Raw genomic sequence first — 72089 nt, 5'->3', positions numbered from 1 at the left:
GCCCGAAGAGGTAGGAACCCAGAACCCCATCCTCCACCAGGCTACTGGCATACCCACCAGGATTGGTCCAAATGGTATCATCTCCAGCCATTGCTGGTTGAATCCAATGGTAGCAAAATGAGGCCTGTAAGTGGTCCTTAAGGGTCTCAGTTGGCCTTTGGGTGGGTAGGCCATTCTCCATATTTCCCATCCCGGGCTCGATTGGTGGGAGTCGGGAAGATGACAAACTCTCCACCCTGTACCTTCCTGCCCTATCATACACCCACCCCACCCTCCAGCCCACCCATTGACTTCAAAAATGTTGCCTGCCTGCTGAGTATTTCTAATAATAATGGAACTGGACCAGGGTCTGGAAAACAAAATGTTGAACCTGCCCCAGGAAGTCTTTACATGTTAATTTTCCAATGACAAAGCAGGCAGAGCTGAGTGGGACAGAGCTTCCCAAATATATTCCTCTGCCTAGACATGGAGCTGTTAATCAGTCCCCTTTCCCAGAATATCCTGCAGAACAAAGCAGCTCTGATAACCCAACCATTGGAGATGATGGTGTGTGCCCATGGAATCCAGACACATATCATACTACAACAACTATAGTACTATGGGCCTGAGGTAACTAAATAAACATTCTAAACAATTGAGATGATTGACTACAAAGGCCAGTCCTATAAAAAAGACAGATCAATCCTTTATGGCATTTCCAGCCACAAATGTGGAGAGACAGTTTCTTGCTATGTAACAACTGACAGAGCATTGTGAGTTTGGGGACATTGATTAACGATGTCAAGAGATCGATTAGTGTGTGGGATTAATGAAGACGCCATTCAAAAAAGCTTGTTGTCAGAAACAAATTTAGACTTCAGCAAGGCGCTGGAGTTGGCGCTTACAATGGAAAACGCAGTTAGGGATTCAGATGCAATCGAGGGAGCAAAAAATGGTGCCATCTTTCATGTCAGGAGGGAAACACTGGTCAGAAATGATGCAAAAGCACAAGGCTCCATGGAAAGGTGCAAAACAGCCACCATTAACAGACTAGCAAAAAGCAATGGTTGAACAAAGAAAACATACAATAATAATAACAGAAATGGAACCAGACAGCCTGCAAATGAACAACAATTTAAAAGAATTGAATGTTTCTTCTGCCATCGTAACGGACACATTATCGACATTGTTAAGACAAAACTTCAAGCAAAAAGGTAGAAATCATGAAATCTGCAATACAGGAGCCAGAAGAAACAGAGTCAGATATTTACTCACCATACGACTTAAAAATGGGTAAAGCAGAACCAATCTACATGACAGTGAAAGTCAATGAGAAACCCATCCGAATGGAGGTGGAGACAGGAGCATCCACGACAGTTATAGGGGAATGTACGTTCAAATATCTAAATGGAGGAAACCACCCATTAAATCTGGGAAATTCAGATGCTCTAAATTAAAGACATATACTGGTGAAGACATATGAGTAAGGGGTATGTGCAGGGTTCCAGTACAGTATGGAAATCAAGCCTGTTAATCTACCCCTAATAGTGGTAGCGGGGGAAGGTCCAATCTACTGGTTTGAGGAAATAAACTTTGAGTGTACAAGGTTTTTCAACTCAGAATGAAGGATTTGCAAGAATTGTTACAGAAATATGCCTCCATTTTCAGGGAAGAGCTTGGGAAGATTCAGAGGCTGCAAGCTAAAATCCACATGGATCCTGAGGCGACTCCCAGATTCATGAAGGCAAGGCAGGTCCCCTACACATTACGAGAAAAAGTTGCTGTCGGATTAGGCAGGAAAGTTTGCGAGTCTTACAACCTGTACAATTTTCCAAATGGGCAGCAACCATAATTCCAATACAGCCTGACCAGAGTGTATGAATATGCAGGGATTACAAGCTGACCATTAATAAAGTGGCCAGGCTAGACATGCATCCTATACCGAAAATCAATTAATTCTACTCCAAGCTGGCAGGGGGAACCGCATATATGAAGCTCGACATGAGTCATGCTTACCAGCAAGTCGAACTAGAAAAGGCCTCTCGGGACTTTGTGACTATCAACACACATAGGGGGTTACACCAATATACCCAGTTACCCTTCAGAGACTCATTGGCTTGTGCCATTTTCCAATGGACCATGGAATATTTACTTCAAGGCCTCCCCATGTTGTGGTTTATCTTGATGATGTCCTAGTAACAGGACTAACTGACAAAGAACACCTGGTTAACCTGGAAGAGGTGTTGAAGCATTTCTCACAAGCTGGAGTACGTTTGAAAAGAGAAAAATGTATCTTCCAAGCAAAAGGAATGGTTTACCTGGGTTATAGGGCTGACTTGCAGGGCCTTCACCCAGTAGAAGACAAGGTGAGAGTTATTCGTGAGGCGCCAGCACTGAGAAACGCCATAGAACTCAAATCCTTCTTGGAATTATTAACTATTATGGCCTTTTTCTCCTAAATTTGTCAACAGTACTGGCTCCATTATACAGTTTGCTCAAGAAAAACCACAGGTGGACTTGGCAGGCTCCACAATAGAGGCTTTTACAATGGTAAAGCAGTTGCTACATTCATCGGCCCTTTTGGTACATTTCAACGCAAAGAAAGAATTAATTTTGTCCTGCAACGCATCCCTTTATGAAGTAGGATTAGGATTAGGGCAGTACTCTCCCACCAAATGGCGGATGGCTCTGAACAGCCCATTGGTTACGTCTCAAGAACACTCAGTGTTACAGGACGAAGATACTCACAAATAGAGAAAGAAGGTTTATCCATTATATTTGGCATTAAGAAGTTCCACCAAAACATCGACGGTCACCACTTTACCATTGTTTCCGACCACAAGCCACTACTAGGCTTGTTCAGTGAAGATAAAGCAATACCTCCAATTGCCTCTGCACACATCCAAAGATGGGCACTGATTCTAGCTGCTTACAAACATACTTTAATCCATCAGCTGGGAAGCCAGATTGCAAATGCCAACACACCGAGCTGATTACCTCTAAAAGACAGCAATGTGAACGTCCCAATTCCCCAACAACTTGTCTTGTTATTAAACTTTCTGGATTCATCACCAGTACATGCCGAACAAATAAGAGAGTGGAAAAGCGATCCAATTATGTCTCACATAAGGGAACAAGTTTTCAGGGATGGTCTAACAAACCAAAGTCTGACAAAATGAAGCCTTATTTTAATAGGAAGTACAAGCGCACCTGCCAGGATGGCATCTTGCTATGGGGAGCTAGAGCTATTGTGCCTTCGAGAGGAAGGAAGCCATTATTGATCGAATTGCATAGCATTCACTCCAGCATCTCTAGAATGAAAATATTGGCGCGCAGCTTCTTATGGTGGCCAGGGATGGATACAGAAGTTGAAAACTTAGTCAACAGCTGCATACAGTGCCAACAAGTAAAGAAATTGTCCTCTTTGGCTCCATTGCATCCCTGGGAATGACCAGGAAGGCCATGGGTCTGCCTCCATGTTGACTATGTGAGGCCCTTTTTGGGCACAATGTTCCTCTTGATAATAGCCGCTCACTCAAAGTGGATGGATGTATACAAAGTAAGATCACCCACATCTGCCACCACCATAGACAGACTGCATCAGAGTTTTGCGATACACAGGTTACCGGAGATAATAGTGTCTGATAATGGAACAGCATTTACCATGGGGAATTCCAAAGATTTGCAAGTCTCAGTGGCATGACACATTTTAAGACCACGCCATACCACCCTGCATCCAATGGGTTGGCTGAGAGGGAAGTTCAGACCTTCAAGGCCTGGAATGAAAAAACTGGATGGAGACTCTATTGCAACTAGATTAGCATGTTTCTTATTTAACTGTAGGACAACACCACACACAACCACTGGTATCAGCCCCCACTGAGTTATTGATGAAGAGACATCTTGGGACACGTTTGAGTCTCATAGGGCTAAATTTAGGGGGGAAGGTACAGAGAAGTCAGGAGACCCAGAAAAATGGGCACGATTATCACAGTTGTGAAAGAAACTTCACTGTTAGAGACACAGTTTTTGTGAAGAACTTTGTAAATGGGCCCAAATGGCTATCAGGTGAAGTTAGTGCAGTGACAGGACCTCTTCCCTATCACTTATCGCTGGAAGGTCAGATAATTAGGAGACACGTAGATCACCTCAGGAAAAGGGAAACAGATCAAAAGAAAGGATGCGCCAAGCCTTCCCATTTGAGCCTACATCACATGTGGAAGGAACTCTCCTTGGTTTGGAAGTACCTGTAGGATCCGTTGAGCCTGAGATAGTTGAAGAAACAGACTTACAGGTTCCTACTGGAGGAAAACCTAGTAGACAGAAAGCTCCTGTGAGGGAGGCCTTGGATAAACTATCCAAAGTCGTAGAAAGATATTCAGCACGTTTGAAGAAGCCTCCACAGAGAATGAATTTGTAAATAGTTTATTTATGTAAAATAGTCAATACATTGTAAAGATTGTAAATTATACCTTCGAGTAGAGGGGGAGGGATGTGGTAATCTGAGGTGCAATGCACCTTAAAGAGAATGTGAGCAGTTTGACCATGTGATTGTATTACCCAATTGCTGTGTAGCTCAGGCTACATTATTAATCAGTAGTTTTAGAATGGGGTTTGGTTTGAGAAGACACTGGTATTAGTGCTCCGTTACCTATGTTAATAAATAGCATATACTTCATCTTATAATAGTCTTTTCATCTGCATCATCTTGATTACCAACTCACTCATCAGTAGATAGGCGTGCAACCGTGTTCACTGACCAAAGTGACCTGATAGGAGGAACATAACATTCTCAGAGATAAAAACAAAAAAACTGCGGATGCTGGAAATCCAAAACAAAAACAGAATTACCTGGAAAAACTCAGCAGGTCTGGCAGCATCGGCGGAGAAGAAAAGAGTTGACGTTTCGAGTCCTCATGACCCTTCGACAGAACTTGAGTTCGAGTCCAAGAAAGAGTTGAAATATAAGCTGGTTTAAGGTGTGTGTGTGGGGGGCGGAGAGATAGAGAGAGAGAGAGGTGGGGGGGGTGGGTGTGTGGTTGTAGGGACAAACAAGCAGTGATAGAAGCAGATCATCAAAAGATGTCAACTTTTGATGATCTGCTTCTATCACTGCTTGTTTGTCCCTACAACCACACACCCACCCCCCCCCACCTCTCTCTCTCTCTATCTCTCCGCCCCCCACACACACACCTTAAACCAGCTTATATTTCAACTCTTTCTTGGACTCGAACTCAAGTTCTGTCGAAGGGTCATGAGGACTTGAAACGTCAACTCTTTTCTTCTCCGCCGATGCTGCCAGACCTGCTGAGTTTTTCCAGGTAATTCTGTTTTTGTTTTATAACATTCTCAGATCCCGGTACAGCCTCATCCCACAAACTCCTAATTTACAAGTTGCAGATGGTGTAAGTGTGCACATCTTATGCTCCCCCCGCCAACTCTGCACCATAATCTTAACTTTATACCATTTTTCGTTCACATACCCAAGAGGTCAACTGACTATGCAGTGCAGGAATGTCAAGAAGAGAGTGATGATGAAGACACAGCACTTGAATTTACATTCATTCCCACCAGCTCAGATACTGACACTGTGCATAACTCAAAGGGTAGTTCAGAGATGGGATCTACATGTGATGCGACACCAGGCAGGATGGGCTGTAGCCAGGGCAGGAGACAAGGGTAGCATACATGTCAGCTCACTAGAAGAAAGGTCACACAAGGTTTTATTGCAGAGGACTCAGATGAAGACTTTGATTGGGCAGCCTATACAAGGACACTGATGGGAATGCACAACAAAATGCTTTATGCATTGTAAAGCCTGTCAGAAAGATAGTGGTCAATGTCAAAAGCAAAGAGGAATTCAGAACTAGCTTGGCAATGAGTTTTACATAGTGTTTGGAACACAGCCCTTCCAGTGTAGAAATGGTGGCCAACTCTGCCTGCACACTTGTAAACCCAACTATAGTGCAGAACCTGGTGGTCAATGTTGCAGCCTTTATTGCAACATAAACAGCAGACATCCAATGACTGCAAGCTCAGATTGGTGCCATCATGTGCATGTATTTCAGTGTGCGAGGTAGCTTGCAGGATCTCGTAGCAGTTCAGCAATCTGTCCTTTAACAGATTACTAGGATTGTGGAGGTGATGCCCAGAGTGTGGCAGTGGGTTCATGGAGCATGAACCTGGTGTTCCCTCATAACAGCGTTTGTGCTCCCAACCCTGCCACTCTGACAGTGCCCATGATGTTACCTGTCGGCGCAATGGAGCCATCAGCCTTGCAGTCAGTGGATAGCCTTTGCTACCCAGTAGCCACCCTTTGATTTGAAGTGCTGGCTCAAATACAGCTGGGACAGCGGACTGTCTCAGAATGGAGGCATCATGGCTGCTGCCAGGATACAGGGCATTGGCATACTAATTTGCTGCTTATGGACACACACAAGCTGAACATTGAGAAAGTGGAATCTCTTTTAGTTCCGGTATAGGGAAGAGTTGTCTTGCTTTGCCTGCAAAGTGATATGCATGTAGCCAATGGCACCCTGCACCATAGGGAAGCCAAAAATCCTAGTGAAGCTGCATGCTCACTCTGCCTGTGTTTGGGCTGGATTTCATGGGGCATCATGGTCCCCGGGCCACCAGCTAAAAAGTCAGAAAGGAGCCTGTCCATGGTACTGGCAGCTGCCCCTCAGCAATTTAACATTGGGAGCAGCGTTAATTGCCTTAAGGCGAGACTTCCGGCCCATCTCAGGAGGAATTCCCATCTTAGAAAACTGTTGGCCAATTGGAAGGCCTGCACTCTGTGGTCCCAGCAGCACCAGGTGGGAGCGATGGCCACTGCTGGGACGACAGACATTCCCACCAAAGAGGAATCCAGACTCCAAGGTGAGTCCAGCATATCATCAGGGCCAAGCTGGCAAGCCCTGCTGTGAAGGGTGGGGGGGCTGGGTTTGAGAGGCTGGGAAGAGAGTAAAGAGAAAATGTGATCTTGGGGGATGAGGGGTGGGGAGGGGTGCGGGGGGCAGCATAGAGGACCCACAAAGGAGGTCCCCGCCCTTGCCCAATACAAGCATGTGCAGCTAAAGCTGTCGGGTTACTTGCTTAATGTAGGCCTCCTCCCACCACAGGTAAAATAGTGGCAGGGTAGGATGTGGCCATTGTATGCCACTTAAGGGCCTTATTTAGCCTAAGGGCTACCCGGCACCTCCACCGTAGCCCATAAAATTCGAGACAGGTCAGAGCAGGCGGGTAGATGGTGGGCAGGCTGTGCTGGATTTTACAATCCCTCCTCCTTCAAACCCACTGCAGGGGAACATAAACTCCAGCCCTTTGTCTTCAGCAAGACAGAATGAAATGTAATTAGCTCTTAATGAGTAGAGAGCATCAATGACTTCTCTTGATCAACAGTGTACTGCAAACCGCAAGATATTGCAAATATCTCCAGTTCCAGTGTGGAAGGATCCAGAGTATAAAACTTTATTGCCACAGTCACCTTCACAGCCATTGGTAATGCCATCCTTGACATGCTCTGAGGTTCCAGTTATATCTCTAGCAGGTTCAGATTCAGTGAGGATGTCCTTGTCTAAAGTGCAGATGTCTCACGCTTTGTTCCTCACTGAGGTTCAGGTAGGATAATTGCTCCCTGAACACCTTGGATGGTTTGACCTCCAGCTGTGAGCCCTCCCCATTCTTCTTCCTCTAGCAGCTTGTCCTCCTCTGCATGGCCTCTCATTCTCCAAATCATGCTGTATTCCAAGGTGAATGCCTACTCATGCACCCAGGTCTGGCAGCAACTGGTTTGTGCAGGTGCCCTGAAACCAGCAAAAATTCCTTCAGCATCTGCCATGCCATTTCCTGCAGACTTCTGCAACTTGAAGCAACAATAGGAAGCACTTATAGGATCATAACAACAGTAATCAACCAGCAAGTAACCTGTATGTAGATGATAATCAGTTTGAGTATCACTGATGGGGGCCTTTCCTGTTGTTGAACATGTTAAAACTGTGTGAGGTTAAGAGAGAGCATTAGTTGGACCATTGATCTCCAAAATTGTACCACCAGCCTCAAATCAGAGCTGCATGCTGTCTGATGTTATGATCTGCTTGCTCTGTGTACTTCCAGCTGGCAGTCACTGCACACATTTCAATGCCTGGTGTTCGGTATGAGTCGCCCACAAGTGCTGCGGCTGTCATTTTAAAGTGCTAAAGGCACTCAAAGCATGCAAAAAACTGAGATGAATGACCCCAGGCTCTTTATCATTTATTGTAAAGGTGTTTCATCAATGCTATTAAGTAAGTAATTCCAAGTTTTGACCCAGAAACAGTGAAGGAATACTGGTAGGGTCCAAGTCATGATTGTAACTGATTTAGGGTGGAGCTTGGAGGTGATGGTGTTCCCCTGGTAAAGCTGCTCTTCCCCCTTCTTAAGGGCTGCGGCCTCAGGCCTAGGAGGTGTTCTCAAAGTAGGTTTGGTGAATTACTATAATGAAAATTGACAACAGACTGCAGGTCAGAGTAATTTTGTGGGCAATCCTCTTGACCCCACAATAACAAAAGTTAAATAAATCTTTGGGCCATTTCTTGAGCAGCCTTTAATGATCCCTTAAGGCCTTTGGTTGAGTCACTCAAAGCCATTACGAATGACCAGAGCATCAGCAGTGCACACTTTGTGCATTTGAGTTTCAAAATTGGAATCAGTATCCTACATATATAAAGAGAAGATGGTGGTGTAGTGGTAATGTTGCTGGGCGAGTAATCCATAGACCCGGGCTAATGCTCTGGGGACATGGGTTCAAATCCTGCCACAACAGCTGGTGGAATTTGAATTCAGTTAATAAATCTGGAATTATAAAATTGCTTGTTTAAAAACCCCATCTATTGACTAATGCCCCTTTAGAGAGGGAATCCTTACCTGGACTGGCCTACATGTGACTCCAGATCCATAGCAATGTGGTTGATTCTTAACTGCCCTCTGAAATAGCCTAAGAAGTCAGTAAGGACTAGCCTTGCCAGTGACACTCACATCATGGGATGTCCACAAAAGAGTAAAACAACATGTTAAAGGATCCTAATGTGTATATTCTAAGAGGTTTCATTGTCTGAAACTTGCTCCAGCTGCATTTCTCTGGATTTACTGAAGATGGCAGCAGCTGGAGTGTCAGCATAACTGAGGTGGTAGGTGTGCCAATGCCCATACACTAGATAGAGGTACTTAAAATAAACCTCACTAATTGGTCATTTATTTCATTGCTTTCTGTAGGACCTTGCTGTGTTGGTCTACCACAGTGACTGCGTTCCAAGAGTGCCTCTGCCTGTGAAATGTTTTGGGAGATCTTGAGGTTATGATAAGAGATAAATACAAGTTCCTGCTTTATCAGGTATTGCTCTTAATATCAGATTAATTAGTGACCTAGTCACAATAATGCACTACCAGCTGTTCAATAACGCCTCAAGAAAAATGTCCGCAGTAATTACAAAAAAAATTGAATTAACAGCTAAATAACCATTCCACTGTGAGCACACAACAGGCGTTAACATGACAGGCTGATTCTACTAACTGTGTTTCTGAACAGCTGTTCTGATATGAAATCATTATCTTGTGAATGGTTTAGTTATTGATGCTTGTTACAGTATATAGTATGTTTCTCCTGTCAGTGTTATTTTTCTATCCCACCCCCACAACTCCCACCTGAAGGCATTTCTTCTTTGCAGGAGTATCATTCTACATAACTCTTTATTCCCTCTGGCAACTGGTCATTATCCATGTTTGAGTCTTCACATTGAATGGCAGCGAACTATGCATTCTCCATGGGTGCCACTGCCAAGTCTAGTCTTATCTTCACCCAGCATTAATGCTCATTCAAGCAGACTTCAGGCAGAGGTTGCTAGGTTGCTATCAGGAGTAGGAATCTGAGCTTAAAAAAATTCCTCGCTGTGAGCCAGAGTATTCAGGTCAGTTGTAACATATTTATGCCAAACTGGCAGAGATAAGCCAACTGACCTCAGGATGGAGGTCAAACCTGGCACTTCCCTGGTCTATTCGAAAGATGAACTCACTAAGCCAGTAGGGGAGTCAGTGACACTGTACATTTGTTATCAGTTCATAATATAGACACTCCTTTTTAAGGAAAATCAAGCCTAAGAATTGTACATGATTACATGGCCGTACTCATGTTAAAATGAAGGAAGTAACAAAAATTTTGAACGGGATCATAGAATTAAATAGACGACAAGGTAAAGCCTAACAATACATGAAGGAATGTGATACATCAGTAAGAATCCCTCAATCCAATATGTTTTTCTAAAACACAGACTAAAGGATTTGGTTGACCCACAGAACTATTTCCAATAAACTGTTCTTCTAAGTGACAAAGCTTATGATAAGTTCATTATATCGCTTACATTTCACTCAGATATAAACTTGCCTCTTTGCCTGAAGGGTGGTATAAACAACCAATTCAAGGAGGAGCTAGTTTCAATATGCATAATTAAGACACCATTTTAATTGTGCCCCAATGAGACCTGATGCTCTAATCTCATGATGTTGTCAAACACAGTTTAACAGTATGGAGAGAAAAACTGTCCAGTGTGTTACTTCTGATCACACTCCAAGGATCACCTGGACCAGATGGATTACACCCCAGAGTTCTGAAGGAGATAGCTGAAGAGATAGTGGAGGCGCTAGTGGTGATCTTTCAGGAATCACTGGAGTCAGGGAGAGAAAATCGCTAATGTAACCCCCCTGTTTAAGAAGGGAGTGAAGCAAAAGATGGAAAATTACCGGCCGATTAGCCTGACCTCGGTCGTTGGTAAGATTTTAGAGTCCATTATTAAGGATGAGATTTCAGAATACTTGGAAGTGCATGGTAAAATCGGGCAAAGTCAGCATGGTTTCATCAAGGGGAGGTCATGCCTGACAAGTCTGTTAGAATTCTTTGAGGAGATAATGAGTAGGTTAGACAAAGGAGAGCCAATGGATGTTATCAACTTGGACTTCCAGAAGGCCTTTGACAAGGTGCCGCACAGGAGGCTGCTCAGTAAGATAAGAGCCCATGGTGTTAGAGGCAAGGTACTAGCATGGATAGAAGATTGGCTGTCTGGCAGGAGGCAGAGAGTGGGGATAAGGGGTCCTTCTCAGCATGGCAGCCGGTGACTAGTGGAGTTCCGCAGGGGTCAGTGTTGGGACCACAACTTTTCACTTCATACATTAATGATCTAGATGAAGGAACTGAGGGCATCCTGGCTAAGTTTGCAGATGATAAAAAGATAGGTGGAGGGACAGGTAGTATTGAAGAGGCGGGGAGGCTGCAGAAGGATTTGGACAGGTTAGGAGAATGGGCAAAGAAGTGGCAGATGGAATACAACGTGGGGAAGTGTGAGGTCATGCACTTTGGTAGGAAGAATAGAGGCATACACTATTTTCTAAATGGGGAGAGAATTCAGAAATCTGGTGTGCAAAGGGACTTGGGAGTCCTAGTCCAGGATTCTCTTAAGGTTAACTTGCAGGTTGAGCCGGTAGTTAGGAAGGCAAATGCAATGTTGGCATTTATTTCGAGAGGACTAGAATATAAAAGCAGGGATGTGCTGCTGAGGCTTCATAAGGCTCTGGTCAGACGACATTTAGAATATTGTGAGCAATTTTGGGCCCCGTATCTCAGGAAGGATGTGCTGGCCCTGGAGAGGGTCCAGAGGAGGTTCATGAGAATGATCCCAGGAATGAAAGGCTTAACATATGAGGAAAGTTTGAGGACTCTGGGTCTATACTCGATGGAGTTTAGAAGGATGAGGGGGGATCTGACTGAAACTTACAGAATACTGAAAGGCCTGGATAGAGTGGATGTGGGGAAGATGTTTCCATTAGTAGGAGAGACTAGGACCCAAGGGCACAGCCTCAGAGTAAAGGCAAGACCTTTTAGAACAGAGATGAGGAGAAACTTCTTTAGCCAGAGAGTGGTGAATCTATGGAATTCATTGCCACAGAAGGCTGTGGAGGCCAGGTCATTGAGTGTATTTAAGATGGAGATAATTGGTTCTTGATTGGTAAGGGGATCAAAGGTTACGGGGAGAAGGCGGGAGAATGGGGTTGAGAAACTTATCAGCCGTGATTGAATGGCGGAGCAGACTCGATGGGCCGATTGGCCTAATTTCTGCTCCTATGTCTTATGGTCTTATGGTCTTCTACTGGAATGTATGCCTGACTATGTCAGGAGATCCGACTTGGCCTGACAGGAATTGGCCCCCCAATAGCCAATTTTCCATTATGCCAGCCGGAATACACACCGGCCCAGAACACATCTGGACAAGTGTGACATGCAGAAGTCAGGACTAACCATTGGGGCCTTGCTCAAATTGCAGAAATCCAAGGAGCAGAAGATACTGGAGCCCTACAGCTACCAGGCCCTGGAGGAACACATGCATCACATGCAGGGCGCATCCTCATGCACATGGCTCTGTTGCAAAGTGGCACTCGGAGAGTGGGAGGTCTCTGTTGACGCCTCATGCCTGCTTCAGAACATCACGGTATTGGCCATGGGCTGCCACAATGATCAGCGAGGGAGAAGGAGAGGAATGTCTAGCTGTGAGTGGGATAGGAAGGGAGGAGAGAAAGGTCTAAGTTTGAATGGGAGAGGAAGATGTACTAGTTGTGGGGGGGCGAATGGGGAATAAAGGTGTCAGGGGGGCTGAGGCTGGTGGAGGAGGAATGAAGCTGTCGGAGTGGTGAGGTTGGGAGGGGGAGGAGGGAGTGTGGTGAGAGGAGGGTGTAACGGGGGAGAATGCAGCAAATGGAAAGGTAGGTGTACGAGCGGAGGAAAGTGTGAGAGAGGGAGTTCAGAGGGGGGAAGGAGCTTAGAGTGGGGTAAGGTGTCTGGGGGGAGGAAGGTTCCCAGGAGGGAGGAGGGAATTTGGAGGGGGGATGGTGTCTGAGGGGAGGAGGGTGTAAGGCTGGGGGAGGGAGTAAGGGGGGTGGTGTCCAGGTGCATGTGCAAAGGAGGAGTCTGTGGAGTCAATGACTGCCTCCTGGGGAGTGAACTGAGGGTGGGTCAGGTAGGAGGGAATGGTATGTATGGGAGGGGGCAGAGAGAGCCGCTGGGGGGAGGGTGACAGTGTGTTGGTAGCAGTAGAAGAGACAGCGAAGGTAGCTGGGGGACTCGCAGGCAAACACAGATCCGGGGGTGGGAAGGAGGAGGTCGGGAGGACAATGTAGATGGGGGTTGGATTTTCAGGAATATACAGAACGTGCATATTCACCTGGACATCCTGGATAGGCAAGGGTTTGGGTTGGTAGGTGAGGACATGGAAGGTGATGCCAGGAGGATCAACAGTGATGGGGGAAAGTACATGGGTGACAGGGGAAGGGGAAAGAATGGGGGAGCTAATCAAAAACATCACTACTACCATTGTTGTCAAAATCAAATGTGGGCAGAACCTCAAATTGGACGGGCACAGGCGCTGCATGGGAGGGTGATCAGTGGGTGGGCGGAGATGCAGGTCAGCTCAGATGGACAACTGAAAGAGAACCCCAGCAGGCAGCATTGAAAATACTCGGGACAGTGAGATAAGTATGATGGATGAAGGCTCCACGTGCATGGGAGGGTGCTTGCACAAGACTCCAAAAGGCTCTGCCACACACACACTTCTCCCTCCAGAATCACTCGTGGTCTGGCTGTGTGCAGCTGAACTGCTAGTGGAGGGGGAATGCAGTGGGAGGACTCACGAAGGCTGTAAATGAAGCTGAAAGACATTACACATTATTCAGTGAAAGTAAATTTATTTTCAGATTATAACTTGTTCATCTGTGCAACCACTTGTGATCAGAATTTCTTAACTTTTCTAGGCCTATCACTTCTTTTAGGTGCTGCCCTGATATCCACAGCGGGGGTGGAGACAGCCTGTGCAATGGTTGGCCCTGTTGCCTCTGATGACTTCGGCATGGGTCCTCTGGAGATCCAAGGCCTTCAGGGTCCTGTCTTGCTTTGTCTGTCCTCCTGTGGGTCAGCTATTCCCTTTGCAGTGACAGTGGATGAGATTGAGGGGGTCACAGGCGAAGGGTACTCAGGATGAGCAGATAGCCTGTGAGATCACTGAATGAATGAATTGGGGGTGTCCAGATGCTGCTCCTCCTCCCTTCAGGTGCTCGAGGGCTCCAGGCTGACTCCTTGAAGGGAAGGAGCACCTGGAGGAATGTCAAGGTGCACCATTTCCCTCTTGCATTGCCAATATAGGAACTCACCCATGGCTAGTGCAATGGACTGCAGGTCTGCGCACATCTCCACATTCTGCTGGACCAGAGTCTCCATGGTGTCTGCCATCCATCCCATGGAGACCTCCATGCAAGCACATGTGGGCACCAGTTCATCAAAGAGCAGGTGGATGCACTCCTCTGACTCATGTGCCACTCTGTTGAGGGCTTCCAACAGCTCTGCGTGATGTTCCCCCGCCTTCTGCTGACTCTCCACGATGAGTTCGAAGGCCAAATCCAGAGGCTCGTCATCTGACTCAGACCTTACAGATGCCTCTTCCCCAGCAGTCCTCCGAGTGCTGGGGAGCTCGGCCGCAGATGCCTCCTCCTGCTGTGGATATGTGTCTGTGCAGTGGCCACCAGATTGTGAACTCAAGCCTGCTCTAGATCTAGGTCCCACCGAGGTGTGTCTCTGCACTGGTGCAGGGTGTGGCTAAGTGCTGTGATGGGTTTTCCAGGCTGCTTATTTCCAGCTGTTCACTGGAGGAGGTGTCCTCTTGGCTGGAGGTGAGAACCTCACTGAAGCTGTGGGATTAGCTGGCTGAGGGCATCGGTTGCTTGGCAGAGCTCCCTGTGAACCAAATTAGAGATAACTGGTGCATGGCAGCACATTCAAAAGCAGGAGAGAGAGCACTCACATTTGCATTGAGAGAGGGATGATGTGTGCAACATTCTCACATAGGTGTTCGCTGCCGAGCTCACCGTCGCCGTAGACACGGCCCACGTCCTCACCAGTCAGAGCAATGGCACGCTCCACAAAGTGAGTGAGGGGTTTAATGTGGGCCACTCCACCCCCGGTCTGGGACCTCTCCCTGCTGATGTGATCCAGCTTCTCCTGTATGAAAACATGGAGAGAATGGGAGCAGGACTCATGGCACTGCATGGAATGTTTCTGTGGAACCATGGATGGGATGAGGATGCAAGCTCCAGTGGATATGAGACTGATGTAGATGCGAGGGTGCATGTGAAAGTTAGTGGTGTTTTTCCTTGAGGTGTGAGATCCCAGTGAATGTGCGATGGGATTGTGAGTGTGGGAGCTGACAGTGATGAGGTGGTTGACTTACCCTGGCAGAAAGGATGAGAGTATTCATCCTCTTCCTGCACTGCATGGTTGACCTCCTCTGTGCTCCGTTGGCGCTGACCGCCGGTGCCACCTCTTCCCAGGTCGGATTGGTAACTCCGGTGACCTCTTGTGGCCAGAGTAGTGGTAGAGAACATCGCGGTTGTCTTCCACTGCATCCAGCAAGTGCCCCAGAGAGTTGTCACTAAATTTGGGGGCTGCTGCCTTATTTGCTTTTGCGGCCATCAGTCACCTGGAGCCATCTTGGTCTGAAGACATGAAGTAGGCTGTGCTCTGGTACACTTTAAATATGGTGGCCAGAGTAAGGATGTGCTGAGGTCATGGAGTGGTGGGCAAATCCCAACCCGCCTGCCAGCAATGTGGAGTGTTTCACATGAATGCATTATTAATGAGGCAGGGCGTGCCAGGATACAAAACCCGCCATTGCAGCCAGCGGGTAAAACAACTTTATTTACACCTGCTACCACATTTAGCGCAAATCTGGGACAATTCTGCCCATTATCACATTAACACTTAAAGGTTCCTGTAACATTCCTCTGTCTGTTATTTTTGAGGATCTATAGAATCACATTTATATAGTCCATCATTTTCTATGCCAGCTCTTTGCTCTGGAAATCAAAAACTAATTTCACTGCCCTATTCTCTAGCCATGCGGGCCCATTTAAAAAAGGGACAACCACTAGCATTCAAATAGCTGACAGAGATGTCACAAAAATATGTAAATCTTGCTTGTGATCATATAAACAACAGTATTTTCTAGGTTGTTACAAACCTTGTAGAGGCCTGTAACTTTCAAAATGAAATTTGAACTTCCAGTTAATATCTGAAAGGATGACACAACAAGATTTCACATTTAAGATTTTTATACCGTAATAAGCAAACTAGGAGCAACATTGACTAAACAGCATTGGTGTAGGATACTTTAAACTACCAAACAGAAATTTCCCCTTTTACTTTTAATACAACTAAAAATCCCACTTCATAATTATACTTTATACTCTCCTTTAGGTAGACATTCAATTCTCCTGAAATCAGTTCAAAGCGATTCTTAGCTCCCGAAGTTTGACTTCTGTTCTTTTCCTTTCCCAGCCTGATCACTTTTAACTCCAGAATTATATTTCATGGTAAGTGTGTTTCCTGACTGCTGTCCTTCTAGCACAAGCTAGGTGAATCTCCCAGGCTCGTTTCAATTTCTCACGAATTTGGTCGGTCTTCATCAATCCCTCCCTCTTGGACCCTGGAAGATGACATGTGTCTTTGAGTTTTCAGGGATATCTTAGAAACCTTTCCCTTCTCAAATCCCATCTCCATGGCAACTTGAATCACACGGCCCTTGTATCCAGGTAGAAATGTTGATTAGCTATCCCTGAGACCCCAACTCTCTTTATCTTGGCTGTACATGAACAGTTCAAGCATAACTGTTGACACCCCAACATTCTCAGCACCTTCCTGGGATTTGGAAGTCTAACTGCTGTAAACACAGATGCTGCTGCCTTTGTCTCTAAGCGTGAATACTTTGCACTTTCTTTCCAGCAAACAACCTGCGCCTCCCTTTAATCTTTAACAGCTACATCACACAGACATGTTGCCAGGGAGACTGCAGAAGAGATCACATGACCTCCTTCATTTTATCCCAAATTAAAGACACAGTTATGAAACATAACAATATTAAAAATCTCATATTTGTAACAAGGTTTCATTTTGTAATTCTGATACTGTTTCAGGTCTTGCCTCCCAGGACTCTCCAGTAGGAATTTAACAGCAAATGCTGAAAATAAATATACAACCCATTGTGCAAAATTCAGATACACATGATTTGATCTTTTGGGTGCTGTAGGTGGGCTAACAGCTTCATAATGGCAGCTGCAACACGTGCTCACTTGTAGGGTAAGTAGCACCAAATGTCATAATGCTTTAGGACTTTAACATGCATGCAGGAAGTATCGATTGGAAATATGCAAAGTAGGCAAATCATGACATCAATCAACATGTAATGCCGCTTTGATGCCAGTCCTGCAATTTTGAAGACCCTCTCTTGATCACAGCTGAGCACATTAACCAACAGTAAGGATCTCCCACCTGCACAAATTGAAGAGATCATCAACTACTTTCAGTTAGTTGTTGATTGTTTCTCCTGGCTGTTGCTACAGCTGTAGAAGAGGTGCCTTTTGGAGTTCTTTAAAGTTGCTAATGTCTACAGGGATGGCTTGCCAAGTGCTGAAGGACTTATTACTCAAGGATTCTGCACAAACCAGTTGCTCCCAGACATGGGTGCAATAACAGGCATTCCCCTTAGAATAGAGCATGATTGGAAGAAGAAGTAGAGGTGGCACAGAGCAGGGCAAGCTGGTGGAAAAGAAAGGAGGAGAAGGGGAAGAAGGACTTGCAGCAGGGAAATCATATACATCCCTGGTGTTACAGAATCACAGGATTTTAATGGCACAGATGAAGGCCATTCAGCCCATCATGTCTGCACCAGCTCTCCAAATGAGTATTATGACCTAGTGCCATTGCCCTGCCTTTTCCCCATACCGCTGTATATTGTTTTTATTCAAATCATTATCAAATGCCCCCTTGAATGCCACAATTGAACTGCCTCCACCATACTTCCAGGCAGTGTATTCCAGACCCGAACCACTTATTGTGTGAAAAAGCTTCTTTTGCAAATTACTTTAAATCTGTGCCCTCTTGTTCTTGATCCTTTTAAGAGAGGGAACAGCTTCTCCCTATGTACTCTATCCAGCCCCCTCATGATTTTGAACGTCTCTATCAAATCTCTTCTTAGCCTTCTTCTCTCCAAGGAGAACAGTCCCAACCTCTCAAATCTATCTTTGTAACTGAAGTTTCTCATCCCTGAAAATCTCCTTCCTGAACTTTCCCACTGAAATATACCTTGTGCTGCAGGTACAATTGTAGGCTTAGAGCAGGGTGAGGCCACACTGCCAGTGGCTGTAAAGCCGACCATGGCAATGAGCTTTTACACATCTGGATACTTCCAGGCTGAAGCTGGAGATATTTGCTTTGTCTTGCAGTTTGCCATCGACTGTTGCATAAAGGACATTACCGACTATCACTATTCAAAGGTAGGTGATTACATTTCATTCTCTTCCAAAGAGCAGCAAATGAAGCAAACACGCAGCTTTATGAGGATTGTAGAAGTCACTGTGGTGCAAGGTGCCATTGACTGCACACATATTGCATTGCACATGTCAAGTCTGAGATGTACCACTACAGCTGGTTTGTTACCATACACAGTGAATCATGCAGGTCAATGTCTGGTATCCTGGAAACAGTTCTGATACCTCCATTCTGTGGCTATCCACTGTGTGATCTTAGTTTGAACCACTATGATGCATCCAAAAGTCAACTAAACACCCTTGTGCATTCCCTTAGTTCCTGTCTTCCTCTCCTAGTGTTTCTAACCATGCTACCCCAATGGCTGAAGCATAGGTGGTAGAAGGCTGCTGGATTTCAGTGAAGAAATACTGCAGAAGATCTTGGAGGACAACCTCAAGCAGCTATGGGCCTAGAAGGTCCAGCATTGGACTGCACTGTAATACAAAAATCTGGCACATATAGAGTTAGTATGGAACTGAGTTCAGCATTGCCCACACAGTGATGTATGAGAACACATGACCCACACCTGGGGGTCAGTCTGGTGTTGAGCAGAGCCATGTGCCCAAGCAAGCATGGAGACAGCTGCTAGATTGAACCCTTTACTGTCTATATGTACATAGTTCTTGTAATTAATAAATACAAACCGTTAACCTACATAAAACTACGAAAACTTCATGGAGACCTACCAAACAGTATCCAACACTCTTCAACATGGCACCTGCAAATGGAAAAACCTAAAACATTACAAAACCTGCAGAGGAAAATTAAAATCCTGCAAGACCAAAGAAAAATTTGAAGAAGCATTCTGGTCTGAAGAAAAGCTCAAGATCAGATGTGCAGCGGGAAATGGCCAGGGAAAATCTGCAAAGAAAGGCTTGGAGACTGAAGGCAGAAATTTAGAATTCCTCATTGCAGCCAAAGACTCCATAGAGGTCCAGTTTTGGTTCCCAGAGTGCAAAGTCAGCACTCTAGTAGAGGTGAGCTATGGCTTTTAAATTCCAGGATAAAGCAAGTCCTGGGAAACGTTTCACTGGTTCAGTGGTCAGAAATTGTTGTTTAAAAACTCTGTCACAAAAACCATATTCCCGAGTTGGTGCCTGAACACGTGGCATCCGAGCGCCCTCCGAAAAGGAAATAATAATTAATTAATTTGGAAGAATCGTAACTAAAGACTGGCTTTAAAGACTGGCAGAGGCCAAGATTCGATGTTTTTGCAACCCTGAAGCATAGCGCTGAAATGGGTAAGTGTGCAGCTAGTTGGTCCAAGCAGCCATTGTTGAAATTTTTTCAAGGCTGAGCACAAGCGCCATTGCAGTGGGAGCTCACCAAAACAGGCAAGTGCGGGTAAACCCTTTGTCTTCAAACAAACGGCAGCACCATCTTGGATTTCAGCAACTTCTTAAAGCTGAACATACACTTTAAAATTTTTAACCATGGATCCAAAATCCACTCTTCCAGAGACCAGTTTGGATTTATCCAAGGCCCAGATCAATCACATAGTTGGGGGCTTTGGAGAAAAAGATTCCTTAGATTCATGATTGCTTCAGGTCTGAATACAAAGGCAGAAGCTGAATAAGTTAACACATTGCTTTATTCGGTAGGCCTAATAGCAGACTATATTACTGATAAACAACGAACCAACGAATCATCTGCTAAATTTGAAGAAGTACTAAAATCATTCAATGTTTATTTTAACCTAAGAAGTAACAAAATCCTCAAAAGGGCTAAATTTAATAAACGTGTCCAGGAGAACCTGTCGTCTCATTTATTAATGATTGGTACAGGATGGCTGAAATCTGGAAATACGGAGACCTAAAATCTGAACTGATCAGGATTTAAACAGTTTTGGAGTAGCGAGTGACACACTTTCAGACTTACTGCAAGCGAAGGAAGATCTAATCCTCGAGATAGCTATCCAGATTGTTAGGAGCCTGAATTCCGTGTGTAGCACAGGTCCATTTTAAGAGGAGAAAGTAAACCATGATACAAAGGAAACCCCACTGTTTAGTAAGTGAAGGCTGCTTGGCATTTATGCCTGTCCGCCAACCATAAGGTTGGATGGGCAGCTTAATTTTGAATTTAATGACTTTTTAATGGCCTTAATAGGCCTTTTAATTGTCAGTGGGAGCACTGCCGCCTCTGACGCACACCCGCCAAACAAAATATCGTGTGACTACGTAATGACATTGGGACACTCACCCGACATCATCGCACATCATTTTACGCTTGGCCAGGTCAGGCACATGCACGCCCGCTGAACTCAATATTCTGCCCCTAATCTACCTATCAGGATTGTTATGGACAAGAGGATGTTTAATTTAAAACAACCCTGATTTCTCCTCTCGCTATCTGTCCTTAAACAGAAAAGGTGTTTTTGATTTTTGATTCCCCCCTTCACATGTGGTGGCATATTTTCCCCAACCCCTCAGTTTTGGAGTGATCCAATCCTCCATTAATAACCCCACAACAAAATCGATATAGGGTAAAATCAGAGTGATAGTTTATTTTACACACACTCAAAATATGGGGAGGGGGTGTCACTACGTAACCCCAGTATATTCACACAATGAAAGAGGGATAAGGGAGAGAAAAAGGTACAGTATAAAGACCAGAGTCCAGTAAGTCACTGTCAAAGGAAGGTTCTTTCAGTTGGTTTGTCTGGCAGCAATCCTGGTCTTTTCCCGTGAGCTCAGTTGAAGTCTGAGGCAGGTGAAGATGCAGCAAAAGCGTTCTTGCATTCTGGGAATTAGTTCACTTTGTAAGCAAAATGCAGGATTCTTTCTGGAGACCAGGCTTTGAGAGAGTCGGAGGCCACAGGCAGGCTGCTACAGCCTGGAGGCCTGTTATCTCTTCTGAGGTTAAGCAGCAACTGAAGATAGAAGCTGTATAATTAAAACAACTCAAACAGTTCAAGTCTCAGTCATGTGACAGGGTTGAGCCATTTAGCTAACGAGGCCCCCTTGTTACAATCCATTGCATTTTGAACTATTAGCACAATGTTGGAGACGAGGAGTCACAAATAGCTCTGCCTTTATCCAGGGCTGGCTGGTGCAGAAGTCTCATCTACTAGTTCCTTGTGTTGACTTTGCTGGAATGTTCAATACAATACAACACAAGTCACATTCTAGGAAGTTGATGAGTTCACCTTTGTCCATTGGAACTGCTCAGAATTGTCCAGAACTGCCAGCATGTGATTAGCTGTGGCCATTTTATCAGCCCAGCAATTGTCCATTTAAATGAAATAATTAAACAAGAGAATATGGAAGAGAAAAAAAAATCTTTCAGATTCTTTGTTTCTTCATGCCTTCTCGGCATGACAGGATATTGAAGTGGTTGGGCACAATTCTGCTTTAACATCCTGTTCAATTTTAACCTTGATAGTGAGTAATATCAGGCAGGGTGTAAAATCGACTTCCCCCCAGTCCTATAGGTTTCCTCCTGGGCAAGTAAGGTTAAAATTATCCCCACTCAAAATAATTTTCCTTTTGGTTCATGTCACAGAAATTAAATGAATTAAATTTTGGAACAGCAGTCAAAGGCTAAATTCCTTTCAGTTGCAAAATGCTTAAAGGTGCAAAATTTCCTCCTTTACTGTTACAGGGGTTTACAATAGGGTAAAGGGCTTCAGTAAACTTGTGATAAAAGGTAACCAAAAGTGCCATTTTCTGAGCATCATAAAATGCTAGCACTCCTGCAGTGTAATTCAAATAAACACCAACTCGTTCAAGTTTTCCCCTGGCAGTAACTTTTTGGGATATGTTATTGTGCCATGCAGTATACTGCTCACAGCTGCACTCTAGAGACCATGACACATTGTTCCTGCCCAACCAACATTTACCTTTCCTAGGTATGGATGAATAAGCAACCCCGATCTCCCAGTCAGACTTGCTCTTCACCATTACCTCCCAGTAATGATTGCCAAATGTAAACCCTTGAGAACTAAGCACATATAAAGTGTCATCAAATCGTTTGGGGCTGTATGGAGCCTTTATAATTGCATCAGTGTAGCGTACGATTGTTCGGTCTTCTGAAAGGATAAGGTTTTCATTTGCAGTTACAGGATCAAAAGTAATAGTCGTCGCATCTGTGTTGTTTAAAAAAAAAGCCCGTTAAAACAAACATACTTAACATTATATTGCATTATGTTCTAAATGTAATGTTTTAATTCTTGTTCATCAATAACAGAATGCTAGGTTAGGTAGTGCGATGGGGCAGAGCAGTTCTCTCAGTACGTTCTGATACAAGAAATTGAATGTAATAAAACATCCCAAAGTGCTTCACAGAGACAAAAATAACAGGACACCAAGCAATAGTGGAAGAAGATTCAGAATCATAGAAAGTTTACAAGACAGAAAGAGGCCACTTGGCCCGTTGTGTCTCTGCCAACTAAAAAACCAGCCACCCAGCCTAATCCCAATTTCCGGCATTTGGTCTGTAGCCCTGCCGGTTACAGCACTTCAAGTGCATATCCAGACACCTTTTAAATGAGTTGAGGGTTTCTGCCTTTCAGGCAATAAGTTTCAGACCCCCAAACCTATGGGTGAAAAAATGTTTCCTCATCTCCCCCCTAACATTTTTACCAATCACTTTAAATCTATGTCCCCTAGTCACTGACCTCCCTGCTAAAGTAAATAGGGCCTTCCAATCCATTCTATCCAGGCCCCTTACAATTTTGTACATCTCAATCAAATCTCCTCTCAGCCTCCTCTGCCCTAAAGAGAACAACCCCACCCTATCCAATCTTTCCTCATAGCTACAATTTTCCAGTCCTGGCAACATTCTCGTAAATCTCCTCTATACCCTCTGTAGTGCAATTACATCTTTCCTGTAATGAGCTGACCAAAATTGCACACAGTACTCAAGTTGTGGTCTAACCTTTTTTTTTATTTGTGTATGGGATTGGGCTTAGCTGGCTAGGCCAGCATTTATTGCCCATCCCTAATTGCCCTTGATGAATTGGTGGCTGGACAGATGGTGTAGGAGAGAGGGATTTAGATTTCTTGAGGCATTGGGACCGATTCTGGGGAAGATGGGACCTGTACAAGCTGGTCGGGTTGCACCCCAGCAGGGCTGGGACCAATATCCTTACGGGAATACTCACAAGTACTGTGGGGGAAGAGTTTAAACCAGAGGGCAGGGTGAAGGGAATCTGAGTGAGGAGACACAGCAGAGGGAAACAAAGATTGAAATGAAAGACAGAAAAGTAGAAAGCAAAAGCAGAAGGCAGAGGAAAAAAGGGTTAGCAGCAAATAGGGCCATTGTACAAAAAAAAGATGTGTAGAAATGTTTAAAAAACAAGTCTAGAGGCACTGTTTCTGAATGCACAGAGCATTCGTAATGAGGTAGATGAATTAACTGTGCAAATAGTTGTTAATGGGTACGATATGATTGCGATTACAGAGATGTGCCTGCACAGTGATCAAGGCTGGGAACTGAATATTTTGGAAGGACAGGCAAAAAGGAAAAGGAGGCGGGGTGGCATTGTTAATTAAGAATGAAATCAGTGGAATAATGAGAGAGAATATTGACTCAGAAAATCAAGAATCATTCTGGGTGGAGCTAAGAAGCAACAAGGGGCGGAAGACATTAGTAGGAGTTGTCGATAGGCCAAGTCCAAACAGCAGTGATAAGGTAGGGGATGATTAAGTGGGAAATTAGAGATGCATGTAATAAAGACGCAACAGTAATCATGGGTGACTTTAGTCTACATGTAGACTGAGCAAACCAAATTAGCAGTAATAATATATGAATCCTTGGAATGTATACAGATTTTTTTTAGACATGCACGTTGAGGAATCAACCAGGGAACAGGTTATCCTAGATTTGGTATTGTGCAATAAGAACAGGTTAATTAATAATCTTGTTGCGCAGGGTCCTTCAGGAAAGAGTGACCATAACATGAAAGAATTATACATTAGGAAAGTGAAGTAGTCCAATCCAAAATAGGGTCCTAAATCTAAACAAAACTATGAAGGTCTGAGAGGTGAGTTGACTACAATAAATTGGGGAACTTCATTAAAAGGCATGATGTTGGATAGGCATTGGCTACTATTTAAGGAACAAATGCATACACTGCAACAGCTATGCATTCCTTTCTGGTGCAAAAACACAACAGGAAAAGCAGCCCAACCATGGCTAACAAAAGAAATTAAGGATGGTATTAAATCCAAAGAGGAGTCATATGAAGTTGCTAGAAAAAGTAGCAAGCAGACAACTGACAATTGGGAGCAGTTTAGAATTCAGCAAAGGAGGGCCAAGAGATTGATTAAGAGGGGAAAAATAGAATATGAGAATAAACTTGCAAGGAACATAAAGTTCCTTCTATAAGTATATATAGCCCAAAATGGGAGAATCTATAATGGAGAACATGGAAGCAACAGAGCAATTAAACAACTACTTTAGATCTGTCTTCACAGAGGAAGACACAAATAATTTCCCAGAAATGCTCGGGAACTAAGAGTTTAGTGAGAAGGAGGAATCAAAGGAAATTAGTATTATTAAAAAAATAGTGCTGAAGAAATTAATGGGACTGACAGCCGATAAATCCCCAGGGCCTGATAATCTACATTGCAGAGTACTAAAGGAGGTGGCCATGGAAATAATGGATGCATTGGTTGTCATTTTCCAAAATTCGATAGGTTCTGGAACAGTCCCGGCAGATTGAAGGGAGGCAAATGTAACCCCACTATTTAAAAAAGGAGGGAGACAGAAAACAGGGAATTACAGACCAGTTAGCCTAACATCAGCAGGAGGGAAAATGCTAGAGTCTATTATAACAGGACACTGAGAAAATATCAACGGGATTAGACAAAGTCAACATGGAATTCTGAAATGGAAATCCTGTTTGACAAACCTACAGGAGTTTTTTGAGGATGTAATTAGCAGAATAGATAAGGGAGAAACAGTGGATGTCATTTTCAGAAAGCTTTCGATAAAGTCCCATATAAGACGTTAGTGTGCAAAATTAAAGCACGTGGGATTGGAGGCAATATTGGTTAATAGACAGGAAACTGAAAGTAGGAATAAATGGTTTTTTTTCAGAGTGACAGGCAGTGACTAATGGGTACCACAGGGATCAGTGCTTGGGTCCCAGCTATTCACAACACATATCAACGATTTGGATGAGGGAATCAAGTGTAATATTTCCAAGTTTGCTGATGACACAAAACTTGGTGGGGATGTGAGGGGTGAGAAGGGTGTTAAGAGGCTTCAAGATGATTTAGAAAGGTTGATTGAGTGGGCAAATACATGGCAGATGCAGTATAATGTGGATAAGTGTGAAGCCGTCCACTTTGGTAGGAAAAACAGAATGGCAGAGTATTATTTAAATGGCGATAGATTAGGAAATGTTGATGTACAAAGGGACCTGGGTGTCCTTGTACATCAATCACTGAAAGCAAGCATGCAGGTGCAGCAAGTAGTTAAGAAGGCAAATGGTATGTTGGCCTTCATTGCGAAAAGACTTGAGTACAGGAGCAAGGATGTCTTACTGCAGTTGTACAGCGCCTTGGTGAGACCACACCTGGAGTATTGAGTGCAGTTTTGGTCTCCTTACCTAAGAAAGGATATACTTGCCATAGAGCATGTGCGGAGAAGGTTCACCAGAATGATTCCTGCAATGGCAGGATTGTCGTATGAGGAGAGATTAGGCCGGCTAGCCTGTATTCACTGGAATTTAGAAGATTGAGAGGGGATCTCATTGAAAAGTATAAAAATCTGACAGGGCTGGATAGACTGGATGTGGGGCGATGTTTCCTCTGGCTGGGGGGTCCAGAACAAGGGATCACAATCTCATGATACAGGATAGGCCATTTAGGCCTGAGATGAGGAGAAACTTTTTCACTCAGTAGGCGGTGAACCTATGGAATTCTCTACCACTGAAGGCTATGGAGGCCAAGTTACTGAATATATTTAAGAAGAAAATAGATAGATTTCTTGACTCTAAAGGAGTCAATGGATATGGGGAGTAAGCGGGAATTTGGCGCTGAGACAGAGGATCAGCCTTGATCATTTTGAATGGCAGAGCAGGTTCAAAGGGCCAAATTACCTACTCTTGCTCCTATGTTTCTGCTACTCTTCTCGGTCTCCTCCCATTTATTGTGTCATCCTTTGCCTTGTTTGACCTCCACAAATGCATCCCCAAATATATCACCTCACACTTCTCTGGGTTCAATTCCATTTGTCATTTTTCTGCCCACCTGACCAGTCCATTTATATCTTCCTGCAGTCCACAGCAATCCTCCTCGCTATCTACTGTGCGGCCAATTTTAATGTCATCTGCAAATTTCTTGACCCTTCCCCCTATATTTATGTCCAAATCATTAATATATATCACAAAAAGCAGCGGACCTAATACTGAGCCCTGCAGAACCCCACTTGTAACAGCATTCCCGTCACAAATACATCCATCAACAATTACCCTTTGTTTACTGCCACTGAGCTAATCTTGTGTCCAGCTTGCTGCATTCCCCTGGATCTCATGGGATTTTATTTTTATTAACCAGTCTGCCATGTGGGCCCTTGTCAAAAGCCTTGCTAAAATCCATGCAAGACCATATCACCTGCCACAACCCTCATCAATCATCCTTGTTACTTCCTCAAAAACTTCAATCAAATTAGTCAAGACATGACCTTCCCTTAAAAAATCCATGCTGACTGTCCTTAATTAATCCATATTTTTCTAACCATGCCAGTGGGTGGTGTACGAAGGCAAAATCAAAAATTAGACTCTAAGGTTGAAGGAGACGAGAGATGTAGATTTAAGGGATAGAGCTACAAAGTGTGACATTAAGACTGACTGGAGGCCTTTCAGCTGGGATACTTGCCTCACAGGAACAAAGTGTTTGAGAGGGGTATGTGTATTGGGGAGTGAGAAATGGGGATTTTGGGGAGTCATAATTGCACAGGGAGTGGGGGTTCCTATTGTGGTGGAGGTTGTCCAGATCATGAGAGCATATTAAATGCGAATGGTGCTCTGGGGAGTCCCGATACAGGAATGCAATGGTACTTGGGAAGGGGAGCAGATAGCTGTATGGGCGGGGTGCAGAAAGATTACTGGGGCCAAGGGGTTTACTGGGAAGCTTGTTGGACCAGGCTCGAGGGGCCAAGTGGCCTACTCCTCCTCCTAATTTGTAAGTTCATATGAAACAGTCCGGTTGCTCCTGGATCCAACCTGCCACTTCCCCTGTATCCCATGAGATCTCACTTCCCTGACCAGTCTGCCATGTGGGACCTTAACAAATGCCTTGCTGAAATTCATGCAGACAACATCCTTGGCACTACCCTCATCAATCCCCCTTGTTACTTCCTCAAAAAATTCTATTAAGTTAGTAAGACACGATCTTCCCCTAACAAAATCATGCTGACTATCCCTGAGCAATCCATGCCTTTCTGAGTGACAGTTTATCCTGTCTTTCAGAATTGTTTCCAATATTTTGCACACCACCGAAGTCAGACTGACCGGCCTATAATTTTCTGGTCTATCCCTCGTACCCTTTTTAAATAATGGTACAATATTCACAGACCTCCAATCCTCTGGGACCTCGCCTGTAGCTAGTGAGGACTGGAGAATGATCCTCAGAGCATCCACTATTTAGTCCCTAGCTTCCTTCAACAGCCTGGGATACAATCCATCTGGCCTTGCTGATTTATCCACCTTCAAGGATGCCAGTCCCTCCAGTACTTCCTCTTTGACTATGCTTATTGTATCTAATATTTCACACTCCTCTTTAACTAGAATGTCTGCATCATCCCTCTCCTTAGTGAAAAGGGAGACTAAGTACACATCGGGAACCCTGCCCAAATTGTCTGCATCAACCCACAAGTTACCATGTACACCTCTGATAGGCCCTGCCTTTTCTATAGTTATTCTCTTACTCTTAATGTATTAGTAAAACACCTTAGGATTTTCTTTGATTTTACCTGCCAATATTTTTTTGTATCCTCTCTTTGCTTTCCTAATTTCCATTTTTACTTCATCCCTGTAATTTCTCTGCTCCCCTAGGATTTCTATGGTATTAAGTCTTTCGTGACTGTCATAAGCTTTCTTTTTCTGCTTTATCTTGGCCTGTATGCTTCTGGATAACCAGTGTGCTCTAGACTTGGCAGTAGCACCCATTTTTTTTGTGAAGACATGTTTACACTGTGCCCGTAGAATCTCGCCTTTCAATGTCTCCCACTGATTTGACACAGTTTTTCCTTCTAATAGCTGTATCCAGTCCACTCTCGTCAGCTCACCTATCAGCTTTGTAAAATTTGTCTTGCCCCAACTTAGAACTCACACTCCTGTTCTATCTTTGTCCTTTTCCATGATGATGCTAAATCTAACTGTATTATGGTCACTATCTCCAAAATGGTTCCCCATTGCTACTTCATCCACTTGCCCAGCTTCATTTCCTAAGACAAAATCTAGAATTGCACCCCCTCTCTTTTTACGTGCTGGCTGAAAAAGTTCTCTCCAATGCAGTTCAAGAATTTTGTGCCCTCTGTGCCCTTCACACTGCTCGTATACCAGTTGATATTAGGGTAGCTGAAATCCCCAACAATTACTGCTCTATTGTTTTTACACTAAGAAATCTGTCTACATATTTGCTCTTCTAACTCCCTTCCACTATTTTGGAGTCTTTAGTACAATCCTAGCAGTGTGGCCGCCCCTTTTATTTCTGAGCTCAATCCATATGGCCTCATTTGATGCTTCATTTGGTTCACCAACCCTCCTTACAGCTATAATTGATTCTTTAACCAATAATGTTACACCCCCACCTTTTTTATCCCCCTCCCTAACCTCCCTGAAAACTATATATCCAGGGATGTTGAGTTGCCATTTTGCCCCTCCTTAAGCCAAGTTTCCATTATAGCTATGATATCATGCTGCCATGTGTCTATCTGTGATCTCAGCTCATCAGCTTTATTTACCATGCTCCTTGCATATTTTTTTATTCATTCACGGGATGTGGGCTTCACTGGCTGGGCCAGCATTTATTACCCATCCTTGAGAAGGTGGTGGTGAACTGTCTTCTAGAACCACAGCAGTCCATGTGATGTAGGTACACCCACAGTGCTATTAGGAAGGGAGTTCCAGGATTTTGACCCAGTGACAGTGAAGGAACGGCGATATATTTCCAAGTCAGGATGGTGAGTGACTTGGAGGGGAACTTCCAGGTGGTGGTGTTCCCATCTATCTGCTGCCCTTGTCTTTTATATGCTTTTATAACATATATGCCTTTTAACATTCCTGTGCAGTACACTTTTTAATCTGTGCTGCTTCTGCATTTCAGAGTCACTCACTAATTCTTCACCTCCCATTCCCTGCTCTGAATTTGCCCTCAGGTTCCCATCTTCCTGCCACCCCCAACAGCTCTAACAAATCTTCCTGCAAGGATATTCATCCCTGTCCTGTTCAGGTGTAGACCATCCAGCTTGTACAGATCCTAACTTCCCCAGTACCAGTCCTTCAAAAATCTGATGCCCTCCCTCCAACATCAGCTTTCCAGCCACGTGTTTAATCACTTAATTCTCCTATTTCTATACTCACTTGCAAGTGGGACTGGGAGTAATCCTAAGATTACTGCTTTAGAGGTCCTGCTTTTCAAACTCCTTCCTAATTCCCTAAAGTCTGCTTTCAGAACTTCATCCCCTTTCCTACCTAAGTCATTGGTAGCAAAGTGGGCCATGACCTCTGGCTGATCACCTTCCCCCAGAAGAATGTCCTGCAGTCACCCTGTGACATCCTTGACCCTGGCACCAGGGAGGCAACATAGAGTCCTGGAGTCATGTCTGGAGTCACGATTGCCAGGTTTACCCCTCCCAGACTGCTTTGCAATTCCTACTACAGTGGGATCGGATGGCCATATCCATGGAGACTTGGACTGTTTGTTGCCTTATACTTACCCTATATTTACAAGGATTTCTTAGAGCTTTTTATAGCAGGTGTAAAGCCTTCTGGACAGTTTCAGTCTAAGTAAATCAGCCAGAGTGTCAAATCACTCCAGCATCCTGAGCAATGTTGACCCCCACCCAGCAATATTCACACACTCTGTCCCTCCTGGAAATGTTGACCACACCACCATGCCTCCGCCCCCGCCAACCACCCCACCCCCCCAACACCCCCCCCCATACCACAGCAATGTTCAACTCACCCCCCTGACAATGATCACTTCCTCGCCACCACCCCTCGTCCCCCCAACCAGCGCAACACCAAACCCCTCCCCCGGACAGTGCTCACCCCCTATTCACTTTCCAGGATCCCTGGCTCCTGATCGGACAATGTCCGAACAGTCAGCATAGTCAGGGAGTGCGGTGTTCAGCATTTCTGTGGAGTGAAGGAGGAGGGCGGACACTGTTGGGGGCAGTGAATGGGGAGGTGAACACTGTCAGTGGGGTGAGGCAGAGGAGTGAACACTATCAGGGGTTGAGGGAGGGGAGTGAACACTCTCGGAGGATGAGGGAGGGGAGTGAACACTATCAGGGGGGTGAGGGAGAGGGGTGAACACTTAGAGGGTGAAGGAAGTGGGTGAACACTGCCAGGGGTTGAGGGAGGGGGGTGGTGGACATTGTCAGGGGTTGGAGGGGGTGCTAACACTGTGGGCAGAATCGTCCAGTCCCGTCAGCAGGGGGCATCATGGCAGGCAGTGGGGGAGAATTCAGCGTGAGGGGCAAAAATCAGTTCCACGCTGGCATGTAATCACAGTGGGATCATTTGTTGGTGTCTGCCATAGCGGAATGCAAATCCCGCTGGGGGCCTGTGTGAACACGACTTGCATCTCACTAATGGGATGCAAAGAAAGACCCGATCAGAATCGTCCCCCAATGACCGATTTACCATTATGCCAGCAGAAAAACATGCCGTCCCAGAACATGTCTGGACAAGTGTGACATGCAGAAGTCGGGACTAACCGTCAGATTGTAGACATCCGAGGAGCAGAAGATGCTGGAGCCCTACAGCTAGCGGACCCTGGAAGAACATGTGCATCAGATGCTGGGTGGATCCTCATGCACATGGGTCTGCCATAAAGGAGCTCTCGGAAGGTGGCAGGCCTCTGTTGATGCTCCAGGCGTACCTCAGAACATCACAGTCCTAGCCATGATCTCGCACCATCTTCCATGGTCTCTGTTGATGCTTTTGGTCTGCTTCAACATGGCCTTGGCCATGGGCTGCTACGGCTCATCAGCGAAGGGGAGTTAGAGGAAGGTCTAGGTGCGAGTGGGAGAGCAAGGTGTATCTGTGGGTGAGGGGGGTGGTGTGGGCGGGGGGGGGGGGTGGGGATCGGTGGGGAATTGAGTGAGTTTGTCAGGGCAGTGAGGTTGGGAGGGGCATCGAAAGTGTTGGGAGGAGGAGGGGGTACATGGGGGGGCAGGGCGTTACAGGGGAGAATGCAGAAAGTGGGGAGGTAGGTGTAAGGGGGGAGGAAGGTGTAAGGGAGAGAGTTCAGAGGGGGAAAGATATCCGGGGGAGGAGGGAAGGAGTTCGGAGAGGGGAAGGTTTCTGGGGGAGGAGGGAGCTGAAAGAGGGAAAAGTGTCCAGATGGAGGAGGGTGTAAATGTGAAGGAGGGAGTGAATGTGGAAGGGAGGACTCTGTGGAGTCAATGGCTGCCTCCTGTGGAGCGAGCTGAGGGTAGGCATGCTAGGAGGGAATGGTGAGTATGAGAGGGGCCAGAGGGAGCTGATAAGGTGGGAGGGTGAAGTTATGTTAATAACGGTTGAAGGGACAGCAAGTGTGGTTGGTGGTGACATGGAGGCAGACATGGTCCCTGGGGGTGGGAAGGAGGAGGTCAGGGAGTTCAGTAAGATGGGGGAGGGGTTCTCAGACAGGTAGCGAACATGCACATTCACCTGGATATCCTGGAATGACAATAGTTTGGGTTGGTGGGGAGGTGGAAGGTGATGCCAGAGGCTCCACAGTGATGGGAGAAAGGACATGGGTGACTGGGGGAGGGGAAAGGACCAGGTAGCTGATCAAAAACTTGATTCTGACCATGGTTTTCAAACCAAAAGTGAGTGGAGCCTCATGTTGGATGGGCAAAGGGGCTGCATGGGAGGGGGCTCAGTAGGTGGGTGGAAATGCAGGTCAGTTCAGATGAACAACTGAAAGAGAACCCCAGCAGGCAGCATTGAAAATACTCAAGACAGTGAGATGAGTGTGATGGATAAAGGGTCTGTGTGCATGGGAGAGTGCTTGCACGAGGCTCCAAAAGGCCCTGCCACACACATACTTCTCCCTCCAGAATCACTCATGGTTCAGTTGTGTGCAGCTGAACTGCCAATGGTGAGGTGTGGGGGGAGATGCGGGGAAGGGTTTGCGAAGCCTGTCAATGAAGCTGAAAGACACCATTACTCAGTGAAAGTGAATATATTCTCAGATTATAAAGTGACAAAATGTGTTCACCTGTACAACTACTTGTGATCAGAAGTTCTTAACTTCCTAGGCCTACCACTTCTTCCAGGTGCTGCCCTGACATCCGCAACAGGAGTGGAGACAGCCTGTGCAATGGTTGGCCCTGTTGCCTCTGATGACTTTGGCGTGCGTCCTCTGGAGAGCCGAGGCCTGAAGGGCCCATCTTGTTCCTCCCTCTGTGGTGGCAGAGGCCGAGGTTGAGGGGGTCACAAGCAAAGGGGACTCGGAGGCAGAGGACAAGATCTGAGAATCCTGAGTGGATGACCCAGGGGTGTCCAGCTGTCGCACTTCCTCCCTTCGGGTGCCCAAGGGCCCTGGCTTGACTCCTTGAGGGGAAAAAGCATTTGGAAGATGTCGATGTACCCCCTTACCCCCTCACATTGCCACTGTCAGAACTCACCCATGGTTACCATGATTGGAGTGCAGGTCTGCACACATCCCCACATTCTGCTGGACCAGGGTCTCCATCCCCTCCAAAAAGACCTCTACTCATGCACATGTGGGCACCACTTCATCAGAGAGCAGGTGGATGCACCTCACCAACTAGCGTGCCACTCTGCTGAGGGCTTCCAACAGGTCTGCGTGATGTTTCTCCACCCTCTGCTGACTCTCCACAATGAGTTAGAAGGCCAAATCCAGAGGCCCATTATCTGACTTGGATCTCACAGATGCCTCTTCCCTGCAGTCCTCCAAGTGCCATGCAACTCGGCTGAACCTGCCTCCTCCTCATGCTGCAGACACGTGTCCGTGCGGTGACCACCAGATTGTGAACCCAAGCCTGCTATAGATCCAGGTCCCATCAAGGTGCATATCTCTGCGCTGCTGGATGGTGTAGGTAAGTGCTGAGATGGGTTTTCCAGGCTGCTCATTTCCAGCTTTTCAACAGAGAAGGTGTCCTCTTGGCCAGAGGTGAGTACCTGGATGCAACTGAGGGACTGGCTGGCTGAGGGCATCGGTCGCTTGGCAGAGCTCCCTGTGAACCAAATTAGAGATAATTAGTGCATGGCAGCAGAGTCAAAAGCAGGAGAGAGAGCACTCACAGTTGTGTTGAGAGGGGGATGATGTGGTGCATGATCCTCATGTGGGGCTTCATCACCAACCTCACTATCGCCGCAGGCACAGTCCATGTCCTCACCAGTCAGCACGAAGACACACTCCTCAAAGTGAGGGAGGGGTCTAATATGGGCCACTCCACTCGCAGTCTGGGACCTCTCCCTGGTGTTGTGAGCCAGCTTGTCCTGCATGAAAACAGATGGAGATAGTGTGAGCAGGACACAAGGCACTGAATGGAATGTTTGTGTGGTGAGTGCAGCCATGGACGGGATGAGCTCCAGACGATATGAGCCTGATGGAGATGTGAGGGTGTGTCTGAGAGTTAGTGGTGTTGTCCTTTGAGGTGTGAGATTCCTGTAGATGTGTGATGGGTTTGCAATTTTGTGAGTTGAGAGTCATAAGGTGGTTAACTTACCCTGGTGGAACGGATGAGATTATTCATTCTCTTCCTGCACTGGATGGCTGAATTCCTCAGTGCTCTGGTGATACTGACCCATCGCTGCCACCACCTCCCAGGCCAGATTGGTGACTCTGGTGGACCTCCTGTAGCCAGAGCAAGGGTAGAGGACATTGTGGTCACCTTCCACTGCATCCAGCAGGCACCCCAGAGAGGCATCACTAAATGTGGGGGGGCCACCTTCTTCCTGGCTTTCGGGGCCACCTGTCCCCTGGAGCAGTCCTGGCCTGTAAACATGAATAGGTTGTACTCTGGTGTGCTTTAAATATGGTGCTCAGAGCGAGTAAGTGCAGGGGTCATGATGTGGTGGGCAAACTCGAGCCCACCTGCTAGCGACCCGGCGTGTTTCCCGTGAATGTTTTATTAATGAGGCAGGACACACGAAAACCTGCTGACGAGTAAAATGTCTTTCTTCACGCCAGCTACCACACTTCATGCAAATCTGGGGCAATTCTGCCCTGTGGGTGGGAGGGAGTTAGCACTGCCAGCATGGTCAGGCTATGTGGTTTCAGAGATTAACAGCTCCATTTAAAACAATGTAAGTCAATAAACTGAAGACAGATAATAAGGGGCATCTCTTCAGTTCATGATGAGAAAAGGGGGCGTGGCTGCCCTGGAATAACGCTCGAGAATTTGCCTTCTGACTGGTTCCATCCCTGGATGCCTGCCGGAGCTGGCAGTGGAAAGTGCAAAGGCTCCAGTATAAAATGATAAGTGGGCAGCTTAAACCACAGGCAGCGTTGGATGCTCCCCCTACAGCGCTGATCAGAAGATCTGGGCCAATTACTTTTAAACAAAATAATGACTTTCTTTTAGGTCCTTTTAGGACCACCAACTTCATCAACCTCAATCCATCTGTTGGACCATAACACTCAACAAGAACAACAAGTTTTATTTATATAGTGTCTTTAAAATAGTAAAACCTCCCAAGGTGCTTCACAAGAGCATTACAAAACATAATACGACACCAAGACATATAAGGAGATATTAGGACAGATGACCAAAAGCTTAGTTAAAGAATTAGGTTGTATTGAGCGTCTTAAAGGAGGAAAGTAAGATAAAGAGGGAGAGCGATGTAGGGAGAATATTCCAAAGCTTAGTTCTTAGACATCTGAAGATGTGGCCACCTATGGTGTTGGGATTAAAAACAGGGATAATCAGGAGGTTTGACTTAGAGGACTGCATGTATCTTGGAGGGCTGTGGGGCTGAAGGAGTAGACAGAGATAAGGAGGGCCATGGCCATGAAGGGATTTTAATAAAGGATGAAAATTTTACAAACAAGATGTGGCTTTACAGGGAGCCAACATAGTTCATGGAGCACAGGGGTATTAGGTGAATGGGGCTTGGTGCAAGTTAGGACATAGGCAGCAGAGTTTTGGATTACCTCAAGTTTACAGAGAGTAGAATGTGTCACAGTCAGAAGCGCGTTAGAATCTCAAGTCTAGTGGTTATAAAGGCATGCATGAGGGCTCCAGCAGCAGATGAGCTGAGATAGGGGTGAAGCTGGGTGACGTTACGGAGGTGAAAATAGCCAATCTTAATGATGACATGATTATGAAGACAGAAGTTCATCTCAGACTCAAATGTGATACCAAGGTTACACCAGAATAGTTTAATCTTAGATGGTTGCTAGGGCGAGGAATGGAGCCAGTAGCCACTGAACAGCGTTTGGAACAGGAATGAAAACAGTGGCTTCAGTCTTCCCTATAATTAATTGGAGGATTTTTTTTGTTCTTCCAGTACTGATTTCAGATAAGTAGCCTGAGAGTCAAGAGAGGTAGTGGTAAGGTAGAGCTGTGTATGGTCAACATGCATGTAAAAACTAACACAGCATAAGAAACTCATAAATAGAATGTATAAACATATTATTACTTTCAGTGGTAAAATTAACATTTAATTTCTTACTTAAATTATGTTACTGTAATCTTTTAAAATTGTCAAAATTGCCCTATTGGAAAACAAAATGCTCAGACTCACATGCCAACAGAGCTTTCCTGACCGAGGTATCAGTCTTGGACAAACTGTTGAAGAGCTTACTGATTGACTTAATCAAAGAAGAAAGCTTGGCATCGTCAACCACTGTATCATGGATAACCAGATTCTGCTTGTTTAGCAAGGAGTTAATGCTAAAACATAAAATAAGTCAATATACTGGTTGTGTCATCAGAATATTACAACGTTGACCACAGAAACAAAAACATTTAAACCAAAAAACAGAAACATTTAAAAATATCTTAGGCTATTTAATGAGTTAGAGGTCTTCTGAGGGCCTATTGTGTATAGCACAGTATAATACAGTGGAGACAAATCCCTAACGCTGAAGGCACCAATTGTATGCTGAGCTTGTTAACCAGTCAAAACTGAGGCTAAGCCTCAATACCTGAACAGTACTGCAGTTGCTCATTAGCCATATGAAACAGATGCTGGATAGTAGGCTGCAGTTAGTTATGTCAGGGCCTTTTCTTAAAGAGGCGCCTGCTTGGTACCTGTATGTAGTAGCAATAATTTGTATATTTCATTTTTTTTTTGTTGTTTTCTCTGCTGAAGCCATTCCCCCTTAAAGTTACATTTCTGTAATTCATCTGAGATGTTTGGAAGAAAACTGCATTGGTACAGAGTCTAAATAGCACCTATGGGTATTCCCCAGGCATCTCTCTCTCTCTCTCTCTATCTAGAGGAGGAAAAGTGGTATCAATGAGTACACAAGGCAGCTATCTTCACACCTTTGAGATCAAGAACAAGCCACTGGCACCAGGTATACAGGACTAGGCAATCATATTTCCCCATTTCTGAGGAGTTCTGTATATGGAAACAGAGAATCTGGAATAGAGCTGTCCAACCTCTTGTAGCCAAACTTTGAAACCTCTAAGGGCAAGGTCAGTGGTTGACTGCTACCATGGCATTTTTAAGTTACTGGACTGTTCCAAGCAATAATGGGATTTATCTGACTAATCTTTGAAATACGTACATCTTCTTCATGCACCTAACAGCGCGAGACCAGGGGTTTCATTATTTTCCCCATGGATTGGTTGCTTTGAAATGGAGGATAACCATTGGAGCCATTTCACAAAATCAGGAGCCAGGCCTAAAGATGGCTACAATGAGACACATACAGATGCCAGGCTTTTGGCGAACAGACCATTGGGATGCTGAATCCAATGTACAGATGCCTCAGCCTATAAGGAGCTTTCCTGCAAAGCCTGAACAAGATATCACAAATTATTACAGCCTACTGTGTATTCCACATTATGGCCAAGATTTTTGCCACAACAGTGAGGCTCTCCATTGTGATGAAAACCCCAGAACTGGCCAAATTTTCTAAGTCCCACCCCCAAACCTGGTATTTTGCATCTTCATGAGGGCTGGACTGGAATTGGGCCAGGGTTCATGCATGCTCAATTCACAGGTACAGATGGCCATTTAAATCCACAGCTGACTCCACTGACTTCCGATTTTTGAACCCTAGCTGCATGGATTCTGGAGTGTGCATAGCAGACCAGGAAAGAGGAGGTCTGATGGTAGATTCTTTGGATCACCAGGGTACCCCCTTGGAGAGGTAAGGACCCCTTTGGATAGGGTCCCAGGATACCTTTGGCAGAAGTAAGGTACCCTTTGGAATTGTTAGAATTTAACATGAATATGCACTTTTTACACAGAAACTGTCCAGCTGTCAAGGAAGTGTCCAGCTGTCAAGGACTGACAAGGAACTGTCCGGCTGTCCAGGAAGTGTCAAAGCTGCCAAGGAACTGACAAGGAAATGTCCAGTTTCAAGGAAGTGTCCTGCTGTCAAGGAACTGTCCAGTTGTCCAGGAAATATCAAAGCTGTCCAGGAGTGACCAAGGATACTAGGTAAGTTGACATGGAGGGGGTAAAGGCAAAGTATGGTGTGTGGAGTCATAGATTGACACAAGTTGGCAGTAAGTTGGCATGGTAGTATGAACAGCCATGGGGAGGTATGTAGAGGGTCATGGGTTGCCATAGGTTAGCATGGATGGGGCATAGGGAGTGTGAGGGGTGGAGGCCTGGAGGGGTGTTTTTTGTTTCATTTATTTAAACACAATGCCAGAGCACAGAGGCAGGCCTTCTGCCCAGACTGCTTCTGTAATTAGCAGCCTTCGCATTGGTTCTGGGGTCACCAACCCTGACTCCTATTTCAGCCCATCTGTACTGCCCCAGCGAACGAAAATTCAAGCTGCGTGCACACATTTTTAAAGGTTGGGTCCACAGAGCCAAGAAATCTCCTGACTCGGCGCACCCAACCTGGGGATTAAAATCTGGCCCAATGTCTCTGTGAAGGGTAATTGACATGGATCATAGGGAAAAGGAATCTGCCTGAAACTGTGGCAGGAGAAGTCTCTCAAGTGGGAGCTAGAAGAGATTCTAAGACCTGTATTCATACTAATCACTTCTCTGAGTCTTTTCTATTGTATCTATGACCTTTTAAGATAGGATGACTCAAACTGCATGTCATGATCGAGAAATAACCTTACCATTGATCTGTATAATGTCAGTTAAGTTCTAGGCTCTGATCAAAGCTTACCTGCACTGGTAACTCTGTTTATGTCAGTAAAACTTATCCTGACTGACAATTTAATTCCTTTGCGGTAATCCCCAGCACCTGATTTGCTCAACTACAACTTCAGTTTTGTTGTGAAAGTTTCTGCTCCAGGTCGTGTTAAGGTTGTAATGTAAATCCAGTCATGGTTGATCTCACTCGACTGTGAAGTGATGTGAGACTTTCCACAGGGGGTGGTTTCTAACCACTTCAGTTTGATACCACATGGAGCTTGGTGTCAAACAAGGTTTAAAAACTACCCAAGGGAATCCTACTATTAATAATGGATTAGACAGTACAGATGCTCCTACCAGAACTGCCTAAACATTAAAAAATTTAACTGCTGGGATAGAGCTTAGCACATGTGTTTAACCATGCATATATAGAGCTCTCTCCTAGGCAGAAGAATTGGAGTTACAGTCAGACAGGAGCCAAACAACATCTGAAGCCAGTAGCTGTAGTTGCGCAAGTATCTAGTTCATGTGTTTTAGAATGTGCCTTTTAATTTTAGAGTCTAATTTGTAGTTTTAAGATTTAATGTTTTAACTGTAGAAAATGGGATAAATGCAACATAAGTGAACTGAAAGGTTATGACATTTCAAAGGTCAGAATAAAGGTAGAGTTATAAAATAGTGGGCAGCGTATTACGGGAGCGGGGAGAACAGATGGATCACCCACCAGAAAGTAAAGTCAGCGTGGAGCTGACCTGCTTCAAGTCAGCCTGCCCCACAGCCATACAGTCCTGTGGAGGGACTGAATTTGGGCAGTGTGGGATTTCTGCCTCTCACCTAGCATATATGGATATAAGCTATAGTGTTAACTTAATTGTATTTGCTTTAATTTGTTCTATATACAGGTAAGTTTGTGTTTTGTTTAAAAAAAAGTGAAATCTTGTGACATAGTAATGTTGGTTAAAAAAAGGTGTTCAGATTTCTCGTTAAATACTATTGGTCCCTAACAGGATCGTAACACAGCATAAATGCCTCAGTACTCACAAGTGCTCCCCACTGACCAGTTGCTTTCAGTACATGGTCAATCATCACTCCCAAAACCTTTTCCACCATCTACACTTGGGGATCTTGCTACCTTCCCTTTCCCTATACATTCACCAGTCTACCATAAAATAGAATCTTTCGGTAGCATTTCTGTTTCAAGTTGTCTTGGGTGGCCAACCAAGTCCTAGAAAGCATTGCTCGTTTAAGCTGAGATACTGTATGATTTTCACTGGTAATAGATTTTACCTGTTCTGCAATTCTACTGGTTTATCTCAAAATAGGGCCCTATTGCCTTCATGTTGGCCTATTTTAGGAGTATTTAGTGGCACGTGTTTCCTTGAAGACTCAACAGATTTTGTGTTTGTTGACCTAAACAGAGTCAGTGGGTCATCAGTGGGTAATTGTATCCACAATTAGTTTATTGATTTGGCACAACTATACAATTTTATCTTTATTTCTGTGCATTTGTTTTATTTTAATAGTTAGTTTGGGTGAATCACCGCTCCTTGAAGCCACAGTGATGTCTCCATTAAGGGGATTTACCAGTTGCATCCTGATTTGATTTGTCTAGTCCCAGCAGCCATTCAAAAAGGATCCTTTCATTTCCTCATGTGATATTGGGCACCATCTGATTCCCTCTATTGATTTTTCCTGATTTTACTGTTTTGACTGATTTTTTTTTTGCTAGTTTTGTTTTCACCTGAACTAACCTGGAAAGGCTGGTTTTGGCAAGAGTCCATATTTCATCTCTCCCAAACCATTCTCATCCAGCTTGTCACAGCACATTCAGTATTTCATACGGAGAGGGTGTGGTTTATGATGTTGATTGAGTGGTTCCTAAGTTGATCATGACCCAAAGTGTGTGTTAATGTTGCAATCCTGTCACAATGAAGTGCATGCTTTAGTTGTAAGTGAGAGCATTATTCTTAAGTGTGTGTATAATATATACATATATATATATATATATATATATATGGAACCAGTTCCCAACTGTGTGGGGGAAGGAAAAGGTGTTTGTATTTTTGTTCTCTTGGTTTTGTGAATAAATCTGTTATGTTAAGGAAAGACTGGTTCTGGATTTCTCTTTTACTCGTGAATTAAAACAGAATGCATTGTACTGATGGCATAACATTGGTCTTTTTGTGATTTATTTTGTTCAGCAGTTAAATTTGGATTTGAAGATTCCAAAATTCAAATTTTGAATTCAAATGCAAGATGGGCCATAGTGCAACTGGGTACAGAAGGGGATAACAGCCATTATATTGAATTGGTATTCTTAGGGAATAGCTTAAGTATTGAACAACTATTTATTGGTGGCAATCACAGCTTTTCTTCTTAAATTACAATATTAAAATTGTCTACAGCTTAAGTGAACTCTTCAACTAATTTCTCATTTTGAATGTATCAGTATATATGGATTATAGAGAAAAAGTACAGAACTTCAGTTGGATCTGTGGATGTTTTCTGGGAGGTAGTCATAGAGTGCACTGTATTGTGTGGTGCAACTGTTAATTAAAATTAAGATTAGTAGCAATGATACATGATAATTATTATGGAGTCTGCATGTGTGGTACAAACTATTCTATTTAAAATTATCTTTATCAGTTCTGTATGTGGCTCAAAATACCTCTTGGGCTATGTTTTCATTTGTAAAAATTTTTAGGCAGAGTACAAAATGGGAAATCAAAGAGGAAAGAATCATGAGTTGAGAACAGATCCAACCCACTTTTCCTTCTGCTTAGATCAAGGGAAGCAGGTGCTATTACAGCCATGCAACTCTCCCTTACTCCCAATTTTTTTTTACCTTGCTCTCAATCAGATAATCATTCAAACCTGGGTGGTATAGATAAAAATTTACCCCAATAGATTTCAATGAGATGAGTGTGTTACTTTGTAATTTTGGCTAACACTGAGGGGGAAAATTTAACTGACACTTGGAGGATTTTTTGTTATTTTTCAAATTATATCATAGAGTCTTTAACTTCCACATGCACAGATAAGAATATTGGCAACTCCAAAGCTGCAATACGCTGTCAGTGCTACATTGCAATGTCACATTAGATAATGAGCTAAAATCATAGCCTGAACCCTGAACCCACAATCCTCTGACCTAGAGGTGAGAGCTCTACCAAGCAACTCTGCCAAGTTGCTACAAAATATGGAATAGTCCTAAGTAAATAGTGAAAAATAACACAGATGAACACTTTTTCAACATGTAAAATCATAAACAATCATGAATATTATACATATATTTTGATAAAGACCTATTGTATAAAATAGAATATGCAGTTTGACCTACTTTGCAATTCAGTTTGGAAAATATACTTTGCATTTTCAAAATGGATGTCATTTATAGCCAAATGAATGTCCATTTTTTAAAAATCAACTGCAGCTCTAAATAGGAAGAGTGACACCTTTTATAGCTCGGATACAGAGAACATTCAGTGGAAAAATATTAGGGTCCTTGTAACTATACAAATAAATTGATTCTTTTTTTAATCAGCTCTTGATTTCATTCACTAATTATTAACTTAACTTTGCACTGCTGATACCCTCCTTATCTGCATCTTGGGAAATAACCTACATACAGCCAAAGTTTTCCTTCTATGAGATATAGAAAAATCAGGGCTGCATGCACGCTGTCTCCTGAAGACAGTTCTGATGATTTAGGGTAAATGCCAGGAAAGCAGAAGCAGAAAATTTGTGCCCTACCCTCAACTCTGTGTCATGTCGAAACTCACCTCACATGATGTACCAGTTTGAGTCCTTCCTCAGTTGTAGAACCCTGGGATCCAAACCACACAGGATCTACTTTTCAAAGAAAAATGCCATTTGAAAGCCAATGCTTTTTGTTATCACTGGATGTGCCAAGCACCTTGCAAAATCTGAAAACCAGTGTGGACCAGCCGATGTACTCTTGGATGATTGCACGCCATAACTACTGGCCACCATGTGTGTGCACGACAAGTCCAGGGCTTTCTGCACCAGAGCTCCAGTGAGTGTAGTCACAGTCGCCCCAAATCTAAATCAAGGGAATGAAGGGACCAAATGTATAGTTGCTAAATTTACTGATGACAGAAAGATAAGTAGGAAAGTGAGATGTGAAGAGGACATAAGGAGTCTGCAAAGGGACATAGGTTAAGTGAGTGGTCAAAAATTTGGAATTGGAGTATAATGTGGGAAAATGTGAACTTATCCACTTTGGCAGGAAGAACAGAAAAGCAGCAAATTATTTAATTTGCAGGACTCTGAGGTACAGAGGGATCTGGGTGTCCTGGTACATGATCAGGAAAAGTTAGTATGAAGGTACAGCAAGTGATTAGGAAGGCAAATTGAATGTTGTTGTTTATTGCAAGGGGAATTAAATATAAAAGTAGGGATTTTTGCTGCAGTTGTACAGGGCATTGGTGAGACCAAATCTGTACAGTTTTGGTTTCCTTTTTTAAGAAAGGATATAAATACATTAGAAGCAGTTCACAGAAGGTTCATTCGACTGATTCCTGGGATGGGAGGGTTATCTTAAGAGGAAATGGTTGGACAGGCTGGGCCTGTATCCATTGGAGTTTGGAAGATTGAGAGGTGATCTTTTTGAAGTATGTAAGTTCCTGGAGAGAGTAAAAATAGAGGACACGGTTTAAAATAAAGGGTCTCCTATTTAAAACTGAGAAGAATTTTTTTCTCTGAGATTCATGAATTTTTGGAACGCACTTCCGTAGAGAGCAGTGGAGGCAGGATCAATGAATATTTTTAAGAAAGAAATAGATAAACTCTTGACTAACGAGGAAGTCAGAAGCTGTCATGGGTAGGAGGAATGTGGAGTTGAGGCCACAATCGTATCAGCCATGATCTTATTAAATGGTGGAGTAGGCTCGAAGGGCCGAGTGGCCTACTTCTGTTCCTAATTGGTATGTTTGGTGGAGGCTTCAGGTGGCAGTGGGGAGGTGTTCGGGTTGTGGGGAGGAAACCAATTGCAGGGAGGGAAACAGGGTTGCTTGAGGAGCCTAGAAAAACACTCATACTCCTCCTGGCCCACAAAAAGCGTTGTGAAGGCACTTATCTAATGGACCTGGCCTTTCACATAACCCTTCAGCTGCCAGATTTCCTGACCCCTGAGAAACCCAGCCCACAACAGTTAAATCTGAAAGTCTGTAAAAATTTGAGGCACAAAGCCTCATTAAAATATTTAAATAACTGACGTGCCCGTCCTGAGTGCCTTAGTCACCCATCCCTCCACTCTTATCCATTCAAACCTGAAGTATGCATGAGGTCGGCTTTTAGATTTCTCAAATTTTAACACTTCCTCCCCTTCCCTCCTTGGCCCCACTCATCATGGAGGGTTAAAAATGCCCCAGCATCTCCCTCAGTATCTTTAAGGTTGACTGCTGCATGCTTTAGTTCCGATCTATAACAGGGTGTCAATATGCTGAGGGAAATGGATGGAGAGGATCATTGTGCTTTCATTGTTGCTCATGGATTAGCTTGCACACAGATCAGTTGGCATGTAAAGCAATGTAACGAGGAGCAAAGGCATGATTGGGATGGATGTGAATGAGGCTGCTGCATCTCTGAGCAATGTTGCATCCAACCCTGAATTGCTCTGTCAGCTACAATGACGGTGACAGCCTTCCACAGGACGATGGTTCACACCATGGTGGTCAAGTCTGTGTTAAGTATTGCCTGGTATGGCTCAGGAGCCCTGCTTTGGCATGGCAATCTCTGCCGCATTTGCTGTAAGGAAGATAGTGGGAAGAGAAGGTGCATGATTCACTGGCCTCTGTTTTCTCTGGGCCCTCTTCTCAGCTAGCTGAGATTTTAGTTTCTGCTCACCCTTCCAAACATCCTCCAGAGGTCACGGTCATCAATGACTGTGTCTCCCTGTTGTTACTGCCAATGTCCACCACCTTCATTTCTCACTTGCAGGCGCCCTCGTAATGGAGGTATGTATGTCCAGGAGGTCATTACCCAGTGAACAAATTCACCATACAGAAGGTCTTTGTGCATACGATAATCTCCCATCTGATGAACATGGCCCAGCCAGTGCAGACGTAGTTGGCTTAGCAATGAGTGTATGCTGATGGTATTAGCACACCCCAAGACCTCTGAGTTGGTGACCTTTGCTGCCAAGAGATGCCAAAGATACATCTTAGACAATGAAGGTGGAAACTGTTCAGCCTTTTCTCCTGCTTAGTATATGTTGTCCAGGTCTCATCAGTGTACAGGAATGTACTGAGGATGCAAGTTTGTAGACTCGCAGTGTGGTGTTCTCAGTCAGGTTGCTGTTGTTTCACACTCTCTTACTCAGCTTGGAAATACACATCACAAAAGCTGTTGGGGTTGTGTTGTTTACAGAATCAAGTGACAGATTGCTGATGATTGTGGAGTCTAGATATGTGAAGCGATCAATAATCTCCAGAATCACATTGTCAATGCTGATGAATGGTTTGGCAACATCCTAGACCATGACATTTGTCTTCCTGATGCTGATTGTCAAACCAAATTCTTTACAGGCATGAGAGACAGTAAGAGTAAAAAGTCAGGTTATACTAGAAAACAAGCAGGACTAGGCTACCACTAAGCAGTGAGCATGATGGAGTCAGTTCTTTGGCCATCTCAGGGATACAGAGAACAATTTTGTCACTGGCAGCCAAGCACCAAGTTAGATTCTAAACCGCACAAAACATAAATTTTCATCAAAGGAAATAATAAAGGCAAGAATCACTTTTCACATGTACACATTATTTCAAAAATGTTAAATTTATTTGCACTTTATTCCACTGGATGGAGAAAGCTGCTTGAGCAAAATGATCAAGAAGAACAGCAGCTTGTATTTACCTTCGTGAAGACGTCCCAAGGCACTTCACTATCGGACATAACTTGACACTGAGGTACATAGGAGAGAGTTATCCCCCTATCAGTGAGGTTGTGCAGAGGTGGGCACGGACGAGCACGGGCCCAATCGGCACCCCAGATCGGGTCCGTGCTGCCGTTTTGCATGCGTGCATGCAAGCGAAAGAGTGCAAAAATCTCCTTGAGGCACCTCTGTTTTAAGTTTTAAAAATTTTAATAAAGAAAAAAAAACTAAGACATATCCCCTCATGTGACAGGGCCACATGAGTTGGGAATGTCAATGAACTTTAATGAAAAAATGTATTTAATTTATAAACCCTTCATGAAACCTCATCCTGCCCGTGCATGAAGTTCCATGAAAAATGCGAAGCCGCCTGGGCTCTTCGCCTGCCCGCCAACCTTATGGTTGGACGGGCAGCTTTCTCAATAGCCTTAATTAGCTAATTAATAGCCTTAACAGGCCTTTGACAGTTCAGCGGGCGTGCTGCCAAGACAGCTGTGCGCCTGCCGAACTGAAAATCTAAGGGCAGGATTTTCCCGTCAGTGAGCGGGGGATGGGGCCCGCTCGCCAACATATAAACTGACGCGCAGTGATGTCGGGCAGAACTCCAGAGGTCACCACACCCCATTAAAATTTTCTGGTTGGCAGGGGTACAGCAAAATCAGCTGTGTGCCCGCCGACCTGTCAATGGCCAATTGAGGCCATTGACAGAGTAATTAAACTAATTAGTGGACCTGCCCGTCCAACCTTAAGGTTGGCGGGCAGGCCAGGAGCCCTGGTGGGAATTAGAAAAAGCATGAAACCTCATCCATGGGAGGGATGAGGTTTCATGTAGGTTTTTAAAAATTTTAATAAAGTTTTTGTAAAAATTATGGACATGTCCCAACTCATGTGACAGTGTCACATGAGGAGACATGTTAGGGAAATGTTATTATTCTACTTTCAGCTTTTTTACATTTAGAACCGATCTCCCTGAGGCAGCACTTAGCCTCAGGGAGATGAGTGCGCTCTTTCGTGCGCATGTGCAAAAGAGCGCACTTTCGATTTTGGGATTGCCCCCCGCCCACACAGGAAGCGCATAGCACTTCTGTGTGGACGTCACGCGTGGGCGGGTCTTAATTAGCCCACCCACATAAATTGGAAGCTCACCTATGTGCACCCACCCTTCAACTTCGTCCCCGACGGGGGGAAACCCTGCCCTAAATGATGTGTAGTGACGTCAGGACACACGCCCGATGTCACTGCACGTCATTTTATGCCTCAGCAAGTGGGCCCTGCCCCCGCTCGCCAAGCCGAAAATTCTCACCATAAAGTTATTAGGACAGGTAACCAAAAGCTTAGTCAAAGAAATAGGTTTTAAGGAGTGTCTTAAAGAAGGAAAAAGAGGTAGAAAGGTTTCAGGAATTCCAAAGTTTTAGGCCAAGGCAGTTGAAGGCCCAGCCGCCACTGGTGGAATAATTGATGTGTGAGAGGCCAGTACTGGAGAAACTAAGAGATCTTCGAGAACTGTAGAATTGGAGGAAGTCACAGATCTTAAAAAAGGCTTCAGAATTAATTCAAAACACCTTTTGAAAAATAATTCTTGATGTGATTAAAAAAATGCTAAAGAAAAATATTTTCACTGTAATTCCTGATGCTGACTTGAAGCCAAATGTATGCATGCAAACACGCCTTGCACTGCATCCACCTATATGTGCGCAGGATTCCCCATTTATTGGGTATATGATATTACATGGGCCCTATCGCCATCTCCCAATGGCCAGGCTGCCACTGCTGGAGTTGCAGCTGGCTCAGGAGCTGGGCCACCAGTTTCATGGGGAGATCATGAGCACAGTCTTGAAGCAGGAACTGGGAGCCTCTGGGAGGGGATCTGGGGGTTACATTATTAATACAGGTACTGCAATAATGCTTGGGTGGGAAGTGAGCCCTTTGCGGTTGCGGTGTCGCCAAATGTGGCCCAATATTTTTCTGGTCTCTTATAAGGTTGTGAGGTTGTAAATATTGATTATACAGTTGGATCAACAATTTGTAATTTGTTTGATTGAGACTTCAGATTGAGAAAAAACTTCTACAGAACTTTATCTTTTTGGAGATAGATCTGTGGTTGGTTACCTTGACATGCTGGAGAGCAAGGAGGAGGCTAAGGTGTTTTTTTAAATGCAGGGAGTTTTTGGACATGGAATGTATTCCCTCTGGTAGATTTCTCTGACCTTGGGAGAGAGAGGGTGAGTGATGGTGTATGCTGTGACATACTGTTCGGGCCAAGTGCCATGGAATCTGTTTCTTCATCTATACATAGAGCGTTTTTCACAAACTCAGGAGGTCCCAAACTGCTTTATAGCCAATTAAGAACTTTTGCAGTGTAGTCACTGTTGTAATGTATGAAATGTTGAATAAATAGAACATAAGCAATGGGGCCAACACCAACAAACAAGAGAAGGGAGATTAGAAACACAACTAGGAATGCATCAATGATTGAGTGTTTTTCGGTCTATTGTGGAGTTTTACTTGGAGCTGGTGTACTTGGTCACTGCCTTTGTCCCTTCCGACATGGCATGCTTGGCCAGCTCCCCGGGCAGTAGCAGGCGCACGGCGATCTGGTTCTTCTGGGAGCTGATGGTGCTGCACTTGTTGTAATGGGCCACACGGGAAGCCTTACCCATGATCCGCTCAAAAATATCGTTCCCAAACAAGTTCATGATGCTCAGGGCCTTGGAGGAAATGGTGATGTCGGGGTGAACCTGCTTCATCACTTTGTAGATGTAGATGGAGTAACTCTCCTTCCTCGACCTTCGTCGCTTCTTGCCGCCTTTTGCTCCAGGTTTCTTCAAGGATTTCTTGGCTCCCCTCTTGGGACCTGGTTTCTTCTCACTGACCATCTTCAGTGATAGTAGATTCAATAGGTCCTAGACCCAACCATCTTCAGCTGCTTCATCAATGACCCTCCTTCCATCATAAAGTCAGAAGTGGGGATGTTCGCTGATGAGTGCACAATGTTCAGCATCATTCACGACTCCTCAGATACTGAAGCAGTCCATATCCAAATGCAGCGAGACCTGGACAATATCCAGGCTTGGGTTGACAAGTGGGAGGTAACATTCATGCCACACAAGTGGCCAGGCAATGACCATCTCCAACACGAGAGAATTTACCCACCACTCCTTGACATTAAATGGCACTACTATCACTGGATCCCCCACTATCAACATCCTGGGGGTTACCAGTGACCAGAAACTGAACAAGACCAGCCATACAAATATTATGGCTACAAGAGCAGGTCAGAGGCTAGGAATCATGCGACAAGTAACTCACCTCCTGACTCGCCAAAGTCTGTCCACCATTTACTAGGCACAAGTCAGAGGTGTAATGGAATACTCCCCACTTGCCTGAATGAGTGCAGCTCCTACAACACTGAAGAAGCTAGACACCGTCCAAGACAAGGCAGCCCACTTGACTGGCACCACATCCCCAAACATTCACTGCCTCCAACACCAAGGTAAGTAGCAGCAGTGTGTACCATCTAGAAGATGCACTGCAGGAATTCACCAAGGCTCCTTAGGCAGCACCTTCCAAACCCACGACCATTACCACTTAGAAGGATAAGGGCAGCAGAGAGATGGGATTACCACTGCCTGGAAGTTTCCCTCCAAGTCACTTATCATCCTGACTTGAAAATGTATCACCATTCCTTCACTGTCGCTGGGTCAAAATCCTGGAACTCCTTGCCTAACAGTGCTTTGGGTGTAGCTACACCACATGGACTGCAGCGGTTCAAGAAGGCAGCTCATCACCACCTTCTCAAGGACAATGAGGGATGGGCAATAAATGCTGGCCAAGCCAGCGAAGCCTACATCCCGTGAGTGAATAAATAAATAAATAGATGGACTGATCTTTTGTGGTCCAGACTGGATGTGTTGCTGCTTCTCTTCCATTAAAGTCAGTGAAGGTAAAACGCAGGAGGGATGTAAAATGGGCTGCCAAGTCAATATCACCTGTTTCAAGGCAAGATCTACGTACATGCAGACAGAACAATTGCAGTGCATTCAGGGCTATATATGCCTTCATACTGGCTACATGAAAAGGATTGTACTTAGGCTACAAACATGTACAAAATGGCCAGTGAAGCCACCCTGAATGAGGTAGGCCTAGAAGGGGAACCTCAGTTTTACTTAGGCAAGTTGGGCAATACCGTCTTCCAAACCATTGCAAATTATTAGAAAAAAACTATTAAATATACAATACTTTGCATTATATTTAATAAATCAGAATGTTTGCACAATTAGCCTTAAATTGTGTAACCCTTATAATTATAATTTGGAAAAACCAAATGAATTCTTACTTACCGATATTCATTACAGTTTGCTCCCTATAGGAAAGATAGCAAAAATGTTTCAATTACATAGCACAGAAAAGGTTCTTTCAGCTCTACAGCTTCACTCAAGTCACCTCCTATTCTTCCTCAACTAACTTGATCAGCATAATACTCTATTCCCTTCATCCTCATATGCTTATCTAGATTCCCCTTTAATGCGTCTATACTATTCACCTCATCTGTTCCCTGTGGTAGTGAGTTCCACATTCTCAGCACTTTCTAGGTTCTAAGATTCCCCTGAATGCACCCCTAGCTGGTTTCCTATCTGCCACTCTTCGTAAACTTGAGATCATCCAAATCTCAGCTGCCCATGTTCTAACGTGCACTAAGCCCTGTTCACCCACCAACCCTATGCTCACTGATTATATTGGCTCCCAGTTAAAAAATGCATTGCTTTTAAAATTCTCACTTATTTTCAAATACACCTTTGGCCTTGACCCTCGATATTCATGCCACACAATTGCTAGGCAATGATCATCTCCAACAAAAGAGAATCAAACTATCTCCTGCTGGCACTCAGAGACATTACCATCACAGAATTCCCCACTATCAACATCCTGGGGGTTACCATTGACCAGAAACTTAATTGGACCAACTGTATAAATACTGTGGCTACGGGAGCAGATCAGACACTGAGAATCCTGAGGAGAGTAACTCCCCAAAGCCTGTCCCACCATCTGCAAGAGTGTGATGAAATACTCTTCACTTGTTTGGATGAGTGCAGCTCCAACAACACTGAAGAAGCTGGACACCATCAAGGACAAAGCAGTGCGCTTGATTGACACACCATCCACCAATCTAAACATTCACTCCCTCCAACATCAACATCCAGTGACAGCAGTGTGTACTATATACAAGATGCACTGCAGCAACTCACCAAGGCTCCTTTGACAGCACCTTCCAAATCTGCAGCCTCTACCACCTAGATGGACAAAAACAGTAGATGCATGGGAACAGCTGCAAGTGCAAGTTCCCCTCCAAGTCACACGCCATCCTGGTTCAGGACTATATTGCCATTCCTTCACTGTCACTGGGTCAAAATCATGGAAATTCCTTTCTAACAGCTCTGTGGGTGTACCTACACCAAATGGACTGCAGTGGTTCAAGAAGGTGGCTCACCACCTCCTTGTCAAGGGCATTTAGGGATGCACTCTGTAGGAGATCTCTGAAATCTCCTTCAGCCCTACAAACTCCCTGGATCTCTACTCTCCACAAATTCTGGGCTATTAAGCATTCTTGTTTTTAATCACTCCAGCATTGATAACTGTGCCTTCAGCAGCCTAGGCCCTAAGCTCTGGAATTTCCTCCTTTTATCTCTCCGACTTTCTATCTCTTGCCTCACTTAAGTCACTCCTGAAAACCTTCTTCTTTGACCAAACTTTTGGTCATCTGACCCAATATATCCTTATGTGATTCAGTGATCCATGATGATCCTGTATAGGAAGTCTTGTGGTGCAATGAGTAGTGTCCCTGCCTCTGAGCCAAAAGCTCCAGGTTCTAGTCCCACTCCAGGAGCTGATGGCTAAAGAAGTTGTGTTCATAAATGTGGCCAAACAGGTGAATATCAACTTGTAAATCCTTCCATCATACGCCAATGCAATTCCATGCTAATGGCAGTCGGTAAAAGTAGGAGAAATTCTTGCCATTTAATGAAAAGAATATTGAAGCCTCTACCATCACTATCAATAGCTCCAGGCTACAAGCATGTAAAAACATATGTTGTCACAGCAACTCAGACTTCTTGGGGAGCCAGTCTGCTGGGTGACCAGTGTGGAACGTATTGGTGCCAACAGCACCGGGGTTTAATTCTGGCTGGGGTGGATTCAAGACCTGCCTCCTTGCCCTATGCATGGTGGAGCATGAGGCGTTGTCAGCTGGACCTGCTTTCAGCAGAGACCTGAAGAAGAAGAATGGTCCTTTGAAGGCCCCTGGAACTTTTTACTTAAGTTAAAAGTCCTAATAAATGCATTTGATTTCTTGGTGACTGTCTTATTTTGATGACCTCTATATTGCTCTTCAGCACACGTGGAAAAACTCTCTTTGTGCCTCCTCTACCAAAACATTCCACAATTTTAGGGGCCTCTATTAGATCACCCCTTAGCCGTTTGTTTTCAGGAAAAAGGAGAAACCAGACTGTTCATCCTTTCTTAATAGGTATAATGTTGGAATTCTAGTATCATCCTAGTAAATCCTTTTTGATCTCTCTTCAGTGCCTCTATATTTTTTTTAATAATTGTTCTCAAGCAAATCTGTTCAAAGAGAACCCATCTTTTAATGTTATGCATTAAGAATAATAGTGGATAATTCTCCTAGAAAATTATTAGAAATAAATTACCTTTAGAAATCTGAATGAGTCGCTCTGATTTAAAATGGTATTTATCTGCTCCGTAGTTCTGTTTAAGTCATCAAGCTCTTCCACCCAGTCTTTAGTCTGTGCTTCAATGTACAGTGTGGCAGCCTGTCGTTCAGCCTCAATGAACTGCAGGGTCTGCTGCTCATCATCTTCAATAAGTGCTTTAATCCCCTTATAATGCTGCATAGCTTTTTCTAGATATCCAGAGTATGCTGCCTATATGAATTAATAATCCAAAAATAAATATTTAGATATTTATATTTTCATTTAAGGATACTCTTTTAAATAAACAAAAATAAAGAATCAGGCAATCTTGAAAAATATTTAGTCTAACATTACTATAACATCAATAATGGTAACCATAAAATTATTGGATTGTTGTATTAACAATCTGGATGACTAATGTTCTAACACTTCACTAAGGGTAGAAAATCTGCCACCCTTAACTGGTCTGGCCTACATGTGACTCCAGACCCATAGGAATCTGGTTGACTTTTAACTGTCCTCTGAAATGGCCCAGCAAGCCACTCAGTTGTATCAAACCACAACAGGAAACAACGAGAAAATCGGACTTGGCGTTGACTTGGGCAGCAACACAATAAAAGAATCCCCATCTCAGTTAACCCTGCATAAGTCCTTCACAAACCCTTTGCCAAAATTGGGAGAGCTGTCTCACAGGCTAGTCAAACAACAGCCTGACATTGATATGTTGACAGAATCTTGCCTTTCAGCCAACATCCCAGACTCCTCCATCATTTCTAAGTATGTCCTGTCCCATTGGCACCAGAGGAGCTGGCAAAGTGGTATACAATCAGGAGTAAGTGGCCATCAGAGATCTCAACATTGACTGCGGACCCATGAAGTCTCAAGGCTTCAGGTCAAACACTGGCAAGGAAAATTCCTGCTGATTTTTACCTACCGCCTTCCCTCAGCTGATGGAGCAGTACTTCCCCATGTTGAACACCACTTGGAAGGAGCACTGAGGGTTGTAAGGGCACGGAATGGGTGAGTGACTTCAATGTTTATCACCCAGAGTGGCTCAGTAGCACCACTACTGACTGAGGTGACCATGTCCTGATGGGCATATCTACCAGACTAGGCATGCAACAGATAGAGAGCAAGCCAACACAAAGGAATAACCTACTTGACCACATCCTCACCAATCTATTTGTCACAGATGCATCTATCCATGATAGTATTGGTAGGAGTCACCCCAACACAGTCCTTGTGGAGACAAAATCCCAGTTTCAAACTGAGGACACAATCATTTGTTGTGTGTGACATTACCAGTGTCACAGACAGAATAATCTACCTGACAATGCGAAAAGTAGCTTAGGAATGTCATCTCCACAAATACCAGGGGAAATCCAATCCAGGCAATAACTATCCCATCAGGCTACAATAAAGTGATGGGAAGTGTCGTTGACAGTATTATCAAGCAGCACTTACTTACCAGTACCTTGCTGGCTGATGCTCAGTTTGGATTCTGCCAGAACCACTTAGCTCAGAGGTGAGGTGGGAGTGACTGCCCTTGACATCAAAACAGTATTTAATGGAGTCTGGCAACAAGGAGTCTTTGTAAAATTGAAATAAATGGGAATCGTAGGGGGAAATTCTCCACTGGCTGGAGTCATACCTAATATAAAGGAAGACAGTCGTGGTTGTTAGAGGTCATTCAACTCAGCCTCAGTATGTTGCTGCATGAGTTCCTCAGGGTAGTGCCCTAAGCCCAATCATTTTCAGCTGCTTCATCAATGACCTTCCCTCCATCATAAGATCAGAAGTGGGAATGTTCACTAATAATTACACAGTGTTCAGTTCCATTCACAACTCCTCAGATACTGAAGTAGTCCATTCCTACATGCAACAACATTTAGGCTTTGGCTGATAAGTGACAAGTAATACTTGTAACACAGAAGTGCTAGGCAATGGCCATCTCCAACAAAAGAGAGTCTAACCATCTCCCTTTGACATTGAATGGCATTACCATCACTGAATCCTCCTCCATCAACATTGTTGGGGTCACCTTTGACCGGAATCTCAACCGTATCAGCCACCTAAATACTGTGGCTACAAGAGCAAATATTTTGCCAGAAGTGGCTCATCTTCTGACTCCCCAAAGACTTTCCACCATACACAAGGCAGAAGTGTGATGGAGTACTTTCCACTTGCCTCAATGAGTGCAGCTCCAACAACATTCAAGAAGCTTGACACCATCCAGGACACAGCATGGCAACAGCTTTCTCTTACTCACTGACTACTTTTCCAAGTTTCTGATCACTAGACAATTAAAGGATACGATCTTAGAGGTCAACACATCTCAAAAAGGGTTAGGAGTGCGCATTATGCAAGATGGCAAACCAATTGCATTTGGTCCCAAAAGTCTATCACAAACTCAATCAAATTATTCGAGCACAGACTGTAAGACACTCACTCTGGTATTCGGTATCACACGATTCTACACATATCTATTTGGTGAATGATTCATTGTGGAAACTGATCACAAGCCATTGGAAATGATTTGGCACAAGCCACTGACAAATGCTCCACCCAGACTATAACGACTTCTGATATAAATACAGGACTACAGCTTCGAAGTCCATTACAAACATGGTAGCAAAATGATTGCTTCACACACACTGAGTACGTTACCTAATCCAAAAAAACTGCGGATGTCTCGCTAGACCTACAAGTAAATGGCGTAAACATTGACATAGAAGACATATTCAATGTCAATCTGATGAATTTTGATCAACATAAGTGCAGCCAATTTCAGGAAGGAACAGCAAAGGATCCACAATTGAAGGCATCATGGAGAGTTTTTGTAGAAGGTTGGCCTGATGCAATGCAAGAAACAGCAAACATCCTCAGATGTTTTTGGCCATACAAAGATGAACTAGGTATTTCAAGAGGCGTGATTTTCAATGGAAAACAGGTGCTTGTACCCGTAGCTCTTCGTCAGGATATACTGGGCAGTAACTTACAAGATCCAGGAGTATTTGGGAGGTTTCCCAAATATGCACTGGCGTTCCCCCCTGGAATTTCCCAGGTAATAGATTGCATGGCAATTGCCTGGGAAATGCAAACTTCTCATGGGAAGGTGCCCTTCATATGGAGCTATCCGTAAATTGCGATTTAAATCGTAAACTTCGGATGGTTCCGATTGTGTTACATCAGTAGTTAGCCGGAAAATGTTAGAAGAATTAAAACCACTTCTAGCTTCTGGGTAACTATTGAACAGACCCACACCAACCCCGCCTCAGGACTCCCCCAACAACCCCGAACCCTCAGGGAACTCCCCCTACCCCCCAGACCAGGCTCCCATAACTGCCCTCCACAAGAACCCACCCCGCCACGAGACTCACCCTGCCCCCTACAGATGTCCGCCAACTTCCAACGACCCCTCTCAGGCCCAGCCCAGCCCAACACCCCCCTACTCCGACAGCACGAACCACCTCCAACTAGCTGACAGCACCCCTGACTGGCCGACTCCCCCTGACTGGACAAACATCCCCCAGCTCCCACCCCCTGACTGGCCTGCCTCCCACACTCCTCACACCTCTGGCTAGCCAGCGGTCTGTTCCCTGCCCGCTCCTGGCCAATCACACCTGCATGCCAACCTAAAAACCTTGCCCCATGTAGAGAACCAGAAGGTTTCAACAGCTAGCCAGGCAACTAATATGGCTGATGATTACAAGCTTGTGCACAAGCCCAAACCCTATTTCTGTCATCTCCACAAACCCAGGAAGGATAGAAAATGGAAGAAGATCCAAGGTAATGCTCTGGGGACCTGGGTTCGCATCTCACCATAGCAGATGGTGAAATTTGAATTCAATAAAAATCTGGAATTAAAAGTCTGACAATAACCACAAAACCATTGCCGATTGTCATAAAAACCTATCTAGTTCAGTAATGTCCTTTAGGGAAGGAAATCTGCCATCCTTACCTGGTCTGGCCTACATGTGATCGCATACCCACAGCAATGTGGTTGACTCTTAAATGCCCTCTGAACAAGGGCAGTTAGGGATGGGCAATAAACGATGGCCTAGCCAGTGAAGCCTGATTCTTATGAACTAATAAAAAATAGAGGGACAGGAAGGCAAGCAGCCAGGAATGAGAAGGGGTAGCTGTGAATGCACTGGAATCTGCTCCTCAGAACAGAAAGGAAAGTTCTGAGGGTGGCAGTGAGGTCTTAAGGCCTCAGTGTTTCTATTACCACAAGGTAGGACATCTTCTTGTGAATTGCTGGAAGTTATGGGATAAATCTATAGGACTTAACAGGGTTCTCAAGATTGGTGCAGAGAAAGGGGCCCAAACGAAGAATACTACAGACCAAGCTGTAGCTCTGACTGCAGCTGTAAAGCCAACTACAAACACTGCTGTAAGGTGAACAAGATATCTGAAAGCTACAGGGAAATTCTTGAAAACTGTGTTAAAAAGCTGCTGGCTGTTTTGCTTTGGGGGAAAATAAGGAGGATCATCTGCTTGGGTAAAGAACACAACTCAGTCAAGAGCAAAAAATGAACGCAAGTTGCTCCAAAGTCACTCTACATTCTGAAATCGACTGACCACAAGTTTTCCGCGAAGTCCATCTGAAAGGTAGTTCAAGAGTCATCGATTGTTTCCCAGAACAGTGCTGAGAAACCAACTGCATAATCCTGTCATCCTTTTCCCTTGAACCATTGACTTTTAACCATTTGGCAGAATTCCTCTTTTTATTTTGGTGCGTGTGCGTGATTATATGTGTGTTAGGGAATTTAGAAAGAGTTAACTATTAGCTTTCATATTTCATACTGTATGTTAATAAGCTTTGCCTTTCTACTCAACAAGTCTGGTTTTATAATAAACTAATAATTGTTTTGTTTATTGAAGAAACCCGGGCATTGAGTAGTCATTCTGAGATTAATAGGTAAAGAACTTATGGCCATATAGCTACTGGAAGAATCATTTAAATATATGTTGTGACCTGAGGAGCAATGGAACTAGATACAGACAGTGCACTCCTTCCATCCCGGTCGTAATAATGGTAACCCTCCAGGATGTTGATAGTGGGGAATTGAGCAGTAGTAATGCGATTGAATGTCAAACGGAGATGGGCTGACTCTCTCTTGTTTCAATCACAAACAAGAATTTTAAACTTTTTCAAAGCCAACTACATTGGGATGAGGGGAGAGCTGGCTAAGATTGTTTGAATAAATAGACTAAAAGGTATGGAGGCAAGTAAACAGTTGGAAATATCTAGAGAAACAATTCAAAATATTCAATAAAAATAAATTCCATTGATAAACAAAAACTCACCGAGAAAGATCCATCCGTGGCTCTTGAAAGAGGTTAAGGAGAGTATTAGGTTAAAAGACAAGCCTTTAGTAATGTTGCAAAGAATAGTAGTAAGTTTGAGGAATGGGAGTGTTTTAGGAATCAGCAAAGGGCTACCCAAAAGTTGAAAAAAGGGAAAAAAATAAAATATGAGAGTAAAAGAAGCATAAATATAAAAACAGATTGTAAAGGCTTTTATAAATATATGAAAAGTAAGAGAGTAGCTAAAGTAAACATTGGTGCCTTGTAAGCAGGGACATGAGAAATTATCATGGGGAATGTGTAAATGGAAGAGGTATTGAACAAATTTTTTGTGCTGTCTTCACAGTAGAAGCCACAAGTTATATACCAGAAATAAAGAGTAACCTATGAGCTAATAAAAGTGAGGAAATTAAGATAATTACTAACAGCAGAGAAAAGTAGTGGAGAAACTCAAGGGATGCACTGGCTATGATTTTCCAAAATTCCCTAAATTCTGGAATGGTCCCAGCATATTGGGGGTTAGCAAATGTAACACCACTATTCAAGAAAGAAGGGAGAGAGAAAGCAGGGAACTACAGGCCAGCTAGCCTGACATCAATCACCAGGAAAGTGCCGGAATCTATTTTTAAGGAAGTCTTAACAATACACTTAGAAAGGCATAACAAGTCAACATGGTTTTACAAAAGGGAAATCATAGAACTATAGAACCATAGAAAAATTACAGCACAGAACGAGGCCATTCAGCCCATCTTGTTCATGCCAGCCCAGGGACACCCAGGTGCCCTTTCTAATCCCACCTTCCTGCACCCAATCCATAGCCCTGCAGCTTACAGCACTTTAGGTGCAGATCCACATACTTTTTAAAAGAGTTTAAAGTTTCCGCCCCTACCACCAAATTGGGCAGCGAATTCCAGACACCCACTACACTCTGCATAAAAAAGTTCTTCCTCATGTCCCCCCTACACCTTCTGCCACTTATCTTGAATCTATGTCCCCTGGTTATAGGATTCTCCATCAAGGGAAACAATTTTATCCTGCCCACTTTATCTATTCCCCTCATAATTTTGTACACCTCACTCAAGTCACCTCTCAGCCTTCTTTGTTCTAAGGAAAATAACCCCAACCTATCCAATCTCTCCTCGTAGCTACACTTTTCTAACCCTGGCAACATTCTTGTAAACCTCCTCTACACTCTCTCCAGAGCTATTACATCCTTCCTGTAATGCAGTGACCAGAACTGCACACAATACTCCAGTTGTGGCCTCACCACTGTTTTATACAATTCCAACATTATATCCTTACTTTTATATTCTATATCTCTGCCAATGAAGGAGAGCATTCCATATGCCTTCTTTACAACCTTGTCTACTTGAACTGCTGCCTTTAGGGACCTGTGTACTTGTACGCCAAGATCTCTCACTTCATCTACCCCTCTTAGTATATTCCCATTTATTTTGTAATCCCTGTAACTGTTTGACCTCCCTAAATGTATGACCTCATACTTCTCTATGTTAAAATCCATCTGCCACTTTACCGCCCACTCCACCAACCCATCTATATCGTTTTGGAGATTATGGCTATCTTCTACACTATCCATTACTCGGCCAATCTTTGTGTCATCTGCAAATTTCCCAATCGTGCCCCCCACATTCACGTCCAAATCGTTAATATATAACACAAACAGCGAGGGTCCCAAAACCGAGCCCTGTGGAACACCACTTGAGACAACTTTCCATTCACAAGGGCATCCATCGACCATTATCCTTTGTTTCCTGTTACAAAGCTAACCTTTTATCCAGTTTGCCACAGTACCCTGAATCCCATGGGCTTTTACTTTCCTGACCAATCTGCCATGTGGGACCTTGTCAAATGCCTTGCTAAAATCCATGTATACAACATCCACTGCACTAACTTCATCAACCCTTCTTGTCACTTCCTCAAAGAATTCAATCAAATTTGTAAGGCACGACCTTCCTTTAACAAATCCATGCTGACCATCCCTGACTAGTCCATGCCTTTCCACATGACAGTTAATCCTATCTCTCAGGATTGATTCTAATAATTTGCTTACCACCGATGTAAGACTCACTGGCCTATAATTGTTTGGGATTTCCTTTGATTCCTTTTTGAACAATGGAACTGTGTTTGCATTTCTCCAGTCCTCCGGTACCTCCCCTGTATCTAGTGAAAATTGGAAAATCATCCTCAGAGCATCTGCTATCTCGTCCCTGACTTCCTTCAGCAGCCTAGGAAACAATACATCTGGCCCTGGCAACTTATCAACTTTCAAGGATTTCAACCCTTTGAGTACTTCCTCTCTTTTTATGACTATCCCGTGCAATATCTCACAGTGTTCCTCCTAGACTACTATATCTACATCCTCCCTTTCCTTTGTAAACACGAAGACAAAATATTCATTCAAAACCCTTCTCACAGCCTCTGCATCTACGCACAAGTTTCCATCTTCATCTCTGATAGGTCCCACTTTTTTCCTTAACTAACCTTTTAGCATTAATGTATTGGTAAAACATCTTTGGGTTATCTTTAACTTTACTTGGTAATCTTTTTTCATGCCCTCTCTTTGATTTCCTTATATCCTTTTTTACTTCATCCCTGCACGTCCTATATTCATCTAGGCTATCTGCAGTACTTAGTTCTTTGTGCCTATCAAACCCTTTCTTTTTCTGTTTGATCTTCCCCTGTATTCCTCTAGACAACGAGGGAGGTCTAGATTTGGTAGTACCGCTCTTATATTTGTAGGGGACATGTCTATTTTGTACAATTAGGATCTCGCTTTTTAGTGATTCCCACTGGTTTTCATTGCTTTATCCTCCAGCAGTGCTGTCCAGTCCACTTCAGCCAAGTCCCTTCTCATTTCTGCAAAATTTGCCTTCCCTTAGTTCAAGACTTTTACCCCTGCCTTATCTCTGTCCTTTTCCATGGTAATGCTAAATCTAACTGAATTGTGACCACTGTCCCTGATATGGTCGCCAACTGTCACTTCACCCACTTGCCCTTCTTCGTTCCCCAAAACTAGGTCTAGAATTGCATCTCCTCTCATTGGGTTTGTCACCAATTGATTGAAAAAATTTTCCTGGACACACTGCATGAATTTTTCTCCCTCAGTGCCTCTTATATTGTTTGAATCCCAGTTGATATTAGGATAGTTGAAGTCTCCTCCTATTATTGCCCTCTTGTTCTTACAAGCAGAAATTTGCCTACATATTTGTTCTTCTAGCTCCCTTTCACTATTTGGGGGTCTGTAGTATACTCCCAGTAGTGTGACTGCCCCTTTTTTATTTCTAAGCTCAATCCACAAAGCCTCATTTGTTGACCCATTTAGTATATCATCCCTTCTCACAACTGGAATTGATTCTTTAACCATTAGCGCTACCCACCCCGCCCCTCCTTTTTTATCTCCTAATCTATCATGTCTGAAGACTCTATAACCAGAGATATTTAGCTGCTAGTTTTGTCCCTCCTTTAGTCAGGTCATGTTTGACAAATTTATTAGCATTTTTAGGGGATATAACTATTAGGGTAGATAACGTTGAACCAGTAAATGTAGTTTACTAGATGTAGTTTACTTGGATTTTCAAAATATATTCAGTAAGGTGCCAAGCAAAAGGTTAATACACAAGATAAGGGCTTATAGAGTTGGGAGTAATATATTAGTAAGAATAGAGGATTGGTTCATGGGCATGAAATGGAGAGAAGGGAGAAATAGAGCATGTTTAAGTTGGCAGGCTGTGATTAGTGGAGTGCCGCAAGGATCAGTATAGGGGCCTCAGCTATTTACAATCTATATTAATGACTTAGACAAAGAGACAAGAGTAATATATCTAAGTTTGCTGATGATACAAAGCTAGGTGGGAATGCAAGCTGTGGGGAGGACACAAAGAGGATGCAAAGAGATATAGACAAGTTAAGTGAGTGGACACAATGTGGCCGAGGGAGTATAATGTGGGGAAGTGAGAGGTTATTCACTTTGGTCATAAGAACAGAAATGCAGAAGATTTTTTAAAAGGTGTGAAACTGGTAAAAGTTGATGTTAAGAAAGGAAGGAACACCAAAAGTTAGCATATTGGTACAGCAAGCAATTAGGAAAGCAAATGGAATGTTAGCCTTCATTAAAAGGGTCTATATTCTCTGGAGTTGAGAAGAATGAGAGGTGAATTCATTGAAACTTTCAGGATTATGAAGGGGCTTGACAGGATACATACTAAGACGTTGTCTCCCCTGGTTGGGGAAGCTAAAACAAAGGGGCTCATTTCAGGGTAAAATGGCCTATCATTTAGGACTGAGAGGAAGAGAAATTTATTCACTCAAAGGGTTGTGAATCTTTGGAATTCTCTCCCCCAGCAGGTTGTGGATGCATCATCATTGAATATATTTAAGGCTAAGATAGACAGATTTTTGGTCTCTCAGGCATCAAGGGACATGGGGAGCAGGAGGAAAAGTGGAGTTGAAGCCCAAGATCAGCCATGATCATACTGAATAACAGAGCAAGCTTAACGGCTGTATGGTCTTCTCCTGCTCCTATTTCTTATGTTGTTGTCTTCACTCAAAAGACAATAATAACCACTAAAGTTTCATCTTCACTCAAATTAAACCTAACATATGTTATTCATATGATACACAACTTTACCTATATCTTATCCCGTATGTACATTTCTATAATATCATCTCAATTGTATGTCGAACTGTACTTCTCAGACAAAAATATTTGTTCCTTTAAATATATAATTAGCTTTTAAGATAACACTTACTAACACATGGGAATTCAATTCGCGAAGCCGTTTTACAGCTTCTTCTGTTTTTGTCTGCTTCACATTAAGCTCCTTCATTTTTTCCGTGAAAGCCAGCTGATAAGAAAGAAAAGGGAATTAATTACTGCACTCACCAGTAACCTGTTATTTAAACAAGTCCTGAGAAGTATTATATTGTGCCTCATCATAAGGCAAATTGCTTCATGATAACGCCTTCATGAAGTGCACAGTCATAGAAGAGATTTTCAAAAGAGCATTCAGTCATTAGTTCAAGCCTGATAAATGTCCTTTTAGCTGCTATAGCAACCATATCCTGTAGTAAGTTATCTAAGTTGTCATTATGCTCAGGGGAGCTGTGATGTTAGTCAGCTATACTGCATGGAGGAAGGTTTACAGTGCTTGTTTTGCATTTTTTCAAAGTCTTGATCATGCTGTAGTGCCTTCAAAAATAAGAGTGGAGGAGGAAAAGCAGCTTAGGGAGAGAAATAATCAATTAATGTCAAGGCCTTAATGAATCTCTCATACATAGAATAAAGAAAATCAAATAGCAACTTTCTAGGCCAACTTGCTTGCTGCTTCATAATTGGCTCTAGAGCTGGTGTCAGCAGGATTCCCAAGCAGGATTTACCTTCTACCTTACTGGGTAGAAGTAATGCATGCCTCAAGGAGCAAAAAGTAGGAGGAAAAATAAAACTAACACTTCTGAACAATCTGGAATCATAAGGTATATGGCAAAATCTTCTTTATGGATTTTAAACTGTTTTGTTTCAGCACCTGAGAAACTGTATGCAGCTGTAAATCAAAATGGATCAAAGGCCAGGGCAATGCAAGCAGGACAGTGAGGAATATGCCAATGAATTTTCTGTGGTAATATTTTGATTTAAGTGTTTACCTAAATTGGAATAAGTAGTAGTCTCCAGTGTGGTTGAGCTCATATAATTAACCCAATTGTTTTGCAAAACACTGAGAAAGCAAGCAGAAATTTATTTCCATATTTTTTCAGACCTATTCATAGTAAATTTGAATTTTACAGTTTGATTAAGGCTGTAGTCATAGCAGGGAATCAGAATAGGTCCAAAGCTGATTAGATATATCATTAATAATTGGTGGGTTTTGATATTGTATTAAAACTATCAATTACAATCAACATCATCAAAGTTAGGTAAATCAATCAAAAGATCTGTTTGCCATTAAAATTCAGTTTTCCACTGACTAAGCAGGCTGTTTGCTTTAGTCTCAAAATTGTGTTATTTAGTCATTTATTTTTACAAAACTGTGAATAGATGCCTTGGCCATGGTCTCGTGCCTTGCATGCCCAAATCCCACCCACCAGCTTGGCAGCATTGAAAGCAAATTCATCGGGAGCCAGATCTGGTGCAATTTTTTAAATTCTTTCATGGGATGAGAGTGTCGATGGCAAAGCCAGCATTTGTTTCCCATCTCTAATTGCCCTTGAAGGCAGTGAGCCACCTTCTTGAACTGCTGCAGTCCATCTGGTGTAGGTACACCCACAATGCTGTTAGGAGAGGAGTTCCAGGATTTTTATCCAGCAAAAGCAAAGGATTGACAATATAGTTCCAAGTCAGGATGTGTGTGTGGCTTGGTAAGGGACTTGCTGATGGTGGTGTTCTCATGCATCTGCTGCCCTTGTCTTTCTAGGTGGCAGAGGTCATGGATTTAGAAGGTGCTGTCGAGAGAAGCTTGACAAGTTGCTGCAGTGTATATTGTATATAGTACACACTGCTGTCACTGTGCAGTAGTGGAGAGATTGAATATTTAAGGTGATAGATGGTATGCTGATCAAGTGGACTGCTTTTTTCCTGGATGGCGTCAAGCTTCTTGAGTGTTATTGGAGCAGCACTCACCCAGGCGAGCGGGGAGCATTCCATCACAATCCTGATCTGTGCCTTGTAGATGGTGGACAGGTTTTGGGGAGTCAGGAGGAGCAGTTCCCACTGTAGAATTCCCAGCCCCTGACTGCTCTTGTAACCACAGCATTTATTTGGCTGGTCCAGTTAAACATCTTGTCAATGGTAATCCCAAGATGTTGATGGATGTTGATTGAATGAAGCCTGTTAAATTGTCTGGGACTTACATCGGAGAACTGGACCAAGCTTGACAACTGGCCCACCAGCTCCATACTTACTGCTTTCCTGGGTTAAAATTGGTACTTCCAGAAATTAAAATCATAAGAGCTATATAATGGGAGGTGAATTGATTTCATGCAGTTTACAATATCACCCAAAGTCAAAATTACCCCAATTGATTCAAATGATCCTTTGCAGAAGTCACACTGACAACTAATGTGGGCAAAATATTTTACAGCAGTCTATAAGGACTGTGTGTCCTTAGGAACTTCTGTTGAGAAGTCTGCTGCTGGTAATTATTCAGAAGTTGTTTTGAAATGAAACGTATAACAGGAGAGATTAATTGATAGCTTCACTGGCTGGATCTGTCACAGGGATTTGTGCCAATCAGTAATCATTTAGTTGTTACTGATTTTTGATTGATAGATACCTGAATATGAAAGAGCATTAAAAAGGATAAATAGGTTCAGTGAGACATCTAATGCTGATAAATATTTTATGTGCATCAGCTGCTGTACTTTTATGCTATAATGTTAAAAATATATGAAACCATGATCAGGTCTTTTTTTAGACACTATTGGTTAATAACCAACATTACACCAATATTCTAAGTAGAGTTGGTGAGGCCTGTGAACATTTAGATCTAAATAATAGATTTCTTAACTTGAATGTTGTCCTCCAGATGGGGGTGACTAGGTTTGTACAAAGCCTCAGTCATATCCCATCTGGAGTACAACATTCAGCTTTGAGCATTGAGCCTCAGGAAAAATGGAGAAAGAGACAGTGGTGTAATGATAATGTCACCAGACTAGTAATTACCAATGCCCAGACTAATGCTCTGGGGACAAGGGTTCAAATCCCACCATTGCAGCTGGTGGGCTTTAAATTCAATTAATAATCTGGAATTGAAAAGCTAGTCTCAGAAATGAAGTGCCATGAAACCATCATTGATTGTTATTAAAATCCATCTGGTTCACTAATGTCCTTTTAGAGAAAGAAATCTGCCATCCTTACCAGGTCTGGCAGACATGTGACTCCAGATCTACAGCAATGTGGTTGACTCTTAGTTGCCCTCTGAAATGGCTGAGCAAGGCACTCAGTTCAAGGTCAATTAAGAATGGGCAACAAATTCTGGCCTTGTCAGTGACACCTACATCCCATGAAATAATAAAAAATAAAAAGAAAAGATATATTGACCTTGGAAGGAGTACAGCGCAAATTCACCAGAATGGTACCAGTCTTAAACAGTTAATTTATGAGCAGAGGATGCACAAATTTGACTTGTATTTCTTTGAGTTTTGAAGGTTCAGGGATAATATAATTGAGGACTTTAAAATTAAAAATGGATTCAATAGGAATCCATTTCCTCTGGCGGGAGAAATCCAAAACAAGAGGGCATAATTTTGAATTTTGAGCTATCCCATTTAGGAGTGAAAGCAGGAAGTACTTTTGCATACAAAGGCTAGTGAAAAACTGGAAATCACTCTGGCAAAAAGCGATAGATGCTAAATGAATTGAAATTTTCAAGACTGAGATCAATAGGCTTTTGTTGGATAAGGATATCAAGAGATATTAAACAAAACAGAGCAAATGGAGTTGAGATACACGTTAGCCCTGATCTAATTAAATGGTGGAAAAGCTTAAGGGGCAGGAGACTTACTCCTATTCCTGGGTAACCAACCATTTCAAGTGTCAAGTTCTCCAGGCCACTCTACGACATGACTGATGGAGAGGAGCCATCCTGTCGCCACTTATTTTATTCAGATTCACAACTTTAGACCTATGTAGGATGACAACTGTTGAAATCTTGGATAACATGCCACCAGCTGGGTATGCTGCTCACTTTGCAGTACTCTTTCAGAAATCAGCTTCCAGAAATACCCAGGCCAGTCAACACAAATTCCTGTTGAAATATATATATATGTATATAAATGTTGTACAGTAAAGGGAAAATTATGTACATCACAGTCCTGGAAACTGAAAACAATATATATATCAGGATCAGTAGTATTGTGGTTATGTTACTATACTAGTAATCCAGAGTCCTGGACTAATAATCCAAGGGACATGAGACCAAATTTCATCTCAATAGACCCACACGCAGCTGGGAAGCCAAAAGCAAGCGAGGAGCCCATTTCCAATGAAAAAGGTTTTGCCTTGGCTCTTTAACTCAGCAACATCAAACACATCCCATTTCTGGGTTTCCTGACCAGAGAGGTTGGGTGCAATGATGCACTGAATCTGTCAAATGATTTCTAATTAAAGAGACATTAATATGGCTCAGGATGGCTATACTGTACATTGATTCCTGTGGCTTCAGCAAAAACTAGAATGAAAAGGAGATGTGGAAGGCTGCCCCCTGGGTCTCTCACTCTTATCTGAATGTCCTGCAATGGGATCTAAAGGACTGAACTGAGGTGATGTTTGCCAAGGAAGGGAGAAAGAGGCCAACCTCTCCAACAAAGCAAGCATGGATGGAAGTGGCCAAGGAAGTGAGCAACAGTAGTGCGGGCCTTCAAACCTGAAGACAGTGCCCAAGAGGGCCTAAGGATCTCAGGAGAGCAGGAAAGCTGAGTGGCATAACACTCCCAGGTTCCAATCCTGACTTTCCCAGCATTCTCCAGCACAACACTGCTCAAACCAACATACCTTGCAGCTCCATGTATTCCTGTGTCTCCAAGCACCTTCTAAATCCCATCTGAACAGCCAACAGTGACATTCCATCTCATCTGCATGCTACCTCACACCCATGCCTCACAGTCACTATCTACAAATGATGTCCTTCCCCTCCTCTGCACACAAGCCATTTCAAACATTTAGAACTTTGTACTTTCTCTTCTGGCAGATGAGATTGCAGAACTCCAGGTAGGGGCAGAGAATGAGGAGGGTGGGGCCTCCAGTGATAGCCACCTTGACAGCCATTTACATTGTGGGCCCATCTGGTCTATGGGAAAGGAGGTCATGTTCCAGGAGGCTACAGAGGTCAGCAATGATCTGATGGAAAAACCTGAGCCTCCAGAGACACTGGTGCTCAAACATGCTGAGTGAGCTGGTTCTCTCCTCATTGATCCTGTTTTGGGGATCTCGCCTATTTTGAGCTGAATCTCTGTATCCATTTTTTCTGTCCTATGGGGCAGAATTTAATCCTGCCCATGCGAGAAGGCCAGGAGGTAGTCGTGGGGCTATAGAATCAGAAGAATAGGAGGGAAGGTGGGCTTCCTGCCATTTGGTCCAGGACAGGGAAAGGTGAGGATGGCCTGCTGTCCCAGAGGCCAATTGAGGCCCTTAAGTGGCCAATTAAGAGCCAAATAAGGGCCTTATCCCACCACCAGTAAAAGCTGGTGTCTTCCTTGTGGGTTCGGGGGTGGCCCTCCTCATTAGGCATACTGTGGCCCTTGGAAGGTACCCCCAGGCAACAAGTGCCACCCCATTGAAACAGCATCCCCTGCCCTCAGCAACAACCACATCCATTGCCAGGGCCTACTTGACTGGTCCCAGTCAATGCGACCCACTTACTTAGGTTCCAGGGCCTCTTCAATGGTTGCTGGTCCTGGCTAGCTGGAGTCCCACTGGCCACCAACCTGGCTGGCAGCTCTTGAAGATGGGAACTTCACCCCCCAGCTTTCAGCCTACCTTCACAGCCACCGCCAACATTAAGTTAAGTCCATGGAGTGGTATTTGGGTGAGGAGAAGCAGTTGCTGCTGTTCCTGCTCCTGCTGCTGTTGGTGTTGTTAGCACTGCTCCTCTTGTTCCTCTTCAGCACAAGCTGCTCCTGTACTGCAGTGAAGGTTGACTGCAGGGAAGTGTAGATCAAAGTGAATAAAGTCCAAGAGAGATGAAGTGACTTCCAAGAGGTTGTAAATTGCCTGTCAAACAGTAAGAGTATAGTCTCATAAGTAGAGCTGTGATTGCTATATTATTGTGTTGTTGGGTTGGAGTAGCTTCAATGATTTCCAAAAACTGCTAGCTATAAACATTCTAACATTTATTTTAATATATCTACAGGTTATTGAGAACACTATTACAAGCTTCTGACAAGGCTTGCTCTCCTTTTATTTTCACATTAGACTGTCTCAGAGTCTGACATCCTATGAGTGTGTCACTTCCTTCTCAGACATCACAGACTATTACAGTTAACCCTTTATGGGACTTAGCCCAGGATTTTCTGCTCCTGATTGGCATGGGCGTCATGGCAGGCATGAGAGCTAAATCTTGCGAGAAGGCCCAAAACTGGTTTTATGACGACATAAAACGAGGAAGCGATTGTGTGCTGCAGCCGACAATGGTGCACCCCATTTCCAGCCATCGAACATCGCAAACGTCACTAGCATAAATCAGCATTTCATTATGACGCCTGCTTGCCGGAACCATCCCTCCATGCTGGATTAAGAGCCCACGTCAGCATGCAATTAGAATGATGTGTTTCATAACAGGATTTAAACAACATGCAGCTGGAGACCTGCACTTCACTCCTGACCCCAAGGTGAGTTCAAATATCTTACGTTGCGCAACGCTCCCAGGGGTCAGCGCCAGGCTTCACAGACTGCACCACATCGGTTTCAGGGAAGTCTCAAAGCAAGTCTCTACAGGTACCACAGCAGGGTTAAGGCAGAGGTGGCTTTTAATGTGCTGCAGGGCAATGGCTCCACTGGGGAAGGGGGCAATGTCTCCACTGGGAAGGGGTCAGATGGGACTGAGAGGAGGGAAAGAGCTGCAGGGCAATGGCTCCACTCAGGGGCCAGACAGAAATGAGGGAAGAGAAGGGACTGCAGGGCAAGACCTCCACTGGGGAAGGGGCCAGACAGAAATGAGGGAAGGGAGGAGGCTGCAGAGCATGGGCTCCAATGGAGACAATGACCAAAGAAGGTTGCATTGAGACACATGACTTGGGGGATGGGGGGCACTAAAGGGCCACCCAATGAATTGATAGTTCCAAAATGAGGACAGAGGCATAGCTGAGACAGGTTAGCTGTTCAATTGACATGCAGGGAGTCAGTAAAGTGAAGTAATAATGCTCTTTCGTGCAAACTGATCTTCAAAGTGGAAATGATTGTTCTCCTCATTTGCAGCCTTCAAATTCATCAGAGTATTATGGAACTGCAGAACTATGGGGTGACTGGACAAAATGGAGATTCCTCTTGGATTCACCACTCACATAGGAGAACAGTATGGACCCTAAATTAATCTCATGTACTCACTGAACATTAACCCTCATGTTTAGTCTAAACAGCACAGTATTGGAGTGCAAGTAATGATGATCCAGTGCCTGGGCTGAAAGCGGAACATCCAGTCGCATAGCCGAAGCTGCTGCCAGTTGGGGAGTGTGGTTTGTGGTGAACATTCATGTGCACCCTGCACTGGGCATCATTTCAGGGGCCAGTACTCTCTGGCATGCATGAAAAGGACTTGACCCTTCAATCACAGACTGAAAGTGGACCTTTGACAACAAATGCTGACTCTTGCATGTTTCTCATTGATACTGCAGTGAGGAGACTATCAGGAAGATGGATCTTGATGTTATTGCTGCTTGCATTATTGTTTATAGGCAGCAGGGAAGAATGAGAAGAAGGCGATAGAGGTGCCTAGCTTGCAAAAGCAAGAAGCAGAAAACCAAGGGGAAGTGGGTTCTCCTCCAGATGCTCCTCAGAAAGCCCTAATTTGTAGGTGCCTCGCTGGACCCAGGTGTATAGACATTGCATGTGTTAGTGCAGATGAGTGAGAACCAGTGTTGCAGACACCTCTGCATGTATGTAGCTAGTGACTCACATTTGCCAAATTCTGCAGAATTTGGCACCAGGGGACTTGAAAGGCATCCATTGCCAGTGACTGTGAAAGTAACTGCTGTTTTCAGCTTCTACGCCAGTGGCTCCTTCCAGGGTTCCACTAGGGACCTCTGTGGTAACTCCCAAGCATCCACCCACAAATGCATCCAGGAGGTCACAGACGTCCTTTTTGAAAAAGCCCATAATTTTGTCCACTTCAACAGAGGTCAAGCAAGCCAGAGCGCAAGAGCACTGGGCTTTGCAGAGCTTTCTGGTTTCCCACATGTGCAGGGTACCATCAACTGCACTGATGTAGCTATAAAAGCTTCCTGGCAACTGGCAGTCCTGTACACCAACTGGAAAGGCCACCACTCGCTCAATGTGCAGCTGGTGTGTGACCATAGCAAACTTATCAGGCAGGTGTGCACGAGATTCTCAGGTAGCTTCCATGATTCATACATCCTGAATAGGTTTCAGATCCCTGACATCTTCGAGGGACCACATAGGATGCAGGGTTGGCATCTCGAGGATGAGGGTTACTTGCAAAGGACGTGGCCAATGATGCCCATGCGGTGGCCTTGGATTTCTGCAGAGAGAAGTTACAATGAGGCTTATGCTGCAACCCGGGCACTGGTGGAACAAACCATAGGGATCCCGAAAATGCGATTCTGATGCCTGGACAGATCTGACGAAGTGCTCCAGGATACTCCCCAGAGGGTCTCCTGCATCATCGTGGTTTGCTGCACACTACACAACCTGGTGCTACAAAGAGGGGAGGACTTGGCACATGACGAGATGGAGGAGCTGCACATCTCCTCTGTTGCGGAGGCCCTTGAAGGGGATGGTGTGAAGAGGTCTTGGAAACCAAGGATGCAGGTGAAGAGGCTACTGCACGAGCCAGACAAGGCAGGTATATTCGTGAGGCCCTCATTGCCAGCAGATTTCAGAAGGAGGATGACAAGATGCACCGAGGATCCTCCTGGACAACTCTCCTCCATCATGGGCCAGCATGAACATTAGCATAACTACTCCTCTAATTCAACCATGAACTTCCAGATGACAGTGCATTATTGTACAGCACGCTCACATAGCCCTGATGCTGTGAAGGATGAGCAAGCCTTGAGGGCATGTGTCCGCACTGAGATGAGGTGCTGCTTAGAGGAAGGTATTCCGGCAGCAGACATCAGAAAGTGTTACCTCTTCACACATCCATCCAGCATCCCAGTCGCAACAGCACCCTACAAAATGCTGGGGCACTTGCACGATCCTCAGTGGCCTAGTGCCTGCATGCCTTCAATCTGGACAAGGCTCCTCATGGAAATCCATCAGAACCAACGCATCCACACATACATCGATGGTGACACAGAAATAGAGCACGTAGGGCAAGGCAGCCAATGAAATACTGCTGCTGTGACTGCACTTAGAGATGCCTCAGCTGGTTGTGATACACTCCCTCGAATGACAGTGACATCCAGCAGTTAAAGTGAGGGACCCTGAGCTGCAATTCACCAAACCATACAATGGAGGTGGAGCAGCTGAGCATGATGAGGTCAGACACTTGGCTGCCTGATATTGAGATGCCTCATAACAACATAAGAAATAAGAGCAGAAGTGGGCCATTCAGCCCCTCAAGCCTGCTCCAGCATTCAATAAGATCATGGCTGATCTGCTTGTGTTTCGAATCCCACATTCCCATCTACCTCTGATAACCTTTGATTCCCATGCCTAACAAGAAT

General features: G+C 44.1%; 1 protein-coding gene across 2 annotated transcripts; it reads right to left on the bottom strand.

The window, feature by feature from the left end:
* Positions 1–20963: 20963 nt before the first annotated feature.
* LOC121284286 (zinc-binding protein A33-like) lies at positions 20964–62749 on the bottom strand. 2 transcript variants are annotated; one of them, XM_041199640.1, is made up of 5 exons: positions 62638–62749; positions 52419–52652; positions 50055–50077; positions 36291–36439; positions 20964–22493 (listed from the first exon to the last, which is right to left on the bottom strand). In XM_041199640.1, the coding sequence occupies exons 1-5, from the start codon at positions 62689–62691 to the stop codon at positions 21949–21951; spliced, it is 1005 nt and encodes a 334-aa protein (XP_041055574.1). In that variant the 5' UTR covers positions 62692–62749; the 3' UTR covers positions 20964–21948. The 2 variants fall into 2 exon arrangements, with proteins under 2 accessions (XP_041055574.1, XP_041055573.1); XM_041199639.1 differs by having other exon boundaries at positions 62504–62667.
* Between the last annotated feature and the right edge of the window lie 9340 nt (positions 62750–72089).

This window comes from Carcharodon carcharias, chromosome 11 (assembly GCF_017639515.1).
Source record: "Carcharodon carcharias isolate sCarCar2 chromosome 11, sCarCar2.pri, whole genome shotgun sequence".
Lineage (NCBI taxonomy): Eukaryota > Metazoa > Chordata > Chondrichthyes > Lamniformes > Lamnidae > Carcharodon > Carcharodon carcharias.
This window is presented reverse-complemented; position numbering and strand designations above follow the sequence as displayed.

Excerpts from the sequence above, each read along its gene's own strand:
- LOC121284286 (XM_041199639.1), bottom strand. The coding sequence starts at position 62,581 with ATGAAGGAGCTTAATGTGAAGCAGACAAAAACAGAAGAAGCTGTAAAA. Across the intron at positions 50,078-52,418 it reads ACTCATTCAGATTTCTAAAG|GGAGCAAACTGTAATGAATA; the intron begins GTAATTTATTTC and ends TCTTTCCTATAG. Across the intron at positions 22,494-36,290 it reads CAGGAAAGCTCTGTTGGCAT|ATGCGACGACTATTACTTTT; the intron begins GTGAGTCTGAGC and ends TAAACAACACAG.